The sequence below is a fragment of the Mus caroli genome, unplaced genomic scaffold (assembly GCF_978045245.1).
Source record: "Mus caroli unplaced genomic scaffold, Mus_caroli_1 scaffold_15, whole genome shotgun sequence".
NCBI lineage: Eukaryota > Metazoa > Chordata > Mammalia > Rodentia > Muridae > Mus > Mus caroli.
Genome location: NW_028227270.1, coordinates 70,644,269 through 70,716,357, shown reverse-complemented (window position 1 = coordinate 70,716,357; position 72,089 = coordinate 70,644,269). Strand labels below are relative to the sequence as shown.

Here is a 72,089-nt window from a genome sequence, read left to right as displayed (position 1 = left end):
CCTTTTTCCCAAATCCTGTTGCTGAGTCAGGCATAAATAGACCTCTGGCCATGTGTTGTTCCTTATCCCTGAGTATCAGTGCTCCTCTGTGTAGGCATTTGTTTTGTTCAGCCTACTTTAACAAGGGTTAAATTCCCTCAAGCCCACAAGCCACCAGATGAAGTGGGAAAGAAAGGTTGTTAGGATATGGGGGAAGCAGACCTGTATAGAAATCGTTCTACTGGGCAACTACAAACTTTGTTGGTCTCAGACCAGTTCCCTAGCAAACACCAAACAGGAGTCAGTTCCTGCAGACCAGACCACTGGGCAGACACCACACAAGAGTCAGCGAGGGCAGTTGAATGTAGACGAATCTGTGAGACTGCCAATGAGGTCTGAGTTCAAGGAAGCAGCAAAATCCTCAGGAATCTCAGTAGAAGTTCTTTGGTGAGTTTCTCTGTAAGAGGACTCCATGGGTGAAGCTCAACAATTGTAATGTGAACCAATACAAGCTTTACACCTGCAATGAGTAGCAAAATGTAGCGAGGCAAACTAAACCTCAAGCTCCAACTTTCCGTGGGATCATATTAATGATCCATCTAAACATTATTTGTCATTTCATATGTTTCCTATAGGAAACATTCTTTCACCTGTGTCTGCTTCAGCCAAGCATTCTTTCAGGTGTATTTCAGGTGTCAACCAGAAAGTTACATTGTATGTTTGCCTCCTAGAAGATACCTAATTGAGTCAATCAGGTTTTTAGTTTTTGACAAAGTAAGCTTCTCGATGGAACTTGAGTTGTTTCTTTGGTATTGTCACTGTCAGGTTGTCTTCTGTCTGCCAAACCCAGTCTGTTCATTCTGTGATCACAGATTGTCTCAAGTCATACACAAAACTTCCTTTTGTCACTTATTTATTTAGATTTGTTTTTATTTAATATAATCAAAACTAATATACATTCTTGTCTTCATGTACAGAACTGTAAGAAAAAATGAAATTCATTTTCTAACCATAAGAATTCATGTGGCTAATTAAGAACTAAACCGCCAATGATAGTTTGAATAGTTTGAATGCTTAGTAGTGTTTGGATACTTTCCTTGGAAGGATGTAGACTGCATCCTTTGAGTCCATGCTCAGAAATAGTACACCTGGGCCTATGGTAGTTCTATTTCCAGGAAACTCTGTACCAATTTCCACCATGCTGTTTAAACACCAGTTTACATACCCAATAGCAGCTTCTGACATGTCCCTTCCCTCATCTTTGCTAGAATTTCTCATTTGTTTTGATCTGAGCCATTGTCATTAAGTAAAATGGTATCTCAGTATTGCTATAATCTTAACTACCTGAAGGCAAAGAATATTGAAGTATTTGCTGTTGAGAATTCTCCATTATACTCTGCACCTTATTATTTTGTTGGGTCATTTTGGGTGTTTCTATCTAATTTCTTGTATTCTTTATATATTCTGAACCTTAATTAACCTGAAAAGCTGAGAATGTTGAAGTATCGGTATTATAATTATCATCCTCTGTGGTGACCTTTTAAAAACTATCCTTCAGTCAATTTATTGATTGTTTGAATTTTGATATTTAGTAATCACCATTGTTTATACATTCTAGACGTTAAGACCCCACAGAGAATTTCACTAGAGGGATGTACTCTGATCCTCTAGGCCTGAGAAGCAAGCATCTTTTTCTGCACAGGGCCTTTTAATTTCATGTAAATTCATTTTCAATTCATGGGCTCTTTTCTGTGCTATTCAAGTTCCTTTTTTCCCATTAAAATTTGATTCCCTTCACATCCTGATTGTAGTCCCTTCTTCCAGTCCCACCCTCACAAATCGCTCCACCCATTACTCCCTTTCCTTCTCATCAGAGAGGGGAGACACCCCCCCCCTTGGGTACCAACCAGCCTCAACAATCAACTGGAAGCAGTGCATCCTGTGCCACTGAAGCTCACCCAGGCAGTCCAGCTGAGGGAAGGGAATCCTAAAGCTGGCAACAGAATCAGAGACAACTCCTGCTCAAACTTTCAGGGACCCACATGAATTCTAAGCTGCATACCCTCTACAAATGTGTAGGGGGGCCAATTGCCAACCTTTGCAAGCTCTTTTGTTGGTGATTAAGTGTCTGTTAGCCCCCATGTGCCCCAGTTATCTGACAATGCAGATCGTCTGGTGGTGGCTTTGACCCTTCTGGTTCCCTCAACCCTTACCCCAACCCTTCCACAAGACTCCCCAAGCCCTGTCCAATGTTGGGCTTTGTGTGTCTGCATCAAGTTCCATCAGCTACTCCTCAAACCCTCTCCCACCCAGGTCTTTCCTTCCATACCTCTGACATCTTTTGGATTGCTTCTTCTGAATGTGATTCAATCATCCTCTCTTGGGCCCTCCATGTTCTGTAGTGTCTCTCTGTTGATTGTAGACACAATAAAGAAAACCCAAAGTGAGGCAACACTGGAAATAGAAACTCTAGGAAAGAAATCTGGAACCATAGATGCGAGCAACAGCAACAGAATACAAGCGATGGAAGAGAGAATCTCAGGTGCATAAGATTCCATAGAGAATATTGGCACAACAATCAAAGAAAATACAAAACGCCAAAAGATCCTCACTCAAAACATCCAGGAAATCCAAGACACAATGAGAAGACCAAACCTACGGATAATAGGAGAAGATGAGAATGAAGATTTTCAACTCAAAGGACCGGCAAATATCTTCAACAATATTATAGAAGAAAACTTCCCAAACCTAAAGAAAGAGATGCCCATGAACATACAAGAAGAGTACAGAACTCCAAATAGACTGGACCAGAAAAGAAATTCCTCCTGAAACATAATAATCAGAACAACAAATGCCCTAAATAAAGATAGAATATTAAAAGCAGTAGGGAAAAGGTCAAGTAACATATAAAGGCAAGCCTATCAGAATTACACCAGATTTTTCACCAGAGACTATGAAAGCCAGAAGAGCCTGAACAGATGTTATACAGACACTAAGAGAACACAAATGCCAGCCCAGGGTACTATACCCAGCCAAAACTCTCAATTACCATAGATGGAGAAACCAAAGTATTCCACGACAAAACCAAACTCACACATTATCTTTCCACGAATCCAGCCCTTCAAAGGATAATAACAGAAAAAAACCAATACAAGGACGGAAACCATGTCTTAGAAAAAGAAAGAAGGTAATCCTTCAACAAACCTAAAAGAAGACAACCACAAGAACAGAAAGCCAATTTTAGCAACAAAAATAATAGGAATCAACAATTACTTTTCCTTAATATCTCTTAATATCAATGGACTCAACTCCCCAATAAAAAGACATAGACTAACAGACTGGCTACACAAACAGGGCCCAACATTTTGCTGCTTACAGGAAACTCATCTCAGAGTAAAAGATAGACACTACCTCAGAATGAGAGGCTGAAAAACAAATTTCCAATCAAATGGTATGAAGAAACAAGCTGGAGTAGCCATTCTAATATCTAATAAAATCGATTTCCAACCCAAAGTCATCAAAAAAGACAAGGAGGGGCACTTCATACTCATCAAAGGTAAAATCCTCCAAGAGGAACTCTCAATTTTGAATATCTATGTTCCAAATACAAGGGCAGCCACATTCATTAAAGAAACTTTAGTAAAGCTCAAAGCACACATTGCACCTCACACAATAATAGTAGGAGACTTAAATGCACCACTTTCACCAATGGACAGATCATGGTAACAGAAACTAAACAGGTACACAGTGAAACTAACAGCAGTTATGAAACAAATGGATCTAACAGATATCTACAGAACATTTTATCCAAAAACAAAAGGATATACCTTCTTCTCAGTACCTAATGGTACCGTCTCCAAAACTGAACACATAATTGGTCACAAATCAAGCCTCAACAGATACAAAAATATTGAAATTGTCCCATGCATCCTATCAGATCACCATGGACTAAGGCTGATCTTCAACAACAAAATCAATAATAGAACGTGGAAACTGAACAACACTCTCCTCAATGATACCTTGGTCAAGGAAGGAATAAAGAAAGAAATTAAGGACTTTTTGGAGTTTAATGAAAATGAAGCCACAACATACCCAAACTTATGGTACACAATGAAAGCATTTCTAAGAGGAAAACTCATAGCTCTGAGTGCCTCCATAAAGAAACTAGAGAGAGCACACATTAGCAGCTGGACAACACACCTAAAACCTCTAGAACAAAAGGAAGCAAATTCACCCAAGAGGAATAGACCGCAGGAAATAATCAAACTCAGGGGTGAAATCAACCAAGTGGAAACAAGAAGAACCATTCAAAGAATCAACCAAAGGAGGAGCTGGTTCTTTGAGAAAATCAACAAGATAGATAAACTCTTAGCCAGACTCACTAGAGGGCACAGGAAAAGCATACTAATTAACAATATAAAATGAAAATGGAGACATAACAACAGATCCTGAAGAAATCCAAAACACTATCAGATCCTTCTACAAAGGCTATACTCAACAAAACTGGAGAACCTGGATGAAATGGACAAGTTTCTAGACAGATACCAAGTACCAATGTTAAATCAAGATCAGGTTAATGATCTAAACAGTCCTATATCCCCTAAAGAAATAGAAGCAGTCATTAATAGTCTCCCAACCAAAAAAAGCCCAGGACCAGATGGGTTTAGTGCAGAGTTCTATCAGACCTTCAAAGAAGATCTAATCCCGGTTCTTCACAAAGTATTCCACAAAATAGAAACAGAAGGTACTCTACCCAACTCATTCTATGAAGCCACAATTACTCTGATACCTAAACCACAAAAAGACCCAACAAAGATAGAGAACTTCAGACCAATTTCCCTTATGAATATCGATGCAAAAATACTTAATAAAGTACTCGCTAACCGAATCCAAGAACACATCAAAACAATCATCCATCCTGACCAAGTAGGTTTCATCCCAGGGATGCAGGGATGGTTCAATATACGGAAATCCATCAATGTAATCCAGTATATAAACAAACTCAAAGACAAAAACCACATGATCATCTCATTAGATGCGGAGAAAGCATTTGACAAAATCCAGCACCCATTCATGATAAAAGTCTTGGAAAGATCAGGAATTCAAGGCCCATACCTAAACATGATAAAAGCAATCTACAGCAAACCAGTAGCCAACATCAAATAAATGGTGAGAAGCTGGAAGCAAAATCAGGGAGTAGATAAGGCTGTCCACTCTCTCCCTACCTATTCAACACTGTACTTGGAAGTCCTAGCCAGAGTAATTAGACAACAAAAGGAGATCAAGAGGATACAAATTGGAAAGGAAGAAGTCAAAATATCACTTTTTCAGATGGTATGATAGTATATATAAGTGACCCTAAAAATTCCACCGGAGAACTCCTAAACCTGATAAACAGCTTCGGTGAAGTAGCTGAATATAAAATTAACTCAAACAAGTCAGTGGCCTTTCTCTACACAAAGACTAAACAGGCTGAGAAAGAAATTAGGGAAACAACACCCTTCTCAATAGTCACAAAGAAAATAAAATACCTTGGCTTGACTCTTACTATGGAAGTGAAAGATCTGTATGATAAGAACTTCAAGACTATGAAGAAAGAAATTAAAGAAGATCTCAGAAGATAGAAAGATCTTCCATTCTCATGGATTGACAGGATCAATATGGTAAAAATGGCTATCTTGTCAAAAGCAATCTACAGATTCAATGCAATCCCCATCAAAATTCCAACTCAATTCTTCAACGAATTAGAAAGGGCAATTGGCAGATTCATCTGGAATAACAAAGAACCTAGGATAGTAAAAACTCTTCTCAAGGACAAAAGAACCTCTGATGGAATCACCATGCCTGACCTAAAGCTTTACTACAGAGCAATTGTGATAAAAACTGCATGGTAATGGTATACCAACAGACAAGTAGACCAATGGAACAAAATTGAAGACCCAGAGATGAACCCACACACCTATGGTCACTTAATCTTTGACAAGGGAGCTAAAACCATCCAGTGGAAAACAGACAGCATTTTCAACAAATGATGCTAGCACAACTGGCGGTTATCGTGTAGAAGAATGCAAATTGATCAAATCTAAGTGGATTAAGGAACTCCACATAAAACCAGAGACACTGAAACTTATAGAGGAGAAAGTAGGGAAAAGCCTCGAAGATATGGGTACAGGGGAAAAATTCCTGAATAGAACAGCAATGGCTTGTGCTGTAAGATCGAGAATCGATAAATGGAACCTCATAAAGTTGCAAAGCTTCTGCAAGGCAACAGACACCTTCAATAAGACAAAAAGACCACCAACAGATTGGGAAAGGATCTTTACCTATCCAAAATCAGATAGGGGACTAATATCCTTCATATATAAAGAACTCAAGAAGGTGGACTCCAGAAAATCAAATAACCCCATTAAAAAATGGGGCTCAGAGCTGAACAAAGAATTCTCACCTGAAGAATACCGAATGGCAGAGAAGCACCTGAAAAAATGTTCAACATCCTTAATCATCAGGGAAATGCAACTCAAAACAACCCTGAGATTCCACCTCACACCAGTCAGAATGGCTAAGATCAAAAATTCAGGTGACAGCAGATGCTGACGAGGATGTGGAGAAAGAAAAACACTCCTCCATTGTTGGTGGGATTGCAAGCTTGTACAACAACTCTGGAAATCAGTCTGGCGGTTCCTCAGAAAATTGGACATAGTACTACCGGAGGATCCTGCAATACCTCTTCTGGGCATATATCCAGAAGATGATCAAACTGGTAAGAAGGACACATGCTCCACTATGTTCATAGGAGCCTTATTTGTAATAGCCAGAAGCTGGAAAGAACCCAGATGCCCCTCAACAGAGGAATGGATACACAAAATGTGGTACATTTACACAATGGAGTACTACTCAGCTATTAAAAAGAATGAATTTATGAAATTCCTAGGCAAATGGATGGACCTGGAGGGCATCATCCTGAGTGAGGTAACCCAATCTATGGTAAAGAAAGCCTTAATTAAAAATAATTAAAATATTTCAGATTTACACATTGAAGACTTATAAAAAAATCAGGGGTTAGATGCTAAATAATAATTGACCATATAGGGCTAAAGGGTTAGCTCAGGGGTTAAAAGCACTGACCTTAAAGATTTCTTAACCTGCTCTTGGAAATATGCCACTAGTCTGGGACAACTGCCCCCACTGAATATATCCTTTTGGAATTGTTATAGTTTGATGATTAATATTAATACTGATATTACTTGTTTTGTTTGTGATTGTTTCACTGGATACAGTTTCTAAGAGATGAAATGTTTGGTTTTTAATGTATAAAATCCCCTGCTAAAGAGCTGCAAAATATGCTCAGATTCAAACTGCCTCTGTGTTTGTTTCTGTTTCTCACCACCTAATCCTTACACACTTGGCCTTGAGAACCCACATCCCAGGGACCCCCATACACAGCTGGGGTGGTCTATGGCAGTATGCACTCACTGATAAGTGGATATTAGCCCAGAATTTAGAATACCCAAGATACAATCCACAGATCACATGAAGCTCAAGAACAAGGAGGACCAAAGCTCAAGAACAAGGAGGAGCTTCTTAGAAAGGGATCAAAATACCAGTGGGAGGAGATACTGAGACAAAGCATAGAAAAGAACCTGAAGGAAAGGTCATGCAGAGACTGTCCCACCTGGGGATCCATCCCATATACAGTCACCAAACCCAGACACTATCGTGGATTCCAACAAGTGCTTGCTGACAGAAGCCTGATATAGCTGTCTCCTAAGAGGCTCTGCCAGTCCCTGACGAAGAAGTGAATGCTCACAGCCATCCATTGGACTGAGTACAGGGTCCCCAGTGGAGGAGCTAGAGAAAGGACCAAAAGAGCTGAGGGGTTTGCAGGCCCATAGGAGAAACAACAATATGAACCAACCAGTACCCCAGGACTCCCAGGGACTAAAACACCAACCAAAGGGTACCCATGGCTCCAGCTACATATGTCGTAGAGGATGGCCTTGTGGGACATCAGTGAGAGGAGAGGCCCTTGATCCTGTGACAGCTTGATGCCTCAGTGTACAGGAATGCCAGGACAGAGAAACAAGAGTGGGTGAGTTAGTGAGCCAGGGGTTAGGATAGAGGGGTTTTTGGAGGGGAAATAAAGAAAAGGGGTACAATTTGAAATGTAAATAATGACAATATCTAATAAAAAAATAAAAAAGGAACAAAACAAGTGGACCTAGCAGAATGAACTCACACCTCTCCTGTCACTGTACCCTATTCCTGTGCCTCCCTCAGAGTGGGCACATGAAGGACAGAGGTGTCCTTCTCTTGAAAGGACATTTTACCATGAATTAAGTCTGTTATATAATGTCATATATATTGTTGGGCCCCATTTTGGGCCTGGTTTGGGCCTTGAGGACTAACCTCGAGCCTGGCTGGAGTTTAGAGGCCTGTCTCAGTCACTTCCGTATAGGGATGACTCAGCAAGACCTCTTTGGTGTTGCCTCTGCCCTACCATTGCTGATATAGAGCTATGCCATTGGCCCTGTCAGTCACTCCATACCCTCCATCACCCTTCCCCTGCCTCCTACTCATCTTACCCATAAAAAATCCCCCTATGTTCTGAACTTATATAAGTGAGAGGCTGATGTTCCTGCTTCAACAAGACTCCAGGCTGTGTCTGTTTGTTTTGGGTCATCAACACTCACCATCCTCCTCAGCCAATTAGAGACCCTCCAGGGCCCCTCTCCTCTTGCCTGGACCTGCCAGCAAGGAGTCAGATAGATATATATAGATAGAGACAGAGATAGAGAGATAGAGACAGAGACAGATATAAATAGATAGATAACAAAACTATGCACAAGGGTCTAAATATACCCATAGGTGAAAAGTTCATTGGAGGAAAGGGGAACCAGAAAGCACCTGAGGGGTACTGAGGCTGTTCATCAGCATTTTTTGCATCCTGTTTGGACACAAGCTGATGAACCTGGGGTCTAACACTGCACTGCCATTCAATCTTGGCCATCAGTTGAATGAAACTCCTAATTTATGTCCTGTTCTGAGGACCCTGAGCAGGCCCAACTATTTCTGTTTTGGTTCTAATCAGGGGCATTGTTTGTAGCTCCTTGCTGGAACTAGCCTTCTATCTAACACAAGAACAGTGTGTCTTAGCTAAGGAAAGCCTGAATACACAGGCTGGTTTATGTCCTCTAAACACAATCTGTCCACCACAATTATGGAGGATGCATTTGGGGAAAAGGAGGTGGTAGACCTGGGATTATCCCTGCACCATCACATTTCAGCAGAGTAGATGGCTCATCACAGAGAACAGAGCCTTGTGCCAGGAGATGTGCTCAACCATTGGACATGAGGCCCTCTCAGGTTTCAGGGCCAAGCTGATATCCCTGCCAGAGAAGCTTATAGTGGTAATTCTCAACCTGAGGGTCATAACCACTTTGGAGGTTGTAGATCAGATATCCTGCATATCAGATATTTACATGATGATTCATAACAGTACAATATTTACAGGTTGGAGGTAGCAATGAAGTAATTTTATGGTTGAAGTTTCAGCACATCATGAGGAACTATATTAAAATGGTGAAGAGTCAAGAAATTTGGAAATCACTGGCTTATAGAAAGGAGATGAGGCAGGAAGGCCAAAAGGACAAGCAACTATGTAATGCTGTAGTGTTTTGATCAGTGACTGCTGCTTACACTGAGTGAATTGTACATAGATTCCCAACATTACTTGAACATGAAGTCTATAAGAAATCGCTTCAAACTTCAAACAGGTCCATGTGTGCCCTGTGCCCAGGGGCTGACAACAGTCTCAGTGTCCATTGTGGTGTTCTTAGCCATGGTCAGTGGTATTCTTAGCCACCCTATAAGGAAGTTACCATCTGGAATCTGCTAAAAGGTAATGTCTTCTCTTTTGTCTGTCATTTATGTTTTTAGGGTATGTGCTCCATGAACATAAATTGAATATGCCCAGGAGTGTGGTGCATGCTTAGGAGTTTAGTGAACTCCTATACTGAGCATGCTCAGGGCACTAGTGTCTTCCTGCAGGGAGCATGTGCAGGGATAGACCCACACTTCTACCTACATGCACAGGCTCATGGGGTGAAGTGCCCATGCTTTACTTGCTGGAGCAGGATGTGGCTTCCCATGTAGGATGCCAATGCTCTCCTCATACCCTTCAGGTAATAAACCTTTCTCATCTCTTTTCTCTCATCTCTGCTTAGTTTCTTTTTCACTCACTGCCAGGAGGACCCTTGGTGTTTTTCTTGCATTTGGACAATCAGAGTAGCCCACACAGCGGGCATCTGCCATGCTGCTCTCTACCTTTCTTCTGCATCAATGACATGACCTGCTGGGCCTACACAGTTGTGCCTACTTCAAGACAGTGAAAGCCCTTCAGGGATAGAGAGTTAGTGGTGGACTTACTCCTCATATGCACACTAGCAGTGTCCGGGGTAGGGAACAGGAATATGGATGGCCCTTCCTCAAGTTGTCCCGTCCAGGGGACAGGTGCCAAGGTACGTTCACCTCTCAAGGCTCAGCTGAACCACTTTCGCATCCTGTTCAGGAATTTTGTTCCAGCATCTGCTGGAAAAGAGAAGACATGACCGTTCAGCCTAATAAATGTGCAAACGGAGCCAAAGGGGCCTATTTCCCTTGGGTGGCTCACCTGGTGCTGGAGGTCCAGGTTCTAGGACATGTTGCAAACCCAAGTCAGGGGTTGGGATGAGGGAACCGTTCTTGACCAGTATGACCAGGACATCACGGCTGGAGCTCCTGCAAGCTGATGGAGCATAGATCAAGTAGCTAAATTCCAGCAACTGGAGGAAGGGCACAGGCACTTCTATCCAGAGTTGCATTGTTGGCTGGTGGGTGGTCAGGCATATGTCCCCTTGAAGCTTGAGCCTGGCTCCTTCCTGAACCTCTCAGTACTACTCAGGATACTCCCTGCTCCCATGGTTCAACATCCACAGAGATGGGCCTTTTCTCCTTCATCTCTTGAGAGACACAGGAAACAGACTGTTGAAAAGGTTAAAATACATCACTGATGCAGTCCTGAGTAGCCCTAAGCAGTATCAACAGCATCCTCTATCCCTCTTGTAAACACATTCTGGGCCAGAAAAAAACCATTCCCCATGTGGGCCTGGCCAAAGAGAGGTGGCAAAGGCCTCCTCTACAATCTGAGCATGCTGAGTAATTATGAAGGACTGATCAGTTTGTGACAAGTCCAGCAACTGTGGGTCCCACCACCTGGTCACAGAACTGTTCACCTTTATAGGAAGGTCAGGAGTACACCCAACTCTGCATTCCTTCCTTGCAACTTTAACTCTCTAGGAGATTGTCTAAAACATTTCAGCAGGCTCTACCATCTTCCATGTGTTCAATGTGTCTGACAGCAAGTTTGCTTCACCTTACTGAACAGAAATCACAGCATCAGTATTGAAGGCACAAGAACGTACGTCAACATACTGCACCTTGCCACTGCCCAAAAGTCATGTCTGAAATACACCCTCTTCCAACATGGTTCAGTAGATATGAGGACCAGCAGGGCAAACCTGCCAACAAACACACACACATACACACACACACACACACACACACACACACACACACACACACACACACACACACATGCTGCTAGCTTATGATATCATGCTGCTGCTGCCCCCCTATACTGCTAGAAACAGACCTATGAAAGAAGGAGGGAAGGCTTGTCAGAAGATGCATAACAACTCCTGAAACACAACAGTAATGTATCAGAGGGTGGAAGTGTGCATCAGGATGCCCAGTGTGCTCTGAGAGCTGGCAGAGGATGTGAGTTAGCTACAGGGATCAAGGGAATCCAATAGGCTCTGATATACTAGCGTACATGGGACAAGCTGGGAAGCTGGGGAAAGGCTGGATACCTAGGAGTTTCTATGGGAAAAGAGCAGGGCAGTGTCCAACATGGCTTGAAAATGTGCAATGTGTGCAGATGGAAATGACTGGGAAAGGGGGAGCATGCCTCCCTAGGTCCTGTCCCTTCACACTTTGTGTATTGGGTAGGTCCAGTAGGACCTGACACTATACACAGCACAGTGGTGGCAGGAGGAGGGGGTCCTGATTCTTCAGACTGCCTTGAGTTTGGTAGTTGAATTCCTAACAAGACCAAATCTTAGCAGTGAACACAGTAGGTTAGGAACAGCAGGGTCTGATTGATTCCTAGCAATGTATGTGAGGTAGGGGGGTCTCACAGGGTATAAGAACTAGTATTGTATGTGGGGTGAGGCACATTGGATTTGCCAGCATAGACCAAAACATAGCAGCATCTTTATGAGTGATGGGGACAGGGAGGGAATGTGTCCAGCAGGGTCGGATAAAAACCTATTACACAATAGTGAGGCTTTGGTTCCATCAGCATCTGTTTTATGACAGTATATATAGGTACTTGTCTAAGTACTTGCCAGCAGCACCTGCACTCTACCAGTTTATGTGGGGTAGGGCCCAGTAGGTCCTGAGTTATGGAAGGTTGTATGCACCTAGGCATATGCAACTGGAGTTGATAGCTTCTAGTGTATATGGTATATCTGTGAGGGAGGTGTCAGCAAGGCCTGCTACCTATAAGTTTATAATTTTTATAATATCCACTCTCCCATGCTGCTGTCCCAAATACAATGATAATTTTAAAGTAAGATGGGACACACTCATTTAGAACCCATGTAATGTTTAAGATGTCAGGACTCAAAGGACAACACACCAGAGTGCCTACACCACTTACTATACCAGATGACAGAAGCTACTGGACAAACCAACTCCCTGCTGCTATCTGAAAAACACAAGCAAGCTATCAGGCCCTACAGCTTGTCTCCTGATGAAGCACCACATATACTGCCATATTGAGATCCTTCTGGACACTCTCCACCATTCACATGACATACACTGAGGTTTGAAGCCCTCTAGGAATTCCCCTCCACTATCACGGACAACTGCTAGGCTCTAGGTCCTGCTGCACTCACCTTTCCCCTTTCCCACAGCCCTAAATACACTGCTTTTATCACTCCATGCTGGGTGCCCACACACACAGTGCTATTTTCAGGCAAGGATGTCCATTCAGTCAAGGATGGACACCTAAATCCACTTTCCCACATAGCATTGAGGTGTCTAGGTCTTCCTAAATACCTCTTCCCTGAGGATATCACTCAGCACACAGTGCTAGCTATCTGACATTATTAGAAATCCCATTGACACTGCCACACAGCTTGGTCTAGTGGACAGCATGCTGGCATTGTACACATATAGACTCTTGAGGGCATGTCCATCAAGACTGATGTCCTAACTTTATCCAGCAGGGCCTATGACATAGTAGATTATAGTCTGTGAAAGGGGTACAGGAGTCTCCATCAAGACCTGATTACTAATGTTGTAGTGGGTGCTGATTGGAGCTGATGTCTAAGAGGGTCCTGACACCGACAATGACATGTGAGCTTCATTAATGTGAGGCTGTCAAGCAGAGCCCATGACATAACAGTGAGTTGATGGTACAGTGGCAGGGAGTATCTTTCAAGGCCTGATGACTATCAGTCAATATGAGGTTTTGTCAGGGATCAGGACTGGATACACAGAACTAATGTGATGCATATGTTGGTGACCTGTTCAGCATGCTTCAATACCCAGCAGTCAGTGTGGTGTTTGGTGGGAAGTCGTGCATGGCCCAATACTTAGGAATGTATTCAAGGCACTGGGGAGGTTGTACAGTAATTCCTGGTGCCTACAAGTACAAGTGCTATTTAACAGTGCATTACACCTGGGGTATATGTCAGGACAGGAGGTGTCCTCCAAGATGTGAATCTAGCAGTATATGTTGGTTAATGGCAGGGGGTGGAATGACAAGCAAGCCCTGATACCTGTCCCTGTATCTCTGGTGGCAATGTGGTTAGGGGAATGCCTAACAGATTCTGGCACCTGGCATTGTATATGAGACAGCAAAATAGCTGCTGTCTAGCCAGGACTGATGTCTAGAAATCTATATGGTGATTGTACTTCAGGTACTTGAAGTAACAATGTAGTATATAGGGTGTTAATGTAAGGCTGTAGGAGATCAAGTCCTGTTGCTCACTCCACCCCATACTACCTGACAAAATAGTGCTATGATCAGATCCAGTAGAGAGTCCCTCTCTGCCACACATAATATGTTGGGAATCTGGTGTCACCACACCACACACTATACCACTATCACCCTTGAACTATTGCCCAGAAGGACCTTTGATGGCCAGGCAAATACATACAATTTCATGTCCCTGTGTGAAGGTGTTCTCATGGCATAGTGAAATGAACACATTACCTGCGTGTGGATGTGCTGAACCTGCTCCTCCTGAAAACTGTCAACCTTCTGTGGCTCAAAACATCTCCCTCTGCTGTACATTCTATCACCATAAAGATGCGTTTTCTGATGTGGAGCAGCTTCATGATGTTTGGATGGTCCAGAAGCTTAATTTGTCAATTTCATTCCTGTTGTCTGTGTCATTTTTCCCACCCCTTTCAGAAGATCCTGACAGCACACCACAACTCTTTGTGGAGGTGGCAGAGCCATGTAAAGCTGCCTTTACTGAGGCTCCTGAGGTGACCCAACAGGGTCACACTTTCAGAGGGCCTGACCTCCAGGTCCAGCTGGATCACTGCCTGCTCTCTTCACTTCCCTGCAAGCCGCTTGACAATTTCCACCCTAATATCAGTTGTCAAATAATGAGATGAAAACCATGGTATTACAAACAAGAGAAGCAGGTTTGGAAGAAGCCTTACTGTTCTCAATTCCCACATAGAAAAGTAAGAGAGAGGTAAGATGGTCCCATAGTGTACTTCTGGATCATAGAAAACTAACAACACAACACTGGAATTTACTGGGACCAGAGGGATTCAGGCACCCAGGAACTCCACCTACCAGTGGCACAGGTTCCTTCCAGTCTGGGCCCGTGCCCTGAGCACCTTGAGCATAAACTCCACAGCCAGTCTCACAACACCCAGAGGAAGCTCCACTCCCAGGTTCTCTAACAACCCCAGGATTGCAGGTTCACAGTTTCACTGGACTGCAGGATCGAAGACTCACTGGATAGCAGGATTGCAGGATTGCAGGATCGCAAGATAACAGGATCCCAGGATCCCAGAGGCAGTTTGATTCTTAGGAGCTTTGCCCCACCCAGGATCTAACTATCACAGGCTCGCAGAATCACAGGATAGCAGGATCGCAGGATCAGAGGATCACAGGATCCCAGAGGCAGCTTGACTCCCAGAAGCTCTGACACATCCAGGATCTCACAATCACAGCATCCCAGAATCACAGGATTTCACAATCACAGGATCCCAGAGATAGCTGAACTCTGAGTAGTTCTGACACAACCAGGATCATAGGAAGGACAGGCTCCAGTGAGACATAGCCAGAGTAGGTAGCACTAGAGATAACCAGATGGAGGGAGGCAATCATAAGAACATAAGCAATAGAAACCAAGGTTACTTGGTAGCATCAGAACCCAATTCTCCCCCAAGAGCAAGCCCTGGATACATCATCACATCAGAAAAGCAAGATTTGAATCTAAAATCACTTTTCACGATAATGATGGAAAACTTTAAGAAGGACATAAATAACTCCCTTGAAGTATAGCAGAACACAGGTAAACAGCTAAAAACCCTTAAAGAGGAAACACAAAAAATCCCTTAAAGTACAGGAAAGCACAATCAAACAGGTGAAGGAAATTAACAAAATCATGCAAGATCTAAAAATGGAAACAGAAACAATAAAGAAATCACAAAGAGAGACAACCCTAGAGTTAGAAAACCTAGGAGACATATCAGGAGTCAGAGATGCAAGCATCACCAACAGGATACAAGAAGAGAGAATCTCAGGTGCAGAAGATACCATAGAAATCATTGACACAACAGTCAAAGAAAATGAAAAATCCAAAAGGATCCTAATCCAAAACATCCAGGAAATCCAGGACACAATAAGAAGACCACACCTAAGGATAATAGGTATAGAGCAGAGCGAAGATTCCCAACTTAAAGGGCCAATAATAACTTCAACAGAATTATAGAAAAAAACTTCCCTAACCTAAAGAAAGAGATGCCCATGGACATACAAGAAGCCTATAGAACTCCAAATAGATTGGACCAGAAAGGAATTCCTCCTGTCACATAATAATCAAAATACCAAATGCAATAAACAAAGAAAGAATGTTAAAAGTAATAAGGGGAAAAGGTCAAGTAACATAGGAAGGTAGACCTATCAGAATTACACCAGACTTCTCACCAGAGACTATGAAAGCTAGAAGATCCTGGGCAGATGTCATACAGACCCTAAGAAATCACAAATTCCAGCCCAGGCTATTATATCCAGCAAAACTGTCAATTATCATAGCTGGAGAAAACAAGATGTTCCATGACAAAACCAAATTTTACACAATATCTTTCCATAAATACGGCCCTACAAAGGATAACAGGTGGAAAACACCAACACAAGGAGGGAAACTCCACCCTAGAAAAAAGCAAGAAAGCAATCTTTCAACAAACTTAAAAGAAGCATAATTCTACCTCTAAATACAAAAATAACAAGAAGTAACCATTACGTTTCCTTAATATCTCTTAACACCAATGGACTCATTTCCCCAATAAAAAGACATAGGATAACAGACTGGATATGTAAACAGAACCCAGCATTTTGCTGCATACAGGAAATCCATCTCAGTTACAAAGATAGACAATACCTCAGAGTAAAATGTTGGAAAACAATTTTCCAAGCAAATAGTTATAAAAAACAAGCTGGAGTAGCCATTCTATTATCGAATAAAATCAACTTTCAACCAAAAGTTATCAAAAAAGATAAGAAAGAACACTTCATACTGGTCAAAGGAAAAATCTACCAAGATGAACTCTCAATTCTTAATATCTATGTTCCAAAAGCAAGGGCACTCACATTCATAAAATAAACTTTACTAAAGCTTAAAACACACATTGTACCACTTACAGTAATAGTGGGAGACTTCAACACCCCACTCTTAGCAATGGACAGATCATGGAAACAAACTAAACAGAGACACAGTGAAGCTAACAAGTTATGAACCAAATGGATCTAACAGATATTTATAGAACATTTCATCCTAAAGCAAAAGGATATACTTTCTTCTCAGCCCTCATGGTACCTTCGCCTAAATTGACCATATAATCACAAAACAGACCTCAATATATACAAGAAGATTGAAATAATCCCATGCACCCTATCAGATTACCACAGACAAAGGCTGGTCTTAAATATCAACAAAAACAATGGAAAACACACATACACATGGAAACTGAACAACACTCAACTCAATGACAACTTGGTCAAGGAAGAAATAAAGAAAAAATAAAGGCTTTTTAGAATTTAATGAAAATGAAGACACCTCATACACAAACTTATGGGACATAATGACAGCAGTGCTAAGAGGAAAACCCATCGCTCTGACTGCCTCCCAGAAGAAACTGGAGAGAGCTTACACTAGCAGCTTGACAGCACACCATAAAGCTCTAGAACAAACAGAAGCAAATACACCCAAGAGGAGGAGATGGCAGAAAATAGTCAAACTCAGGGCTGAAATCAACCAAGAAGAAACAAAAAGAACTGTACAAGAATCAACAAAAACAGGAGCTGGTTCTTTGAAAAAATCAACAAAATAGATAAACAATTAGCCAGACTAACCAGAGGGCACAGAAACAGAATCCTAATTAATAATATCAGAAATGAAAAGGGAGACATAATGAAATATATTTTAAAATAATTATTCTGTTTGTTGAACATTAACAGTTGAAAATATTAACATAATGTTTTATAAACTTCATGGAATTATTATTGACAATATTTGATCACTGTACTTGAAATTAGCATTTTCTTAATGTTTAACTTCAAAGAGTTTTTTCCATTTAAAAGTATTGAAACTATATTTACTGATGAAATAATTTCTCTCCTAGAAACAGTGATAATCTTTTTAAAGCAAACTTATAGTTAGATACTGTACACAGACATATAGTGTGTTTTCAATACCTATGTCAGGTGGTACCACATGAAGGCTTTTGAATATATTTCTTAATGATTCATTTTTAATATTTTATGTTCTTATACTATGCTTAATTCTTAAAGAATATTTTGTATGTTTTGAAACAATTTAGTATTCAACATTAGATATAGGATCCTCAGATATGGGCAGTATTAGATGTTCATTAATGATATTTTTAGGGGAAGGAAGGCTATGAATATAAAAGTTGAACAAAATTTTTGTATTTGATTCTCAAAATACTCAATATTATTAATATGCTTGATGTATAAAATGCATTTAAATAATAAAAAATTTTTAAGAAAAAAAAAAGGAAAAGAGCAACAAACACAACCCCAAACCAGTAGCTGATAAAACAGGCTGAAAGTGAGAGCTGAGACTAACCAAACAGAAAATAATGAACATTGGAAAAAAAATCCTGGTTCTTGGAAAGGAGAGAGTAAACTGAGGAAGCATTCCCAAATCTAAGGATATGAGAAGATACAGAGTAAAACTAGAGACAAATGAATGAGATACAGTAGCAGATACAGCAAGGCTCTAACAACCTTTAGAACAGGGCTGGAGAGATGGCTTGGGCTTTAAGAGCACTGTCTGATCTTTCAGAGGTCCAGAGTTTAATTCCCAGCAACCACATGGTGGCTCACAACCACTTGTAATGGGATCTGATGCCCTCTTCTGGTGTGTCTGAAGACAGCAACAGTGTACTAACTCACAACAAATAAATATATAGATCTTAAAAAGAAAAAAAAAAAAAACAGAACCATTAGAACATATCTAAGAATCTTTGAAACAGATATAGGAAACCTATACTGTCACCAATTGTGAAACTGGGAGAAGTGGACAAATTTCAAAATACATATAAAATGCTTGAATAGATCAATAACAAGCAATGAAATTAAAATATTAACAGGAAAAAAATCAACAAAAGTCCAAAGTTTGACATATTCATAAATGAATTCTACCATACTTTTAAAGAACACCAATGTTCCTAAGATAATTCCATGAAATAAAAGGGAGGGAACACTTTCCACTGTGTTCCAGAAAGCCAACGTTACCCTGTAACCAAAACCAGACAGAGACCTCGCTGATTCTATGGATAGAGCTGCTTACAACCAGACCAGATGATCCAAGTTTTGTTCCTGGAGCCCACATGGTGGAATGAGAGAACTGGCCTCACAGTTTGTCCTCTGTCCTTCCATGTATGCAGATACACACAAATAATTAAATCTAGAGTAAACCAAATAAGATTACCAATATTTTCATGTAAAAGATGTGACAAACCTTAACAAGAGTCCGTGATGCTTCATGATAAACAACACATTTATAAGCTCATGTTCATGAACATCAGTTCACTCACGAATATAAGGTGAGTCTGAGATACACAAATCCATAAATAAAATCATGTGAAGAGTGTACGAGATGAAAAAGGACCTAGCCTTAAGAATAAAAAGTGTCAGCCAGGTGTGGTGGCAAATGTCTTTAATCTTAGCACCTGGGAGGCAGAGGCAGGCATATTTCTGAGTTCGAGGCCAGCCTACAGAGTGAGTTCCAGGACAACCAGGACTACACAGAGTAAACCCTGTCTCGAAAACGAACAAACAAACAAAAACAAAGAATGAAAAGTGTCATTTCCAGAAAATAGGTGGAACGAAGGATAATGCTTCAAGTCACAAGCCAAGTCTCTGAAGACAACTGTGCTTGTTCTCATTTCTATTCATAATGTGCTCGCGTTGGAGGATCCTGGACATAAAAGGGGGACATGAAAGAGAGCAAGGCTCTGCTTCCCTGTGATGGTCCACAGGGCTTGTGCTGGGCAGGAGCCTGCATGTCTCAGCCACCCCGAACTGTCCAGGGAGTGCTGCACAGAGTCCTGGGAGGTTCAGAATCTATATTCTGCAGCCCCAAGCCCTCCATTAGCCAGGCAGTGCTAAGAAAGGGTCAGTGCCTACTACACAACCAAAGTGGTTCTGACAAGATGAGGAGGCAAGATTAGGAAAACTAGGCTGTACCTGGGTGCTGGGGAGTAGACAGGAGCAGCTCTCCTGAAACCATGCCTGAGCAAACTGTCTCTGCCTCTGTAGTCCCAGAGTGAAAACTCAGTTATAACAGGTCAGTTACCAACTGTCTCAGCACCCTTGCACCAACTGTAACTCCTCTTCAAGACCTAATTGGTCACATGTCCAGAACTTGGCCAATCAGACTGGCTAGCAAACCAGGACTCTCCTGATTGGTCATACTGAGGTCATGTGACTCCTGTATGCACATGAGAAGGTAAAATGTCCCTACCACAAGCAGACAGTCTATTACAGCAAGGTTAAAGAGAGAGACTTTGCATGCTCTGTGCTTCCTTACCAGGACTGTGCCAGCTAGGGTGCACCTCCCCATCCCATTGCCTCTGGCCACAGGAGAGCTCGCTCTCTATTGCACTTCCTTTCTCAGGTCCCAAAATACAGACCTATTTCTGAAGGGCAGATTTTCGGTTTGCTGTCAGCTGTGGGTCGTCCCTGAGTACAAAAGCCTTCAGTTATATATTCAGTCAGTGATCATTCACCTTTCACTAGGGATCACCTACTGGGTCCCAAGGGCAACAAGACTGAAGGAATTCCTGTCTTCAAAAAACTCACAGTATAAAAGAAAAAGTGCGACACATTTATACAGTGTCTATATCTACATTGTGTAATGTACTTTGCCTCAGAGAGGGGCTCTTAATGCCTGCCCTGCCATGTGTGCTAATACCATTAACTAGTGAACGCCAAAGGTTTATCAAAAAATAGTCATGGCTTGTCATACTTGGTTTTGCTCTCAAAGTGTCTCAAAATTAAATGTTATTTTCCACTGCCTTTTCTGATCATTCATTGCACTGCTTTAGTGATGGATAATTTTAATCCAGAATTTTTTTTCTCAGCTGTAGCAACTTCCCCAATTTTTTCATGACTTCTCCAGTACTTTTGGAAAACAGTTTTAATCTTTTGCTAACCAGCCCTCACGGTCCATGAGGACTTTCTATGTTTCTTCCAAACCTTCCATTCTTTGATTTCTTTCAAATTAATGATTTCATATATTTTTAAGAACTCTGTACAGGGGAACTGTGTCCACTTTAGTCATGCCCCAGCCTCTCAACTTTTCCCATCCCCCACCCAACTCATGGTTTCTTTATTCTTGCACGTGTATGCGTGTATAATAAGTACAGGGTCTGAGATTCAAGTTCTGGAAGAGAGCAAAGAGCAATAGTGACAGCTCATCTTGTTGGTGGAGACTCTTGAGCTCTGGGAAAGGGCGATTTCCCAGGCATCAGGACTGTTTTAACTGTAGCCCTTGGGAGAATCATTATCAACCCAAGTGTTACAAGTTCATTTTAATTAAGTACACACTTGGACACAAAAATGTCTATGTGTGTTGCCAATGATTCCTTTTAATAGCCCTCATCTCTCTGAAAGGTGAGTGTCTTAGAGCTTCCATTGCTGTAAAGAGATACCATGAAGAAGGCAACGTATATAAATGGGGACTGGCTTACAGGTTCAGAGGTTCAGCCCATTATCACTACAGCCAGAAACATGACATCTTTCAGACAGGCATGGTACTAGAAAAAAAAGCTAAGAGTTTTATGCCTTGATCAGAAGCCAGCCAGGAAAGATTAGTTCATGCAGGTAGAAGGAGGATCTCAAAGCCCACCCATAAAGTGATACAATTCCTCTGTCAAGACCACTTATTCCAACAAGACACACTTCCTAATAATGTCACTCCCTGTGGGCCAAGCATTCAACCACAAGAGTCTAAGGGGACAAACCTATTTACAACCTCATACTGAGTATAAATACCAGTGCAATTGCAAGAGATTTTCACATGATAATGTTGCCTTGATTGAAGGCTTTGCCCACACTTTGTAAGACCCTTTCTGAGAAATATGACTCTTAAAGCAGTCTTGTTGTTCTGTGATGCCTGACTCCATTGCCTGTTATGTAAATGATTCATGCTCCACATGTCAGTCGAGACTCAGCAGAAAGACAATCTCTCACCCTTGGAAGGCCTGAACCCAGAAATGAAGCTGCTGTTGTTGATTGCACAGAATACTGAAAAAGTATTGGTGGGGAGTCATTCATGGCCCAGTACTTAGGAATGTATTTGATACAGTGTACAAGTTGTAAAGCAAGGCCTGTCAACCAGCAATGCAAGTGCTATCTATCAGTGCACTACACCTGGTGGTTTATGTAACTCCTCAGTTTCTCCGGGAGCTCGAACAAGACAGTGATGAGGTTGCAACTCATGGATATCTGGGAAGTTCTGTTGGGTAGCAGCCTTCAGCTTCCACATGGACCAGTCATCCTTACCAAGGTGATGCCAAAATATGGCAATGCCACACACAGGAGGACCTCAGGGAAGTGTTTGCACTTAAACTCATTCAGAAGAAAGTTACACTTGGGATTAGAGTAAACCTTAAGTTCAGCAGTCAGTGCAGACTTTCCTTCTCCAACCCCCTAGTAGGTGGGAAGTTAGCCATTATTCCTCTTTCCACTCACTCTGGGGATTCTGCTTATTATCTTTTCTACCTTGCTCTTTACATGGGGTAGCCATTGTAGATTGGCTCCCTACAAGATCCCTACCATCAAACTGCAGATTCATCTAATGTCATCCCTGAAATGAAATTGCTTAATACAGATGAGGAAACATCATTTGGTACTGTACAGAAGGCCTGGAGAAAAGAAGGGCCCTGACCTGTCATGGAGTGCCACAGGCTGGCTCATTCGGCTCCTCAGCCCTCTGGAGGAATTCGGTTGCTGGTACTCAGGTGGGAAAGGAGTTGGTGAGTGACAAACAGACATGAACACCAGAGAGTGTTGGAACTGAATGTAATTTTTCAAAGCGAGCATCAGAATTACATTACAGAAGAAAACAAGGAAGTTAGGTGATACATTGAGGTCATCTGATGCATAATGATTCTTTACACAAAACAGAGTAATGCATACATAAAGACTGAAAGGAAGCAGTCAGTGGCTACAATTGAGATAAAAAGCAGCCCTTTCTAAAGTCAGCTATTCTAGGAGCCTGGTGAAGATTTCCCACCCTAGTCACAATTCAAGTCTATTGTATAAGCCACCAACAGGGGGCTTCTGCTCTTGCTAAAATTTTCATGAATAATGCAATACTCTAGTTCCTCCTAAACCACAACCCTCCTACTTCCTAGACCATTGTAAATTCCTGCATGTGAGAGTGACTCCACTGTTATTCTAACTTTACTTTTTAGACTTGCCCTGAGATTTCTACTCTTACCCAGTAAACTGCAATGCCTGATTTGTTTCACTATCTCTTTCAACACTGAAGGCATTTTGTCTGAATAAGTCAAATCATTCCTTGGAGGCACCTATAATAAAATAATACTGAAAGAAAGCACACTAAGCCTATCACTGACTATGACCAGGACATATCTGGACCACATCCCTGTTATGGAATGACAAAGACTCTCCAGGAGACCAGTTTCTGTGAAACTTTGTATCTCAGGACTAAGGGCAAGCTTTTGGACTTGGCATGCACACTCCACTGGAGTGAGTGTGGCAATGGAGCCAGACCAGGATTCAGAGGATCATGATGCCAACCAGTGTTACTTGCCTGTGCACCTGGAAAGTCCTCAACTTATCTGAGTGACCAGCTGCCCCAGGAATCCCCTCGACACCTCTCCTGCCACTTGAGTGAACTGCATATCATGCATGATGCTCAAGGTGAGGGCCCCCAGGTGCTCGCTGGAAAAATGATGTCACAGAAATAATCATTTCTGATAGGTTGCTTCAAACATACCCTACTCTTTCACCAGTATTCCTAAAGTTTTTCCTGAATTTTCTTTTAATTTTTTATCCTGTTTTGCCTTACTTGCATTCTTCTTGTGTCACCAGGTCTAAATCTCACTGCCATCTTTGGCTAGTGTCACTCTAACACTTTGAGCCCCTTCCTGCCCAGAAGGATGTAGTAAAATCTCAAAGATGGAGGAGAAGAAAAAGGAGTATGAAGAGAAGGATAATGAGAAGGAGATGAAGAACAGGAGGACAAAGAACAAAACTATACTTCAAGGGACAAATCTATCCAGAAATCATTATCACCAGGGTCACTGCACACACACAGCCCCCACCCCCACACAAAACAAACAAACACACCATAAATTTAAAGATCCAAAAGTTGCAATGATAGTAACCAGGAAGGAGCAATATAGAATTTATTCCTGTTCTTGGATGGAACTGGAGCACCCTTCAGGCTGGCATAACTTTCTGCATGACACTTAGGTCTGGACAAAGAGTGGAGTTAATGTATATACACTATCAAAAGCAGCAGGAGTTGTCACTTTGTCCCAAGGATTTTGTGATAACTGTTTATATGCCTGGGGTCACACATGAAGTCCAACTCTGCTTTCAATAGGTATACCCCTCAATTTTAGAAACCCAGCAAGATGCATATATAGAATTCCTTCCCAGGCAAAGTGACTATGGACTCTAAGGAAAGGCTATCTAACAGACCTGGTTCTTAGCCTGATGCTCTGAGTATGGGAACCCCAGACCATCACAGTCTCAGAGTGACTTCTGTCTGAGCAGAGATTATGCCTCCAATGTGTCTTGTGTTGGAAAGAGGGGAAATACTAGGAGACCTGTGTCTTCCTGTCTTTCCCTTTAATTGAGAGTTGGGTGGAGTATGATCTCTTTGTGACTGTGCAGGAACCTGAGTTAGGCCAGGAGAGATGGAGCTGGAAGCAGACCTACCTGGATGTTGCTGTATACCAGAGTATTGCAACATGTAAGAGCAGAGCCTCCTGCTGCCATGGAAAGCAGAACTCTGGTGCCCCTGGAATTGTCAGCTCTAGATGCTGGTTTGGAATCCACAGCCACATTAACGCACATTGAACTCAGGAGTGAGATGAATCTCCTACAGGAGACTTGAAATTTAAGAGACCTGGGGTGAGTCCTGTTCTGGTTTTGGTTACTTTTGATAAATGTGACAAAGTTAGGAAGACCAGGTTCTTGTCCAGGACTGGTCTTTGGGCTCCTGGCCAATCCAGAACAGAGAGCTGGAGTTTCCCCAGAGCTATGATAAATTTCAGGTCCAAAGGACAAACAGGACTCCCTGAGGATAAGTATAACCAGAGGCAAAGTGCTGCCTTCATGAGTACATTTTAAGCCTCTTCTTCATATTTCACTTCATGAAGACAGATATCTACATCATTGACAATGAACTCACAGAGGCCATACCTTTGTTCATAAGAGCACACGTGTATTTACGAAAGAGGCGGGTCAGGGAAATGTTACTAAATATTTAGGTGTAATAATCCACAGTTTATTAATTTATTAATTTATTAATAATACTTCCTGGCTCCATAGGAACTCTGATAAATTTGGGAAGTCCATGAAGAGGGAGGGATGACAACATTGCCCACTGACATCTTCTCCCCATGAATGTATGCTCTTCCTGTTCTCATTGGCAGACCTTGGTCCCTCTGAGACTGGAGAGCAAACTCTCTCCTTAGGCAGTTCTAGGCTCAGTTCACAGTGGAGGAGGATCTAGCAGGGACACCTGTGAAACCCAGGACAGCACAGCTTACACGAGGTCTCCACTGCAGCCCATGAGGGTTTGGTTTAGAGTAGGGCTCCATGCAGCCCAGGAGGACACAGCCTACAGCAGGCATCCACTGCATTGCAGAAGAGCATGGGTTACAGCCTGTGTCAAATGCAGCCTCCCAGCTGGACTCCCCACCCTTCTGCTCATGACAATGAAGAACAGGAAGATTGAGACCTCTTTTTCTCCCAGGAAATGTAAGGAAATATTGGGCTTGCATGGAACTGAAGATGTAGCCTTGACAGCTCCTAGGAGCTGAGAATAATCAGCATTTGGATAAGTGCATAGCCTGCTGCAACAGCTGTTTGTGCCATCAAATCTCCCGGAACAGCTAAGAGCTCTCTGCAGGCTCCCCTCCCTGCCATGCTCCCGAGGAAAGTACCCACCACTTGTTGTCAAAGACTCCCTTTGTTAGATACTAGTCAACAACCTAGTACAAGTATGCTTTTTCCCAAGTCACATGTATGATAGAATGATTCAGCCAGGGCAGCTCTCACTCCCAAACTCCCCTTTCACTATGTCTGGTCTCTCTGCATATTAGGGGAAAGGAGAGGCTAGCTTCATTCCTCCCTCCCTAGTGAAAAGAAAGATATGTAATTCTTAAATGGACCTCCATGAAAGCTGACTCCCTAAACTGATCTCACATGTCCAGGAAGCCTGATATTTGGGGATTACAGAAGAAATGCAACTGACCTATCCCAGATAACTGGTTGCTGCAAAAAGAGACAACAGAACCAATCTGTATAGAACAGCTTATTTAGGGAAAACAGCTAACTACCCCATCCTGCCCCTCCAAAACCCCTTTTCCACTTCTAGATCATTACCTGCAAAACTGCTGTTTTCCTGCACATTAAATAATCTGGCCCTGATAAGCCCTGCCTAACTGTACTTGCATTCACCATATTATACATACATGCCCCATAACATGCTATATATCAGGCCCTGTTACACACATCACTGGGGGCAGCCAGCAGCCTAGTGATTCAACAAACTCTGACAGACACCAGCATGTCAGCACCACATATCCACTTTTAGATTGCAGGCCTCCAAGACAGACTCTTCCAGTGTAATGAATCAGTATCCCTGGGAGGGCATCCTGGAAAGCCTGTTCCACAGCAGCACATGTGGCATTTACTGTGGATGAACAGGAATCATAGCAGGGCCAGCTGGGCACCCCTGCAATCCAGAAAGAAACTGGCTATTGAGTACTGTTACACAGCTCTCCAGCACATAAACTTCTAGGTACCATGCTCTCTGTCCTCCCCATTCTGCAGGCACTGCTAGAGAGATACCAGGTCTTGTTAAATAACCTCCCCCTACTTTGATGACACTCCATAGGCACTGTTATGTATCAGGCCTGTGGCAACACAAACGCAGACTATACTCACTGTTATTTCCTGAATAACTTCACAGAACTATTGCAGGAATGTCTTGACCCACCAGCTCCTGAATAATAACATGATGACTTACCTTTATTTATTGTCCCTAAGGCCTTACCTTGCTACCCCACAACAAGCATGTATAACTTCATTAACCCCTTTGTTCTAATTCACATTTGCCACGTGTCTCATAACCTCATACTCAGTACATCTGATTTCCTGCATGTCTGGCTGCTGAATCTCTCCCATCTCTCCATTCTTCCAACAGTTCTTTTCTTGGAACAGAAGACCCATCTTCCATATTCTGTACAGATATAGGCCTGTGGGTCTTTTTTAAAGCTAATCAGAGATGCTTTAGAAGGTGAGGAAGGAGAGAGATAACCTACCACAGTGCACAAAAATGCTACCCCATTAGAGACCTAGTTGGGTGTCAGACTCCATCACTACCAACACCCCTACTAAAAAACACCCCCAGCCCGACACTCCCTACATACTGTCCAGCATCATGGGTCTCAGTGTAAGGTCAGGCTGCACAAACTTCTGGAGCCATACATACACAACTAAGTACCGGGCCCCACTGAACTACCCCCTTTCTTAAACCACACATATTGTGTTTGTTGATAGCCCTTCATCATTGTCATCTAAACTAAAGTGGTGTAGGTGATACCCTCCTTTTAAAATTTATACATATCAGGCTTTGCAGGACTACACCCCCAGGCTGACATTTCACATACAATGCTAGATGTCAGAGTCTTCTAGACACATATTCACCTCTTCTGCCACCCCACAAAGACCACTAGGCATCATGTGCCGCTGGACACACAAGGGCCATTGCCACAAACAAACATCTAGGTGTCAGGGCATGTAGTCTTCCTACTCCACAATATTGTAAGAAGCAGACCTTGCAAGATATTCCCCTGTGCTTATGCCAATGCCACAGGTGTCTGGCAGGCCTTGCTGGGCACCCCTTCCCTGGAGGCTGTGTACTCAAATATACTACTTGGTATCAGGTCCTGTTGCATGTTTATCCCTAACCAACATTCTCTCTTAGGTATCAGCCTCTGCTAATAATCCTCCAACAAGTCCCAGGTACACATTAGACGATATCAGGCCAACAGTGCATATGTGCATGCATGCACACACAGACACACACACTCCACAAAGACTGCTAGGAATTATGTCCTCCTGGACACCTTTCCCTGATCTCTGCCACCACATACACACTGTTATGCACTGAGCTCTACTGCACAAATTTTGTCCATCCTCCATACTTTGTGACCTTGATTTACTGGATACTACCCCACACAATGTGCTAGGAATACGGTGCTCTTGAATATGGTCCCTGCAACACTGACACAAAAAAATATTTATTCTTTACGCCATGCTAGCTGGACTCAGCACAGTTGCTCTTCATTTTAAACTTACAGGTGTCAGTCCTCCTGAACAAATCCCTCAAGTGACAACCCACATACAATGCTAGCTATCACACCCTACTGGATACTCTTCAATTCCCACTGTCATCCAAATTTACAGCTCTAAGTCTCAGCCTTCTTCTCCCCCATTGCCAACTCATATATACTAACTGCCAGCAGGCAATAATAAATATACCTTCTTCTCAGTGCCTCATGGCACCTTCTCCAAAATTGACCATATAAAAACCCTCACAAAACAAGTCTCAAGAGATACAAGAAGATTGAAATCATCCAATGCATCCTATCAGATCACCTCAGACTAAGTCTAGGCTTCATTAACAATAAAAACACAGAAAACCCACATAGCCATGGAAAGTGAACAACTCTCTACTCAATGATAACTTGGTAGGGAAGAAATAAAGAAAGAAATGAAAGACTTCCTAGAGTACAATGAAAATGACGACACAGTAAGTCAAAAGCAGGTAAACTACCTAGTCAGTCCCATATCCCCTAGAGAAACAGAACAAGTCATTAAAAACCTCCTAACTAAAAAAATTAAAATGCGCAGATGCTTCAGCAGAGAATTTTACTGTACCTTACTAGCAGAGCTACATACCAACACTCCTCCAACTCTTCCATAAAATAGACACAGAAGGAACGCTACTTAATTTATTCTATGAAGCCACATTTACTATGATAGCCAAACCACACAAAGATCCCACAAAGAAGGAGAACAGTTTTGCTTATGAATATTGATTCAAACATACTCAAATAATTCTAGAAAACTGAGTTCAAGAACACATGAAAACCATCATTCACCACAAACAAACAGGCTTCATTCTAGAGATGCAAGGTTGGTTCAATATTCAAAAATCCATGAATGTAATCCATTATATAAACAAACACAAAAGGAAAAAAATCACATGATCATCTAATTCAATGCAGAAAAAGCATTTGACAAAATACAATACCTCTTCATATTAAAAGTACTAGAAAGATCAGGAATGCATGATCCATACCTAAATATAATAAAAGCAATATACAGCAAACCAACAGCCAACATCAAATTAAATGGAGAGATACTTGAAGAAATTCCACTAAAATCAGGAATGAGACATGGCTGACCACTCTCCTTGTATCTATTCAATATAGTTCTTGAAGTTGTAGCTAGAGTAATAAGAAAACAAATAGATATCAAAGGGATAAAAAATGGCAAGGAAAATATCAAGGTGTCATTATTTGCAGATGACAAGATAGAATACATAAGCAACCCAAAAAATTCTACCAATGAACTTCTATAGCTGAGAAACATCTTCAGCAAAATGGCTGCATATAAAATTAACTTGAATCAGTAACTTAACATTTATACCAATGATAAAAGAACTGAGAAAGAAATTAGGGAAACAACATACTTTATAATAGTCACAAATACTATAAAATATCTTGGAGTAACACTAATCAAACAGGGGAAATGTCTATATGACAAGAACTTGAAGTCTCTCAAAAAAGAAATCAAAGAAAACCTCAGAAAACGGATTGATATTCCATGCTAATGGATTGGTAAGATTAACAGTCAAAATGGCCATTCTACCAAAAACAATCCACAGATTCAATGCAATAGCCATCAATATTCCAAGACAGTTCTTCACAGACATGGAAAGAGCAATTCTCAATTTGATATGGAAATACAAAAACAAAAACAAAAAACAAGTATAACCTAAACAATTCTTTATATATATATTTTTTATTACATCTTTTCCTCAAATTACATTTCCAATGCTATCCCAAAAGTCCCCCATACCCTCCCGACCCCACTTCCCTACCCACCCATTCCCATATTTTTTGGCCCTGGCGTTTCCCTGTACTGGGGCATATAAAGTTTGCATGTCCAATGGGCCTCTCTTTCCAGTGATGGCCGACTAGGCCATCTTTTGATACATATGCAGCTAGAGTCAAGAGCTCCGGGGTACTGGTTAGTTCATAATGTTGTTCCACCCATAGGGTTGCGGATCCCTTCAGCTCCTTGGGTACTTTCTCCAGCTCCTCCATTCGTGAGTGAACTGATGTTCATGAACATGAGCTTATAAATGTGTTGTTTATCATGAAGCATCACGGACTCTTGTTAAGGTTTGTCACATCTTTTACATGAAAATATTGGTAATCTTATTTGGTTTACTCTAGATTTAATTATTTGTGTGTATCTGCATACATGGAAGGACAGAGGACAAACTGTGAGGCCAGTTCTCTCATTCCACCATGTGGGCTCCAGGAACAAAACTTGGATCATCTGGTCTGGTCGTAAGCAGCTCTATCCATAGAATCAGCGAGGTCTCTGTCTGGTTTTGGTTACAGGGTAACGTTGGCTTCTGGAACACAGTGGAAAGTGTTCCCTCCCTTTTATTTCATGGAATTATCTTAGGAACATTGGTGTTCTTTAAAAGTATGGTAGAATTCATTTATGAATATGTCAAACTTTGGACTTTTGTTGATTTTTTTCCTGTTAATATTTTAATTTCATTGCTTGTTATTGATCTATTCAAGCATTTTATATGTATTTTGAAATTTGTCCACTTCTCCCAGTTTCACAATTGGTGACAGTATAGGTTTCCTATATCTGTTTCAAAGATTCTTAGATATGTTCTAATGGTTCTGTTTTTTTTTTTTTCTTTTTAAGATCTATATATTTATTTGTTGTGAGTTAGTACACTGTTGCTGTCTTCAGACACACCAGAAGAGGGCATCAGATCCCATTACAAGTGGTTGTGAGCCACCATGTGGTTGCTGGGAATTAAACTCTGGACCTCTGAAAGATCAGACAGTGCTCTTAAAGCCCAAGCCATCTCTCCAGCCCTGTTCTAAAGGTTGTTAGAGCCTTGCTGTATCTGCTACTGTATCTCATTCATTTGTCTCTAGTTTTACTCTGTATCTTCTCATATCCTTAGATTTGGGAATGCTTCCTCAGTTTACTCTCTCCTTTCCAAGAACCAGGATTTTTTTTCCAATGTTCATTATTTTCTGTTTGGTTAGTCTCAGCTCTCACTTTCAGCCTGTTTTATCAGCTACTGGTTTGGGGTTGTGTTTGTTGCTCTTTTCCTTTTTTTTTTCTTAAAAATTTTTTATTATTTAAATGCATTTTATACATCAAGCATATTAATAATATTGAGTATTTTGAGAATCAAATACAAAAATTTTGTTCAACTTTTATATTCATAGCCTTCCTTCCCCTAAAAATATCATTAATGAACATCTAATACTGCCCATATCTGAGGATCCTATATCTAATGTTGAATACTAAATTGTTTCAAAACATACAAAATATTCTTTAAGAATTAAGCATAGTATAAGAACATAAAATATTAAAAATGAATCATTAAGAAATATATTCAAAAGCCTTCATGTGGTACCACCTGACATAGGTATTGAAAACACACTATATGTCTGTGTACAGTATCTAACTATAAGTTTGCTTTAAAAAGATTATCACTGTTTCTAGGAGAGAAATTATTTCATCAGTAAATATAGTTTCAATACTTTTAAATGGAAAAAACTCTTTGAAGTTAAACATTAAGAAAATGCTAATTTCAAGTACAGTGATCAAATATTGTCAATAATAATTCCATGAAGTTTATAAAACATTATGTTAATATTTTCAACTGTTAATGTTCAACAAACAGAATAATTATTTTAAAATATATTTCATTATGTCTCCCTTTTCATTTCTGATATTATTAATTAGGATTCTGTTTCTGTGCCCTCTGGTTAGTCTGGCTAATTGTTTATCTATTTTGTTGATTTTTTCAAAGAACCAGCTCCTGTTTTTGTTGATTCTTGTACAGTTCTTTTTGTTTCTTCTTGGTTGATTTCAGCCCTGAGTTTGACTATTTTCTGCCATCTCCTCCTCTTGGGTGTATTTGCTTCTGTTTGTTCTAGAGCTTTATGGTGTGCTGTCAAGCTGCTAGTGTAAGCTCTCTCCAGTTTCTTCTGGGAGGCAGTCAGAGCGATGGGTTTTCCTCTTAGCACTGCTGTCATTATGTCCCATAAGTTTGTGTATGAGGTGTCTTCATTTTCATTAAATTCTAAAAAGCCTTTATTTTTTCTTTATTTCTTCCTTGACCAAGTTGTCATTGAGTTGAGTGTTGTTCAGTTTCCATGTGTATGTGTGTTTTCCATTGTTTTTGTTGATATTTAAGACCAGCCTTTGTCTGTGGTAATCTGATAGGGTGCATGGGATTATTTCAATCTTCTTGTATATATTGAGGTCTGTTTTGTGATTATATGGTCAATTTAGGCGAAGGTACCATGAGGGCTGAGAAGAAAGTATATCCTTTTGCTTTAGGATGAAATGTTCTATAAATATCTGTTAGATCCATTTGGTTCATAACTTGTTAGCTTCACTGTGTCTCTGTTTAGTTTGTTTCCATGATCTGTCCATTGCTAAGAGTGGGGTGTTGAAGTCTCCCACTATTACTGTAAGTGGTACAATGTGTGTTTTAAGCTTTAGTAAAGTTTATTTTATGAATGTGAGTGCCCTTGCTTTTGGAACATAGATATTAAGAATTGAGAGTTCATCTTGGTAGATTTTTCCTTTGACCAGTATGAAGTGTTCTTTCTTATCTTTTTTGATAACTTTTGGTTGAAAGTTGATTTTATTCGATAATAGAATGGCTACTCCAGCTTGTTTTTTATAACTATTTGCTTGGAAAATTGTTTTCCAACATTTTACTCTGAGGTATTGTCTATCTTTGTAACTGAGATGGATTTCCTGTATGCAGCAAAATGCTGGGTTCTGTTTACATATCCAGTCTGTTATCCTATGTCTTTTTATTGGGGAAATGAGTCCATTGGTGTTAAGAGATATTAAGGAAACGTAATGGTTACTTCTTGTTATTTTTGTATTTAGAGGTAGAATTATGCTTCTTTTAAGTTTGTTGAAAGATTGCTTTCTTGCTTTTTTCTAGGGTGGAGTTTCCCTCCTTGTGTTGGTGTTTTCCACCTGTTATCCTTTGTAAGGCCGTATTTATGGAAAGATATTGTGTAAAATTTGGTTTTGTCATGGAACATCTTGTTTTCTCCAGCTATGATAATTGACAGTTTTGCTGGATATAATAGCCTGGGCTGGAATTTGTGATTTCTTAGGGTCTGTATGACATCTGCCCAGGATCTTCTAGCTTTCATAGTCTCTGGTGAGAAGTCTGGTGTAATTCTGATAGGTCTACCTTCCTATGTTACTTGACCTTTTCCCCTTATTACTTTTAACATTCTTTCTTTGTTTATTGCATTTGGTATTTTGATTATTATGTGACAGGAGGAATTCCTTTCTGGTCCAATCTATTTGGAGTTCTATAGGCTTCTTGTATGTCCATGGGCATCTCTTTCTTTAGGTTAGGGAAGTTTTTTTCTATAATTCTGTTGAAGTTATTATTGGCCCTTTAAGTTGGGAATCTTCGCTCTGCTCTATACCTATTATCCTTAGGTGTGGTCTTCTTATTGTGTCCTGGATTTCCTGGATGTTTTGGATTAGGATCCTTTTGGATTTTTCATTTTCTTTGACTGTTGTGTCAATGATTTCTATGGTATCTTCTGCACCTGAGATTCTCTCTTCTTGTATCCTGTTGGTGATGCTTGCATCTCTGACTCCTGATATGTCTCCTAGGTTTTCTAACTCTAGGGTTGTCTCTCTTTGTGATTTCTTTATTGTTTCTGTTTCCATTTTTAGATCTTGCATGATTTTGTTAATTTCCTTCACCTGTTTGATTGTGCTTTCCTGTACTTTAAGGGATTTTTTGTGTTTCCTCTTTAAGGGTTTTTAGCTGTTTACCTGTGTTCTGCTATACTTCAAGGGAGTTATTTATGTCCTTCTTAAAGTTTTCCATCATTATCGTGAAAAGTGATTTTAGATTCAAATCTTGCTTTTCTGATGTGATGATGTATCCAGGGCTTGCTCTTGGGGGAGAATTGGGTTCTGATGCTACCAAGTAACCTTGGTTTCTATTGCTTATGTTCTTATGATTGCCTCCCTCCATCTGGTTATCTCTAGTGCTACCTACTCTGGCTATGTCTCACTGGAGCCTGTCCTTCCTATGATCCTGGTTGTGTCAGAACTACTCAGAGTTCAGCTATCTCTGGGATCCTGTGATTGTGAAATCCTGTGATTCTGGGATGCTGTGATTGTGAGATCCTGGATGTGTCAGAGCTTCTGGGAGTCAAGCTGCCTCTGGGATCCTGTGATCCTCTGATCATGCGATCCTGCTATCCTGTGATTCTGCGAGCCTGTGATAGTTAGATCCTGGGTGGGGCAAAGCTCCTAGGAATCAAACTGCCTCTGGGATCCTGGGATCCTGTTATCTTGCGATCCTGCAATCCTGCAATCCTGCAATCCTGCTATCCAGTGAGTCTTCGATCCTGCAGTCCAGTGAAACTGTGAACCTGCAATCCTGGGGTTGTTAGAGAGCCTGGGAGTGGAGCTTCCTCTGGGTGTTGTGAGACTGGCGGTGGAGTTTATGCTCAAGGTGCTCAGGGCACGGGCCCAGACTGGAAGGAACCTGTGCCACTGGTAGGTGGAGTTCCTGGGTGCCTGAATCCCTCTGGTCCCAGTAAATTCCAGTGTTGTGTTGTTAGTTTTCTATGATCCAGAAGTACACTATGGGACCATCTTACCTCTCTCTTACTTTTCTATGTGGGAATTGAGAACAGTAAGGCTTCTTCCAAACCTGCTTCTCTTGTTTGTAATACCATGGTTTTCATCTCATTGTTTGACAGCTGATATTAGGGTGGAAATTGTCAAGCGGCTTGCAGGGAAGTGAAGAGAGCAGGCAGTGATCCAGCTGGACCTGGAGGTCAGGCCCTCTGAAAGTGTGACCCTGTTGGGTCACCTCAGGAGCCTCAGTAAAGGCAGCTTTACATGGCTCTGCCACCTCCACAAAGAGTTGTGGTGTGCTGTCAGGATCTTCTGAAAGGGGTGGGAAAAATGACACAGACAACAGGAATGAAATTGACAAATTAAGCTTCTGGACCATCCAAACATCATGAAGCTGCTCCACATCAGAAAACGCATCTTTATGGTGATAGAATGTACAGCAGAGGGAGATGTTTTGAGCCACAGAAGGTTGACAGTTTTCAGGAGGAGCAGGTTCAGCACATCCACACGCAGGTAATGTGTTCATTTCACTATGCCATGAGAACACCTTCACACAGGGACATGAAATTGTATGTATTTGCCTGGCCATCAAAGGTCCTTCTGGGCAATAGTTCAAGGGTGATAGTGGTATAGTGTGTGGTGTGGTGACACCAGATTCCCAACATATTATGTGTGGCAGAGAGGGACTCTCTACTGGATCTGATCATAGCACTATTTTGTCAGGTAGTATGGGGTGGAGTGAGCAACAGGACTTGATCTCCTACAGCCTTACATTAACACCCTATATACTACATTGTTACTTCAAGTACCTGAAGTACAATCACCATATAGATTTCTAGACATCAGTCCTGGCTAGACAGCAGCTATTTTGCTGTCTCATATACAATGCCAGGTGCCAGAATCTGTTAGGCATTCCTCTAACCACATTGCCACCAGAGATACAGGGACAGGTATCAGGGCTTGCTTGTCATTCCACCCCCTGCCATTAACCAACATATACTGCTAGATTCACATCTTGGAGGACACCTCCTGTCCTGACATATACCCCAGGTGTAATGCACTGTTAAATAGCACTTGTACTTGTAGGCACCAGGAATTACTGTACAACCTCCCCAGTGCCTTGAATACATTCCTAAGTATTGGGCCATGCACGACTTCCCACCAAACACCACACTGACTGCTGGGTATTGAAGCATGCTGAACAGGTCACCAACATATGCATCACATTAGTTCTGTGTATCCAGTCCTGATCCCTGACAAAACCTCATATTGACTGATAGTCATCAGGCCTTGAAAGATACTCCCTGCCACTGTACCATCAACTCACTGTTATGTCATGGGCTCTGCTTGACAGCCTCACATTAATGAAGCTCACATGTCATTGTCGGTGTCAGGACCCTCTTAGACATCAGCTCCAATCAGCACCCACTACAACATTAGTAATCAGGTCTTGATGGAGACTCCTGTACCCCTTTCACAGACTATAATCTACTATGTCATAGGCCCTGCTGGATAAAGTTAGGACATCAGTCTTGATGGACATGCCCTCAAGAGTCTATATGTGTACAATGCCAGCATGCTGTCCACTAGGCCAAGCTGTGTGGCAGTGTCAATGGGATTTCTAATAATGTCAGATAGCTAGCACTGTGTGCTGAGTGATATCCTCAGGGAAGAGGTATTTAGGAAGACCTAGACACCTCAATGCTATGTGGGAAAGTGGATTTAGGTGTCCATCCTTGACTGAATGGACATCCTTGCCTGAAAATAGCACTGTGTGTGTGGGCACCCAGCATGGAGTGATAAAAGCAGTGTATTTAGGGCTGTGGGAAAGGGGAAAGGTGAGTGCAGCAGGACCTAGAGCCTAGCAGTTGTCCGTGATAGTGGAGGGGATGTCCTAAAGGGCTTCAAACCTCAGTGTATGTCATGTGAATGGTGGAGAGTGTCCAGAAAGATCTCAATATGGCAGTATATGTGGTGCTTCATCAGGAGACAAGCTGTAGGGCCTGATAGCTTGCTTGTGTTTTTCAGATAGCAGCAGGGAGTTGGTTTGTCCAGTAGCTTCTGTCATCTGGTATAGTAAGTGGTGTAGGCACTCTGGTGTGTTGTCCTTTGAGTCCTGACATCTTAAACATTACATGGGTTCTAAATGAGTGTGTCCCACCTTACTTTAAAATTATCATTGTATTTGGGACAGCAGCATGGGAGAGTGGATATTATAAAAATTATAAACTTATAGGTAGCAGGCCTTGCTGACACCTCCCTCACAGATATACCATATACACTAGAAGCTATCAACTCCAGTTGCATATGCCTAGGTGCATACAACCTTCCATAACTCAGGACCTACTGGGCCCTACCCCACATAAACTGGTAGAGTGCAGGTGCTGCTGGCAAGTACTTAGACAAGTACCTATATATACTGTCATAAAACAGATGCTGATGGAACCAAAGCCTCACTATTGTGTAATAGGTTTTTATCCGACCCTGCTGGACACATTCCCTCCCTGTCCCCATCACTCATAAAGATGCTGCTATGTTTTGGTCTATGCTGGCAAATCCAATGTGCCTCACCCCACATACAATACTAGTTCTTATACCCTGTGAGACCCCCCTACCTCACATACATTGCTAGGAATCAATCAGACCCTGCTGTTCCTAACCTACTGTGTTCACTGCTAAGATTTGGTCTTGTTAGGAATTCAACTACCAAACTCAAGGCAGTCTGAAGAATCAGGACCCCCTCCTCCTGCCACCACTGTGCTGTGTATAGTGTCAGGTCCTACTGGACCTACCCAATACACAAAGTGTGAAGGGACAGGACCTAGGGAGGCATGCTCCCCCTTTCCCAGTCATTTCCATCTGCACACATTGCACATTTTCAAGCCATGTTGGACACTGCCCTGCTCTTTTCCCATAGAAACTCCTAGGTATCCAGCCTTTCCCCAGCTTCCCAGCTTGTCCCATGTACGCTAGTATATCAGAGCCTATTGGATTCCCTTGATCCCTGTAGCTAACTCACATCCTCTGCCAGCTCTCAGAGCACACTGGGCATCCTGATGCACACTTCCACCCTCTGATACATTACTGTTGTGTTTCAGGAGTTGTTATGCATCTTCTGACAAGCCTTCCCTCCTTCTTTCATAGGTCTGTTTCTAGCAGTATAGGGGGGCAGCAGCAGCATGATATCATAAGCTAGCAGCATGTGTGTGTGTGTGTGTGTGTGTGTGTGTGTGTGTGTGTGTGTGTATGTGTGTGTGTTTGTTGGCAGGTTTGCCCTGCTGGTCCTCATATCTACTGAACCATGTTGGAAGAGGGTGTATTTCAGACATGACTTTTGGGCAGTGGCAAGGTGCAGTATGTTGACGTACGTTCTTGTGCCTTCAATACTGATGCTGTGATTTCTGTTCAGTAAGGTGAAGCAAACTTGCTGTCAGACACATTGAACACATGGAAGATGGTAGAGCCTGCTGAAATGTTTTAGACAATCTCCTAGAGAGTTAAAGTTGCAAGGAAGGAATGCAGAGTTGGGTGTACTCCTGACCTTCCTATAAAGGTGAACAGTTCTGTGACCAGGTGGTGGGACCCACAGTTGCTGGACTTGTCACAAACTGATCAGTCCTTCATAATTACTCAGCATGCTCAGATTGTAGAGGAGGCCTTTGCCACCTCTCTTTGGCCAGGCCCACATGGGGAATGGTTTTTTTCTGGCCCAGAATGTGTTTACAAGAGGGATAGAGGATGCTGTTGATACTGCTTAGGGCTACTCAGGACTGCATCAGTGATGTATTTTAACCTTTTCAACAGTCTGTTTCCTGTGTCTCTCAAGAGATGAAGGAGAAAAGGCCCATCTCTGTGGATGTTGAACCATGGGAGCAGGGAGTATCCTGAGTAGTACTGAGAGGTTCAGGAAGGAGCCAGGCTCAAGCTTCAAGGGGACGTATGCCTGATCACCCACCAGCCAACAATGCAACTCTGGATACAAGTGCCTGTGCCCTTCCTCCAGTTGCTGGAATTTAGCTACTTGATCTATGGTCCATCAGCTTGCAGGAGCTCCAGCCGTGATGTCCTGGTCATACTGGTCAAGAACGGTTCCCTCATCCCAACCCCTGACTTGGGTTTGCAACATGTCCTAGAACCTGGACCTCCAGCACCAGGTGAGCCACCCAAGGGAAATAGGCCCCTTTGGCTCCATTTGCACATTTATTAGGCTGAACGGTCATGTCTTCTCTTTTCCAGCAGATGCTGGAACAAAATTCCTGAACAGGATGCGAAAGTGGTTCAGCTGAGCCTTGAGAGGTGAACGTACCTTGGCACCTGTCCCCTGGACGGGACAACTTGAGGAAGGGCCATCCATATTCCTGTTCCCTACCCCGGACACTGCTAGTGTGCATATGAGGAGTAAGTCCACCACTAACTCTCTATCCCTGAAGGGCTTTCACTGTCTTGAAGTAGGCACAACTGTGTAGGCCCAGCAGGTCATGTCATTGATGCAGAAGAAAGGTAGAGAGCAGCATGGCAGATGCCCGCTGTGTGGGCTACTCTGATTGTCCAAATGCAAGAAAAACACCAAGGGTCCTCCTGGCAGTGAGTGAAAAAGAAACTAAGCAGAGATGAGAGAAAAGAGATGAGAAAGGTTTATTACCTGAAGGGTATGAGGAGAGCATTGGCATCCTACATGGGAAGCCACATCCTGCTCCAGCAAGTAAAGCATGGGCACTTCACCCCATGAGCCTGTGCATGTAGGTAGAAGTGTGGGTCTATCCCTGCACATGCTCCCTGCAGGAAGACACTAGTGCCCTGAGCATGCTCAGTATAGGAGTTCACTAAACTCCTAAGCATGCACCACACTCCTGGGCATATTCAATTTATGTTCATGGAGCACATACCCTAAAAACATAAATGACAGACAAAAGAGAAGACATTACCTTTTAGCAGATTCCAGATGGTAACTTCCTTATAGGGTGGCTAAGAATACCACTGACCATGGCTAAGAACACCACAATGGACACTGAGACTGTTGTCAGCCCCTGGGCACAGGGCACACATGGACCTGTTTGAAGTTTGAAGCGATTTCTTATAGACTTCATGTTCAAGTAATGTTGGGAATCTATGTACAATTCACTCAGTGTAAGCAGCAGTCACTGATCAAAACACTACAGCATTACATAGTTGCTTGTCCTTTTGGCCTTCCTGCCTCATCTCCTTTCTATAAGCCAGTGATTTCCAAATTTCTTGACTCTTCACCATTTTAATATAGTTCCTCATGATGTGCTGAAACTTCAACCATAAAATTACTTCATTGCTACCTCCAACCTGTAAATATTGTACTGTTATGAATCATCATGTAAATATCTGATATGCAGGATATCTGATCTACAACCTCCAAAGTGGTTATGACCCTCAGGTTGAGAATTACCACTATAAGCTTCTCTGGCAGGGATATCAGCTTGGCCCTGAAACCTGAGAGGGCCTCATGTCCAATGGTTGAGCACATCTCCTGGCACAAGGCTCTGTTCTCTGTGATGAGCCATCTACTCTGCTGAAATGTGATGGTGCAGGGATAATCCCAGGTCTACCACCTCCTTTTCCCCAGATGCATCCTCCATAATTGTGGTGGACAGATTGTGTTTAGAGGACATAAACCAGCCTGTGTATTCAGGCTTTCCTTAGCTAAGACACACTGTTCTTGTGTTAGATAGAAGGCTAGTTCCAGCAAGGAGCTACAAACAATGCCCCTGATTAGAACCAAAACAGAAATAGTTGGGCCTGCTCAGGGTCCTCAGAACAGGACATAAATTAGGAGTTTCATTCAACTGATGGCCAAGATTGAATGGCAGTGCAGTGTTAGACCCCAGGTTCATCAGCTTGTGTCCAAACAGGATGCAAAAAATGCTGATGAACAGCCTCAGTACCCCTCAGGTGCTTTCTGGTTCCCCTTTCCTCCAATGAACTTTTCACCTATGGGTATATTTAGACCCTTGTGCATAGTTTTGTTATCTATCTATTTATATCTGTCTCTGTCTCTATCTCTCTATCTCTGTCTCTGTCTCTATCTATATATATATATCTATCTGGCTCCTTGCTGGCAGGTCCAGGCAAGAGGAGAGGGGCCCTGCAGGGACTCTAATTGGCTGAGGAGGATGGTGAGTGTTGATGACCCAAAACAAACACACACAGCCTGGAGTCTTGTTGAAGCAGGAACATCAGCCTCTCACTTATATAAGTTCAGAACATAGGGGGATTTTTGGTGGGGTAAGATGAGTAGTAGGCAGGGGAAGCGTGATGGAGGGTATGGAGTGACTGACAGGCCCAATGGCATAGCTCTATATCAGCAATGGTAGGGCAGAGGCAACACCAAAGAGGTCTTGCTGAGTCATCCCTATACGGAAGTGACTGAGACAGGCCTCTAAACTCCAGCCAGGCTCGAGGTTAGTCCTCAAGGCCCAAACCAGGCCCAAAATGGGGCCCAACAATATATATGACATTATATAACAGACTTAATTCATGGTAAAATGTGCTTTCAAGAGAAGGACACCTCTGTCCTTCATGTGCCCACTCTGAGGGAGGCACAGGAATAGGGTACAGTGACTGGAGAGGTGTGAGTTCATTCTGCTAGGTCCACTTGTTTTGTTCCTTTTTTATTTTTTTATTAGATATTGTCATTATTTACATTTCAAATTTTATCCCCTTTTTTAATTTCCCCTCCAAAAACCCCTCTATCCTAACCCCTGGCTCACTAACTCACCCACTCTTGTTTCTCTGTCCTGGCATTCCTGTACACTGGGGCATCAAGCTGTCACAGGATCAAGGGACTCTCCTCTCATTGATGTCCCACAAGGCCATCCTCTACTACATATGTAGCTGGAGCCATGGGTACCCTTTGGTTGGTGTTTTAGTCCCTGGGAGTCCTGGGGTACTGGTTGGTTCATATTGTTGTTTCTCCTATGGGCCTGCAAACCCCTTCAGCTCTTTTGGTCCTTTCTCTAGCTCCTCCACTGGGGACCCTGTACTTAGTCCAGTGGATGGCTGCGAGCATTCACTTCTTCGTCAGGGACTGGCAGAGCCTCTTAGGAGACAGCTATATCAGGCTTCTGTCAGCAAGCACTTGTTGGAATCCACGATAGTGTCTGGGTTTGGTGACTGTATATGGGATGGATCCCCAGGTGGGACAGTCTCTGCATGGCCTTTCCTTCAGGTTCTTTTCTATGCTTTGTCTCAGTATCTCCTCCCACTGGTATTTTGATCCCTTTCAAAGAAGCTCCTCCTTGTTCTTGAGCTTTGGTCCTCCTTGTTCTTGAGCTTCATGTGATCTGTGGATTGTATCTTGGGTATTCTGAATTCTGGGCTAATATCCATTTATCAGTGAGTGCATACTGTCATGGATCACCCCAGCTGTGTATGGGGGTCCCTGGGATGTGGGTTCTCAAGGCCACGTGGGTAAGGATTAGGTGGTGAGAAACAGAAACAAACACAGAGGCAGTTTGAATCTGAGCGTACATTGCAGCTCTTTAGCAGGGGATTTTATACATTAAAAACCAAACATTTCATCTCTTAGAAACTGTATCCAGTGAAACAATCACAAACAGAACAAGTAACATCAGTATTAATATTAATCATCAAACTATAACAATTCCAAAAGGATATATTCAGTGGGGGCAGTTGACCCAGACTAGTGGCATATTTCCAAGAGCAGGTTAAGAAATCTTTAAGGTCAGTGCTCTTAACCCCTGAGCTAACCCTTCAGCCCTATATGGTCAATTATTATTTAGCATCTAACCCCTGATTTTTTTATAAGTCTTCAATGTGTAAATCTGAAATATTTTAATTATTTTTAATTAAGGCTTTCTTTACCATAGATTGGGTTACCTCACTCAGGATGATGCCCTCCAGGTCCATCCATTTGCCTAGGAATTTCATAAATTCATTCTTTTTAATAGCTGAGTAGTACTCCATTGTGTAAATGTACCACATTTTGTGTATCCATTCCTCTGTTGAGGGGCATCTGGGTTCTTTCCAGCTTCTGGCTATTACAAATAAGGCTCCTATGAACATAGTGGAGCATGTGTCCTTCTTACCAGTTTGATCATCTTCTGGATATATGCCCAGAAGAGGTATTGCAGGATCCTCCGGTAGTACTATGTCCAATTTTCTGAGGAACCGCCAGACTGATTTCCAGAGTTGTTGTACAAGCTTGCAATCCCACCAACAATGGAGGAGTGTTTTTCTTTCTCCACATCCTCGTCAGCATCTGCTGTCACCTGAATTTTTGATCTTAGCCATTCTGACTGGTGTGAGGTGGAATCTCAGGGTTGTTTTGAGTTGCATTTCCCTGATGATTAAGGATGTTGAACATTTTTTCAGGTGCTTCTCTGCCATTTGGTATTCCTCAGGTGAGAATTCTTTGTTCAGCTCTGAGCCCCATTTTTTAATGGGGTTATTTGATTTTCTGGAGTCCACCTTCTTGAGTTCTTTATATATGAAGGATATTAGTCCCCTATCTGATTTAGGATAGGTAAAGATCCTTTCACAATCTGTTGGTGGTCTTTTTGTCTTATTGAAGGTGTCTGTTGCCTTGCAGAAGCTTTGCAACTTTATGAGGTTCCATTTATCGATTCTCGATCTTACAGCACAAGCCATTGCTGTTCTATTCAGGAATTTTTCCCCTATACCCATATCTTCGAGGCTTTTCCCTACTTTCTCCTCTATAAGTTTCAGTGTCTCTGGTTTTATGTGGAGTTCCTTAATCCACTTAGATTTGATCAATTTGCATTCTTCTACACGATAACCGCCAGTTGTGCTAGCATCATTTGTTGAAAATGCTGTCTGTTTTCCACTGGATGGTTTTAGCTCCCTTGTCAAAGATCAAGTGACCATAGGTGTGTGGGTTCATCTCTGGGTCTTCAATTCTGTTCCATTGGTCTACTTGTCTGTTGTTATACCAGTACCATGCAGTTTTTATCACAATTGCTCTGTAGTAAAGCTTTAGGTCAGGCATGGTGATTCCATCAGAGGTTCTTTTGTCCTTGAGAAGAGTTTTTACTATCCTAGGTTTTTTGTTATTCCAAATGAATCTGCCAATTGCCCTTTCTAATTCGTTGAAGAATTGAGTTGGGATTTTGATGGGGATTGCATTGACTCTGTAGATTGCTTTTGACAAGATAGCCATTTTTACCATATTGATCCTGTCAATCCATGAGCATGGAAGATCTTTCTATCTTCTGAGATCTTCTTTAATTTCTTTCTTCATAGTCTTGAAGTTCTTATCATACAGATCTTTCACTTCCTTAGTAAGAGTCAAGCCAAGGTATTTTATTTTCTTTGTGACTATTGAGAAGGGTGTTGTTTCCCTAATTTCTTTCTCAGCCTGTTTAGTCTTTGTGTAGAGAAAGGCCACTGACTTGTTTGAGTTAATTTTATATCCAGCTACTTCACCGAAGCTGTTTATCAGGTTTAGGAGTTCTCTGGTGGAATTTTTAGGGTCACTTATATATACTATCATATCATCTGAAAAAGTGATATTTTGACTTCTTCCTTTCCAATTTGTATCCTCTTGATCTCCTTTTGTTGTCTAATTACTCTGGCTAGGACTTCCAAGTACAGTGTTGAATAGGTAGGGAGAGAGTGGACAGCCTTGTCTACTCCCTGATTTTGCTTCCAGCTTCTCACCATTTATTTGATGTTGGCTACTGGTTTGCTGTAGATTGCTTTTATCATGTTTAGGTATGGGCCTTGAATTCCTGATCTTTCCAAGACTTTTATCATGAATGGGTGCTGGATTTTGTCAAATGCTTTCTCCGCATCTAACGAGATGATCATGTGGTTTTTGTCTTTGAGTTTGTTTATATACTGGATTACATTGATGGATTTCCGTATATTGAACCATCCCTGCATCCCTGGGACGAAACCTACTTGGTCAGGATGGATGATTGTTTTGATGTGTTCTTGGATTCGGTTAGCGAGAACTTTATTAAGTATTTTTGCATCGATATTCATAAGGGAAATTGGTCTGAAGTTCTCTATCTTTGTTGGGTCTTTTTGTGGTTTAGGTATCAGAGTAATTGTGGCTTCATAGAATGAGTTGGGTAGAGTACCTTCTGTCTCTATTTTGTGGAATACTTTGTGAAGAACCGGGATTAGATCTTCTTGGAAGGTCTGATAGTACTCTGCACTAAACCCATCTGGTCCTGGGCTTTTTTTGGTTGGGAGACTATTAATGACTGCTTCTATTTCTTTAGGGGATATAGGACTCTTTAGATCATTAACCTGATCTTGATTTAACATTGGTACCTGGTATCTGTCTAGAAACTTGTCCATTTCATCCAGGTTCTCCAGTTTTGTTGAGTATAGCCTTTGTAGAAGGATCTGATAGTGTTTTGGATTTCTTCAGGATCTGTTGTTATGTCTCCATTTTCATTTTATATTGTTAATTAGTATGCTTTCCCTGTGCCCTCTAGTGAGTCTGGCTAAGAGTTTATCTATCTTGTTGATTTTCTCAAAGAACCAGCTCCTCCTTTGGTTGATTCTTTGAATGGTTCTTCTTGTTTCCACTTGGTTGATTTCACCCCTGAGTTTGATTATTTCCTGCCGTCTACTCCTCTTGGGTGAATTTGCTTCCTTTTGTTCTAGAGGTTTTAGGTGTGTTGTCCAGCTGCTAATGTGTGCTCTCTCTAGTTTCTTTATGGAGGCACTCAGAGCTATGAGTTTTCCTCTTAGAAATGCTTTCATTGTGTCCCATAAGTTTGGGTATGTTGTGGCTTCATTTTCATTAAACTCCAAAAAGTCCTTAATTTCTTTCTTTATTCCTTCCTTGAACAAGGTATCATTGAGGAGAGTGTTGTTCAGTTTCCACGTTCTATTATTTATTTTGTTGTTGAAGATCAGCCTTAGTCCATGGTGATCTGATAGGATGCATGGGACAATTTCAATATTTTTGTATCTGTTGAGGCTTGATTTGTGACCAATTATGTGTTCAGTTTTGGAGACGGTACCATTAGGTACTGAGAAGAAGGTATATCCTTTTGTTTTTGGATAAAATGTTCTGTAGATATCTGTTAGATCCATTTGTTTCATAACTGCTGTTAGTTTCACTGTGTACCTGTTTAGTTTCTGTTACCATGATCTGTCCATTGGTGAAAGTGGTGCGTTGAAGTCTCCTACTATTATTGTGTGAGGTGCAATGTGTGCTTTGAGCTTTACTAAAGTTTCTTTAATGAATGTGGCTGCCCTTGTATTTGGAACATAGATATTCAAAATTGAGAGTTCCTCTTGGAGGATTTTACCTTTGATGAGTATGAAGTGCCCCTCCTTGTCTTTTTTGATGACTTTGGGTTGGAAATCGATTTTATTAGATATTAGAATGGCTACTCCAGCTTGTTTCTTCATACCATTTGATTGGAAATTTGTTTTCCAGCCTCTCATTCTGAGGTAGTGTCTATCTTTTACTCTGAGATGAGTTTCCTGTAAGCAGCAAAATGTTGGGCCCTGTTTGTGTAGCCAGTCTGTTAGTCTATGTCTTTTTATTGGGGAGTTGAGTCCATTGATATTAAGAGATATTAAGGAAAAGTAATTGTTGATTCCTATTATTTTTGTTGCTAAAATTGGCTTTCTGTTCTTGTGGTTGTCTTCTTTTAGGTTTGTTGAAGGATTACCTTCTTTCTTTTTCTAAGACGTGGTTTCTTTCCTTGTATTGGTTTTTTTTTTCTGTTATTATCCTTTGAAGGGCTGGATTCGTGGAAAGATAATGTGTGAGTTTGGTTTTGTCGTGGAATACTTTGGTTTCTCCATCTATGGTAATTGAGAGTTTTGGCTGGGTATAGTACCCTGGGCTGGCATTTGTGTTCTCTTAGTGTCTGTATAACATCTGTTCAGGCTCTTCTGGCTTTCATAGTCTCTGGTGAAAAATCTGGTGTAATTCTGATAGGCTTGCCTTTATATGTTACTTGACCTTTTCCCTACTGCTTTTAATATTCTATCTTTATTTAGGGCATTTGTTGTTCTGATTATTATGTTTCAGGAGGAATTTCTTTTCTGGTCCAGTCTATTTGGAGTTCTGTACGCTTCTTGTATGTTCATGGGCATCTCTTTCTTTAGGTTTGGGAAGTTTTCTTCTATAATATTGTTGAAGATATTTGCCGGTCCTTTGAGTTGAAAATCTTCATTCTCATCTTCTCCTATTATCCGTAGGTTTGGTCTTCTCATTGTGTCTTGGATTTCCTGGATGTTTTGAGTTAGAATCTTTTGGCGTTTTGTATTTTCTTTGATTGTTGTGCCGATATTCTCTATGGAATCTTATGCACCTGAGATTCTCTCTTCCATCGCTTGTATTCTGTTGCTGTTGCTCGCATCTATGGTTCCAGATTTCTTTCCTAGGGTTTCTATTTCCAGTGTTGCCTCACTTTGGGTTTTCTTTATTGTGTCTACAATCAACAGAGAGACACTACAGAACATGGAGTGCCCAAGAGAGGATGATTGAATCACATTCAGAAGAAGCAATCCAAAAGATGTCAGAGGTATGGAAGGAAAGACCTGGGTGGGAGAGGGTTTGAGGAGTAGCTGATGGAACTTGATGCAGACACACAAAGCCCAACATTGAACAGGGCTTGGGGAGTCTTGTGGAAGGGTTGGGGTAAGGGTTGAGGGAACCAGAAGGGTCAAAGCCACCACCAGACGATCTGCATTGTCAAATAACTGGGGCACATGGGGGCTAACAGACACTTAATCACCAACCAAAGAGCTTGCAAAGGTTGGCAATTGGCCCCCCTACACATCTGTAGAGGGTGTGCAGCTTAGAATTCATGTGGGTCCCTGAAAGTTTGAGCAGGAGTTGTCTCTGATTCTGTTGCCAGCTTTAGGATTCCCTTCCCTCAGCTGGACTGCCTGGGTGAGCTTCAGTGGCACAGGATGCACTGCTTCCAGTTGATTGTTGAGGCTGGTTGGTACCCAAGGGGGGGGGGGTCTCTCTGATGAGAAGGAAAGGGAGTAATGGGTGGAGCGATTTGTGAGGGTGGGACTGGAAGAAGGGACTACAATCAGTATGTGAAGGGAATAAAATTTTAATGGGAAAAAAGGAACTTGAATAGCACAGAAAAGAGCCCATGAATTGAAAATGAATTTACATGAAATTAAAAGGCCCTGTGCAGAAAAAGATGCTTGCTTCTCAGGCCTAGAGGATCAGAGTACATCCCTCTAGTGAAATTCTCTGTGGGGTCTTAACGTCTAGAATGTATAAACAATGGTGATTACTAAATATCAAAATTCAACCAATCAATAAATTGACTGAAGGATAGTTTTTAAAAGGTCATCACAGAGGATGATAATTATAATACCGATACTTCAACATTCTCAGCTTTTCAGGTTAATTAAGGTTCAGAATATATAAAGAATACAAGAAATTAGATAGAAACACCCAAAATAACCCAACAAAATAATAAGGTGCAGAGTATAATGGAGAATTCTCAACAGCAAATACTTCAATATTCTTTGCCTTCAGGTAGTTAAGATTATAGCAATACTGAGATACCATTTTACTTAATGACAATGGCTCAGATCAAAACAAATGAGAAATTCTAGCAAAGATGAGGGAAGGGACGTGTCAGAAGCTGCTATTGGGTATGTAAACTGGTGTTTAAACAGCATGGTGGAAATTGGTACAGAGTTTCCTGGAAATAGAACTACCATAGGCCCAGGTGTACTATTTCTGAGCATGGACTCAAAGGATGCAGTCTACATCCTTCCAAGGAAAGTATCCAAACACTACTAAGCATTCAAACTATTCAAACTATCATTGGCGGTTTAGTTCTTAATTAGCCACATGAATTCTTATGGTTAGAAAATGAATTTCATTTTTCTTACAGTTCTGTACCTGAAGACAAGAAAGTATATTAGTTTTGTTTATATTAAATAAAAACAAATCTAAATAAATAAGTGACAAAAGGAAGTTTTGTGTATGATTTGAGACAATCTGTGATCACAGAATGAACAGACTGGGTTTGGCAGACAGAAGACAACCTGACAGTGACAATACCACAGAAACAACTCAAGTTCCATCGAGAAGCTTACTTTGTCAAAAACTAAAAACCTGATCGACTCAATTAGGTATCTTCTAGGAGGCAAACATACAATGTAACTTTCTGGTTGACACCTGAAATACACCTGAAAGAATGTTTGGCTGAAGCAGACACAGGTGAAAGAATGTTTCCTATAGGAAACATATGAATGAAATGATGAATAACGTTTAGATGGATCATTAATATGATCACACAGACAGTGGAAGCTTGAGGTTTGGTTTGCCTAGCTCCATTTTGCTACTCATTGCAGGTGTAAAGCTTGTATTGGTTTACATTGCAATTGCTGAGCTTCACCCATGGAGTCCTCTTACAGAGAAACTCACCAAAGAACTTCTAGTGAGATTCCTGAGGATTTTTCTGCTTCCTTGAACTCAGACCTCATTGGCAGTTTCACAGATTCGTCTGTATTCAACTGCCCTCGCTGACTCTTGTGTGTGGTGTCTGCCCAGTGGACTGGTCGGCAGGAACTGATTCCTGTTTGGTATTTGCTAGGGAACTGGACTGAGACCAACAAAGTTTGTAATTGCCCAGTAGAACTATTTCTATACAGGTCTGCTTCCCCCATATCCTTACAACCTTTCTTTCCCACTTCATCTGGTGGCTTGTGGGCTAGAGGGAATTTAACCCTTGTTAAAGTAGGCTGGACAAAACAAATGCCTACACAGAGGAGCACTGATACTCAGGGATAAGGAACAAAACATGGCCAGAGGTCTATTTATGCCTGACTCAGCAGCAAGATTTGGGAAAAAGGAAGCAGGAAAAGGACACAGGAGGTGACCATCTCCTGGAGGCTGGGGAGGGGCTGTTGCAGCCTCTCTACTGCCAGCAGCCCTTTGTGATGAGGAGGCCACACCTGTGTGATGTGCCCTGAGCCCTCCTGACACATCTCACACTGCACTCAAGGACTCAGTAGCCTGAGAGCCGCATTGTGATTCAGAAGATGGGAGAATTTTCTCTCTCTGATGAATAGCATTATTGATTCATGGATGAGCCCCAGCTCCATGGACATAGCAATGGACATGACCATTGGCTTTATGTGTGGAGTTGGGCTCTTTTTCCTACTTATCCCCTTCCTGAAGGAGTACCCAGTGTCACCAGCATCTGAGAATGAATGGGACAAACCACAGGTGAGGAGAACCTTAGTTCACACACACTGGAGCAGCAGTCTGTTGTTCATGGCTGTTGTTTTCACATTTTCTAGGAAAGCTGGTTTAGGGACACTTAAAAAAACAGTAACAGAATATAATCTTTTATTTTAGTCTCAGATATGAGATATGGGGCTGCTTCAAAATATCCACAGCAGCTGAGTATGACTTGCCTGATGGTCAAGACAGGGCACGATTTTGCTAGCAGATGATAGTTTCTCTGTTCTGTTAGCTTTAGTGATTCTGGGGATGTTTCAGAGACTACATAAATGCTAGTTCCTGGGAGACATGGTGGGTTGTCTTTGATGTTGGTTTTTATTGCTTGCTTGTGTTTGTACTTTGATCAGCAGTTATGTGGACAGAAGACAGATGAAATAGAAATAGGATATATTGACAGTGAAGATGAAATATCCCCAAGGAACTCAACCCCGCCCCACAATCAGCAGAAAGTATTCTAATAATGACTATCCATTTCCCCTCTATGGTTTTCTCCCCCTTACTATCAACTGTTAGGGGATAGAATGGGTGGAAGGAAAAGGGTGGAGAAGATTGGAAGAAAGACAAAGAAAGTAGCTTATGTTTAGCTACAGACATTAAGAGGAAATCTCTAGAAAGAGTCTGATGGGATTGACAGGCAGGGCAGAGGGAGAGTGGTCCTGAGGTGTCTTCAGGAAGCTCACAGACCACCTGTACATGGTGACAGAGAGGCCACTAAGGATGAGTGAGGCTCCATGAACAGACTGCATTTCAGAGTTGGGGGGGGCACAGGAGAAGCTCAGAGGAGATCATCAGTCCTCTGTTCAGGCGCTTCTTTGATTGTTCTGAGCTGATGTGAAGCAGGTGATGAGACCAAGGGCCTCAGGTCAGGGCTTCAGTCTCCTCAGCTCTGAGAAAGCAGGTATCACCTGACATCCCAGACACAGCTGCAGAGCTCAGCCTTGGGTAGGTGCTTGTGGGATGAACACTAACTGTGGACTTCTGTGGTAACTGTGGCATAGACAGTGCCTTCTTCTGTTTTTCCAACAAGGTGACAAGGAAATGTGTTTATGCAGAGTATGAGTGAGTCAAGAATGGATGAGAGGACACTTCCTAGAAAATGCAGATTTCATGTATTTGAGGACCAAAGAGAGCAGGAAGCTTGTCTACCAGAAGAAGGAAGAAAGGTCTCCAGCTCATGTGTGTTGTTCCTAACTGGCAGGATGTGAAGAGGTGGCAGAAGAATACGAGTAAGAAAACTGCTACTGGAAAAGGTAGGCTTCTGCTTTCCTGAGGAGAGAAATTCCCTCTGGCCTAGCCTTTAGTGAAGAGGACAAGGTATGCAAGAAAGATGTGGCAGCTTTTGGGAAGGAAAATCATGGAACCCCCAGGTTTTGGGATAGAAAGGAGCTGTGGTTGGCCTGGGATGGGTGCTACACATGGGAGTGTTGTTCAAGGCACTAGGGTGATGCTGTGACCCTGGATGGGGGGACCCAGGTTCATCTGACAGCAGGTAGCTTCAACCTCTCAAAATGCATTCCTCTTTCAGATCCTGTGGCTATTACAATGTTGTAAGTGGAATTATAAAGGTTGAGGTAGGGGCAAGAAAAGTGTACATGGAGAGATAAGGCCCCTCCATTCCCCTTGCTCAGGTTCAGTTCTCTGTCCTTGTGTCATGGTGCTTGAGCACTAGAGTCCTAGATGGGGAGTCACAAGAGGATGCCTCACTGCTTTGTGTTCTCATTCCTCATCCTGATCCTGCTTAATTATCTCCAGGTTGTACGGATGGAGGAAAAGAGGAGGAAGAGACCAAGACTCTATCACAACCTATGGAAATGTAAGAATCTTTGTCCTATGGAATTTTCATACCAGATGTGGGCTCAGGGTCTGGGCATCTTCATTCTGAATATGCTATACAGGGTGGGATTCAAAGGCATCTTTGTTGGATGTGAGACTAAGGGGCATAGGATATATAGGCGATGGAGGTGCCATATTTACACTGAAAGATGGGCCTCTTAATCCTCTTATTGGGGCTGATGCTTTTGCCTCCTGTCTTTGGCAGTCCCAACAAGCAACGTTACCTGGACTTCACACCACAACCCTTTTCGAACCTCAGACAGAAAATGGATCCTCCTCTTCTCTCACAGCTGTCCTCTTATCTCAAGGTCCTGGAGGATCTTTCACAAAACAATGTTTGTCGATTTTTCTGGGGTACATTCTCTATTAACTCTGAATCAGCTGTGGCTACTGCCCATGAGCTCAGAAGCCCTTCCTTGGGAAGATGTAAATCTGTGAGGTTTAGTGATGACAGTGACACTGACGAAGCTCCATCGTAGGCTAAAGGACTTCCACAGCATTCCCAGGATCAGCCAGTACCTCATCAACTTGTGACACAAAAGTTGGTAGGTGAGAAACAAGTCCAAGAAAACAAAATCCTCCCAAGATCTACTCCAAAACAAACACCTCCTTGTTTGAAAAGTAGGGCCTATGTAGTGTCATGTGCTACCAGTGAGAAAGGGATACAGGCACGCCTATCAGCTGAAAGCCTGCCTGGGAAACATGGAATGTATTCAAAGGACACCAAAGCTTATGATGAGCAAAATCACCAAAGCTATTAGCAAGCCCACTGAGAACTTTCCCTGGGCATCATATATTCTAAAGGTATCAGGGCAGCCACCATCCAACCTGAGCATGACTGGAGCATTCAGCACTACAAGGAGCCAGAGAATAACCAATATGCAACAAATATGGAAGAACAACAAGGAACCATATTCAGATTCCTCCACTTCACGAAACCAACCCAGGTTCAGGGACATTTCATAGAAAACAATGTTCATTATTGCAAGAACAGGCCTCAACCCTCCCAGACTGCCCAGCCCTCCATCTTCAAAGCCAAACCCTACAAATCCAGCAAATGGAAGGGGTCTGTTCCTACAGGGCTTCCCTTAAAGAAGGACATAGCAAAGTTTGATGTGCATAACACCATCAAGAAGGACCTTGGTGTTGGGGCACAAAAGGTGCCTGGCACTGCAAGCAGCAGCCCTGGGAAGGAGCTGAGACCCAGGAAACCTGCACTGAGGACAGAATAGTGGCCCTACATGAAACCAGGTGAGCACTATTGCCTGCTTGAGGCAAAGACATAAAGGAATCCAGCATCACACATCACAGAGCTTCCAGTGAAACACGGGAGACCCAATCTGCAGATGCTTGTGGCAAGGGATATGACTCCACCTGGAATTCCAGCCGTAAAACCTCCCCCAGGTTGTGGATCCCTCCTCACCCATCTGTGATTCCAAGGTTGCCAGGGTCCTGGAAAATTTGCATCACAGGATCCAGGAGGACAAGGATGAAAACTGGATCTGCTGTGAGGGTAGAGAGAGGTGAGTTTATACACTCAACTGCAGAGGCTCAGGAGACCCAAAGAACCCCTCCACCTGCTTCCAGCCATGGGGCCACAAAGTCCCATCCAGATCCATTGCCGAGATACCTGAGTGTTCAGAGATCTGCCTCGTACTTCCTGGCAGCAAATCCCCAACATGTCAGGACTATCTGAGGCATCAGAAAAGGCACTCTGAAGCCAAGTACCAATCCCAAAATGGCCAAACATGCAACACAGGAGAGCTTCCAGGAGGTGGACTCAGGAAATCACCCCCAGTGTATGACAATGGAAGGCCCTGTAGAAAGAGTCAGACAATCAGATGCCAAACAAACTACAGTGGAGGTGAAAGAAGAGCCACCTTGTGCATGGAGAGTAAGTCTGGGATCCAGTGTGAGTCACAAGTGCCAGGACATCAATATCTGTCTCAGGGTCTTTGGGTCTTTAGGGGCCAACAGATTCCCAGCCCATCTACAAATACCCACCACACAACACTCGCAGGACTCAAGTCAGAATATTTTGAAAAAAAGTGCAGTCAAGAGCTTTACCTGTGAATCACCATCCAGTTGGCCCCAGTAGAGTCCACCCTGCCAAGGTCAGCCTGCCCTGACAGGACTCTCTGCCCAGCTTCCAGGCTAGTTGCCAAAACACCACGATTTCCCAGGACTTATGTGATGTCTTCATGAAGAGACAGGAAAGGGTGGAAACTAAGGACATCAGTGTTCCAAAGGATCAAATATAAGTGTTGGATCTCAACGGGTTTCACCTTCATGAACAGAGGCAGAGAACCCTAAGATCTACAGGCATAAGTCAGGGAGAAAGGCATGTAAGAGTAAGACATTCCATCCCGAGCTCCACCGAGCTCAAGGATACAGCCAAGATTTTTACACCAGAAAAGGGAGAGGCTACTTATAAGTACTCTTGGAAGAACAACCTAAGTAATTCTTTTCATTGTGGAAACCTTAGCACAAAATGCAAGGGACAGCAGGATATTCTAAAGAATTCTAGCTCCCTACCAGCTACTGAGCAGACACAGAAGGTTGTAACAATAAAAGAATCCATCTACCATATGCTAGGTGAAATTACATGCCTTGTAAATATTCTATTCCAGATCTTAGAGAACACTGAAGGGGACCAATCAAAGATAAAAGAGTTCAGCAAAGTGGAATCACTGAGATCCAAGCTGGGTACCTCAAACCACACCTCTGAGGGTCTGTATGACACATACCATAGCAGAGCAGCAAGCAGGATGAGCTGTGGCCATGCCAGCCCAGAGGAGCAGAACAGTCCATTTACATACAGGGGAAGTGGAGACAAACTGCACTCAGGAGTTGATGCCCAGAGAGCCTGTGAACAACATCCAAAGAAAGTGAAAAAAAGAAATGGGCATTAAGCTGTTACCTAAACCAAGAGGAATGATAATCCATGTAGGTACAGGGTAACTAGAGACAAGCTCAAGCCAGACCTTGCTGTCCAGAGAGCCTGTACACCTGGCAAAATTAGGATCAAGTTTGGATTGGGGCACTGTCCACCTAGAAGTCCTGAGGGGCACCACCGTTCCTTCAGATACACAGAAATTGGAGAGAAAGAGGAGGCTGGTTTTATCCATAAAGCCTTTGACCCACATCAGAGTACAATGAAAGGAATGAGTGTTGGCTGCCCTATAATTTCCAAAGAGAACCATCCAGTCAATATCAAGGAGAACTGGAATCCAGTGGCACTCAGGTGTTGCTGGCCAGAGAACCTCTGAAACCCAGTAGACCAGAATAGGTCAAGGAGCAGGTGGCTCAGGCCACCCATGCCTCCACACACCAGGACGTTCTAAAAGATGCCCAATCTGCCCAGTCATCGTTTCCCCCGTGCCTCCTGGTAATAAACTTGAGCTTTTCCTATAAAGAATCTTTTCCTTTCTCAAGCTTATCATTCTGTGCTCATGGCTCCATCCAGAAAGGAAGTGATCCCTGGTTCACATTCCTGCTTTTGAGCAGAGCTGTTTCTGTCCTACAGTGACGGAGCAGGGGAAGGTTCCTCCATGCATGTTGGTATTAACAGCTTGTGTACTCCTTGGGCTCCAGCTCAGGTGAACAAGGGCTTTCTCTGGCACATGGCTGGACTTAGTCTCTGTTCCTTTGACACCTGTTTTCCCAAGTCCACTCACTTCAGTAACTAGTATTAGCCAGTGGGGTTAGAAACTTTTAGTATGTTTGGTGACTGTTTATATTTGTGATTTATTATATATGCTGAGCCTTGAGCACTCCCCCACTTTACTAGCAGTCTTTCTCTGCAATTTAGAGGAGCATATATTTTGGCTGTGAGCCCTTCATTGGTTGTTTATCTTGGCAGGAAATTATCCTATTCAAACAACTTTCCCCTGGAATTTGAGTTACAGGTGGCTGTGTACCACCATGTTAGTGCAGGTAATTGAACCTTGGTCCTGTCCAAGGCAGCCTGTGCTTTGAACTACTAGCCACCTGTCCTGTCCCATATGTCCTAATATTGTGAGAAATGACTTTAACTAGTTCATTCCTCAAAATAATTTCATTTTCCCCTTTATTTTTGCATAGCTGTCAAATTCTAGGAGAAAAAAAGAAACCTTAAATTTTATCATGATTATTTTAAATCATTTAATAGTATATTGTGTTGTAGACCCTCTGGGTCTCGTGTCTGGGTAAAATGGTTCTCTAGAGTAGGTGGGCAAAGTTTTAGGACGGGGTGACAGACAGAAACACACACAAGAGAGGTGTTGAATCTGAATGTAATTTTCTGGTCGAGCTTAGACTAATTATATTACAGCGAATATCATAAATTGTAAAACATAACACATACGGTACATTGAAGTTTCCCAGGTATAAGAGGAGTGACTACAAAAAGAATTTGCAGGAACCAGATAAATGTTTAGGTTAGAGATAAGTATCCCTCCAGATGCAAGAGGAGTGACTTCAAAAGGACTATGTTTGCTTTAGAGATTAACTGCCTGCTTTGGATTTACACTTTAGCGTTAATTGGGCTAGGGGGGTATAAACTCTTGTCTGGCTTCAGGAATAAAGTAGTGTCATGAACCTTGGAATTTTTAGGCCTTGTTAATTCTTATCTATGGCTGGAGAATTCCCATTATTCAGTATAGTATATTAATTTGCTCTTGGCATGGAATGTAGTCCGTAATAAGAATTTTTATCTCAGTGAGAATATCAGACTTTTTCTGTAGAGAACTGAATTTATGGCTAGTGCTTAATTGTTTTATGGTAGAGCTAAATTAGTTACTGAATAAGTTAAACTCCTTGCTGCTATCTGGAATCTAAGAACACTGGGAAAAGGCTTTAGCTATGTTAGAATACAATCTTGAAAGGCATTTACTATAAGGTAATGCTTAATAGAGTGCACATGAATCTATACATTAGACTAATGCAGTGGAAATTTGATTATTATGGGTTCAGGAGAAAACGCCAAATCTCTGGGAGGGAAATTACCATGGAACTCTGATCCTCAAGAACAACTTCCAGGCTTTATGCCTGTCAAACTGACCCAAACTGGAGAGCTGACTTTCGTCAGACTTCCAGCAGAAGAGTCCTAGGAATTCATTTCTCATGAGCAGCTTTTTAACATTACTGTCTCACAAGCTGGCTCGACCGGAGTCCCTTAGCAATATTGAATTCTCATTTTCATTACATTAGAGTGTGTATCACTTACCAGAACCAGTATCACTACAAAACTGATTTTTTTCAAAGATTTCTTTTTTATATTTAAGTATTATGTAGCTGTCTTCAGACGCTCCAGAGGAGGGTATCAGGTCTTATCATGGAGGGTTGTGAGCCCCCACACAGGGATTTTAACTCAGGACCTTTGGAAGAGAAGTCAGTGCTATTAACCACTGAGCCATCTCTCCAGCACCAAAATTGATTCTTTTTAGCGAAAAATATGATGCTAATATTTTAAGTTTAGGACTATTAAATATATCTTTTCATAATATTGTAAAACTTTCTAGGGATTCCAACTTGCATTATATATTTATGTAAATGCAAGTCATGTTTTAAAATTATGACCACTAGACCACTATAATTTATATGGATTTGTTTTGTGCTCCTTAACGCAAAATATATAAGTAAATGTGTCGTGAGGGAGAATTCTGGGAAAAGGAGTAGGAAGTGAAAGAATATGAATAAAATATTGTATGAAAATCTTACCAACAAAACAAAAATGCTTTGGAAAGTAAAAATAGATGTATTATTACACCTGGTCAAATAACATTAACTTAAGGGTTCTCTCTGATATATAGAAAAACAACTGACTGCTGCATATTGAACAGCTAACCGGCTACTTTGCTCACTTTTCAGAGCTTTCCTCTCTGCAATTTTCCTATAAGATCTGCTATTGGGATGGACATTGCTATCCATTTCCAGCCCACTTCACACTGAAACTCCATTCCCTGGTGTGATATGGGCTTTGGGACGAAACTGGGTCAAAAGCATTGCAGTGAAACCCTTGTACATAGAAATAGAGAAGAACCTCTATGTGCTCTGTCATCTATGTGTAGTGTATATTTGTGTGATAGGTGTATTTGTGTATGTGTATTGTGTGGTGTGTGTGTGTGTACCTTCACTTTATTTCCTTCTAACAGATTGGTGTACAAATAAAAGAGGTGAATGTGCAAACCAGGAAGGAAGTCCTTACTGCCACCCATTCATGTTGTAGGCAACTCCTCCCTAGTTGCACATGGCCTTGCAAGGGTCTGAAGTGTATATCCCAGGGAAGACTAGGGCAGGGGACCTCCAACTTACATAGATGTGTGTAGAAGACATCAAACTCACTGGGTACTACCTTTTCTGGTGCAGCACTGCAGGGAGAAACACCCACACCTCTGTGGGTAACCACTACCCTAAGCTCTTTAAGTGAACCCTATACACTAATTGGTTCCCAGAGTAGATCCTGTCTGCATGTGTCACTGGGAGCTGAGGAAGAAGGATAGATATTTAGTGTCCCCATGGGAAGAAATGCTATTGACACTTAATCTGGTAAACTTTTACTTCTTTTAATATGTCAGGGCAGGAGGTGTCCAGCAGGACCTTACTCTACCATGATATGTGGGTCATTACAGGAGGAGGAATGTCCAGCAGGACAGGATACCTATCTTTGTATCTCAGGTGACACTGACATCAGGGGGTTGTCTAGCAGGTTCTGGTACCTGACATTGTACATGCAACAGTAGAAGAGATGCTGTCAAGGCAGGACTGATATCTAGAGATCTATTGAGTGTCCTGCATGTCTTGAGCTAGCAAATATCTAGAGGGTGTTAACAGGGAGGGAGGTTCATGCTCAATACATACATAAGTCTCTGGGTTATTAGGCCCTGTTGCATACCATGTGCAACTCCACCTGCCAACAGAGAGCTATGGTTAGTTCCAGCTGGCAAGCTCTTCCCTGCCACACAAAATATGCTGGTAACCTGGCCTCACCATACCACACTCTCCCACCACAGTACTTGAACTTCTCTCCGCAGGACACTTAATAGCCAGGACAAATTCATACAATTTGATGTTGCTGTGTGCAATGCTGTTCTCATTGGTTAGTGAACAGAACACATCATCTGTGTGAGGACATGCTATGACTGTTCCACTTGTATACAGCCTACCTTCTCAGTGTGGTTCACCAGATATCCCTAGGCAGCCTATTCCAGCACCATAAAGATATGGTTTCTGTCTTATTGACAGTGTCTTGATGGCCTGGGTGATCCTAACCATTAAAAGATCATTGGCACTGAGGTCCCTGGGTTCCCAAGGTCAGAATATGTGACTATGTAAATGTCTCAGGAAGACACACGCAGCCCTGAGCTCACCCATACTCAAGTTATAAGATATCCTGAGAGACCACCATCTCTCGTGCACTGTCATATATCAGGATTTGTTAGATACCCCACCCTCCTAACATCAAATCCCCAAATATTATTAGTCAGAATGGCTAAGATAAAAAATTCAGGTGACAGCAGATGCTGGCGAGGATGTGGACAAAGAGGAACACTCCTCCATTGTTGGTGGGATTGCAAGCTTGTACAACCACTCTGGAAATCAGTCTGGTGGTTCCTCAGAAAATTGGACATAGTACTACTGGAGGATCCCGCAATACCTCTCCTGGGCATATATCCAGAAGATGTTCCAACCGGTAAGAAGGACACATGCTCCACTATGTTCATAGCAGCCTTATTTATAATAGCCAGAAGCTGGAAAGAACCCAGATGCCCCTCAACAGAGGAATGGATACAGAAAATGTGGTACATTTACACAATGGAGTACTACTCAGCTATTAAAAAGAATGAATTTATGAAATTCCTAGGCAAATGGATGGACCTGGAGGGCATCATCCTGAGTGAGGTAACCCAATCACAAAGGAACTTGAACAATATGTACTCATTGATAAGTGGATATTAGCCCAGAAACTTAGGATACCCAACATATAAGATACAATTTGCTAAACGCATGAAATTCAAGATGAACGAAGACCAAAGTGTGGACACTTTGCCCCTTCTTAGAAATGGGAACAAAACACACATGGAAGGAGTTACAGAGACAAAATTTGGAACTGTGACGAAACGATGGACCATCTAGTGATTGCCATATGCAGGGATCCATCCCATAATCAGCTTCCAAACGCTGACACCATTGCATACACTAGCAAGATTTTGCTGAAAGGATCCAGATATAGCTGTCTGTTGTGAGACTATACCGGGGCCTAGCAAACACAGAAGTGGATGATCACAGTCAGCTATTGGATGGATCACACGGCCCCCAATGGAGGAGCTAGAGAAATTACCCAGGGAGCTAAAGGGAACTGCAACCCTATAGGTGGAACAACAATATGAACTAACCAGTACCCCGGAGATCTTGACTCTACCTGCATATGTATCAAAAGATGGCCTAGTCGGCCATCACTGCAAAGAGAGGCCCATTGGACTTGAAAACTTTATATGCTCTAGTACAGGGGAACCCCAGGGCCAAAAAGGGGGAGTGGGTGGGTAGGGGATTGGAAGGGTGGGTATGGGGAACTTTTGGAATAGCATTGAAAATGGAAACGTGGAAAATACCTAATAAAAAAAAACAAACAAACAAACCAAAAAAAGAATGAAAATGTAACTCAAAAAAAAAAAAAGATATGGTTTCTAGTTTTGATTATGTGGAACAGCTTCATTATATTTGGATGTCTATCTCAGTCAGGTTCACTTAGTCATTTTTCTTATCCCTTTCCTGGATTCTGAAAGTGGCCTACACCTCCTTGTTGAGATGGTACTGCTCAGGAAAGTAGCCTTCGTCAAGGGTCATGAAGATGAGATGATTTGAAAGGGGCACACTTTTGGAGGACCTGGTCTACATGTTAGCTTCATTGTGGCCTGCTCTGTATATTTGCCTGAATGTTGCTTGACAATTTCCATCCTAACACCAGCTGACAAAACACTGAGTTGAAAACCATGATATTTCACGCAAGAGAAACAAGTTAGGAAATAAGATTTACTGCTCTCATTTCACACATAGAAAAGTGAGAGGGAATTGAGATGGTCCCACGGTGCACTTCAGGGTCATAAAAAAATAACATCAAAAAAAAAATACTACAACAACAACAACAACAAAACCCTAAAGCAGTAGAAGAACCTAACCAAACAGACCATAATGAACAATGAAAAAAATGTGTTGTCCTTGGAAAATCAGGTGAAACTTAGAAGAATTACCACAACTAAACAAATGAGAAGATATAGAATAAAACTATAGATACAGAAATACTGTAGCAGATACAATAAGGCTCTAAGAACCATTATAAGAGATCTCAGAATCTATAGAATAGATGTAGGAAACCTATGACACAATCCATTATGAATGAGGGAGAAATGGGTAAATTTCCAATTACATATAAAATGCCTGAATAGATCAGTAAAAGGCAATGAAGAAATATTAACAAACAAATACAAATCAACAAACTGCCCAAGACCACAAATATTCTTGAATGAAAACTCCCAGGTGTTTAAAGAACACCAAAGTTCCTAAAATAATTCCATAAAATGGAAGGGAAGGGACACTTCCCAATATGTCTTAGAAAGCCAATGTTACCCTGTAACCAAGATCAGATAAAGTGAAAATAGGTGGTACTTCAATGGATAGAGTTGGTTACCACCAGACCTGATGACCCAAGTTTTATTTCTCAAGCCCAAATGGTGAATTTATTGATCTGCCTCACAATTTATCCTCTGATTTTCACATGTGTGCAGACAACATATGCAATTAATTCTACATTAACCAAATATTATGTCAAAATTTCCATGTAAAATGTGAAAACCTAACAAGATGGCTTGATACATCATGATAGATCAACACACATTTAAAATATCATATTCATGATCAAGATCACTTCCTTCATGAATATGGAATGAGTCTTCAATACATGGATCTTTAAATTAACAACATCTGAAGTATAAACAAGACAAAAAAGTGTGTAGCCTTAAGAATGACATTTTGTCCTTTTCCATCATGATTAAAAAAAAAAAAAGGAGAGTCTTTCTTAACTGTTGGTATTTGGGAATGAATAACAATTAGAATTTAAAGCCCCTTCTAACACGGCATTTTACAATATTAATTGCTCACTTACTGACATGTTCTCATTTGAAAAATGGTTGACATTTTTCATTCATTCCTTTTATTGGTTTGATACCGCATTAGCCATGGCTGTTAACTCTGGCCTATTAAAGGGAATAAGCAAGAAAAAAAAAAAAGAATGAAATTTTGTCCTTTTCCAGAAAGTAGGTGGAAGTAGGGATAATGCTCCATGTGATAAGCCAAGTCCCTAAAGACAAATGTGCTGTGTTTTCTCTCCTATGCAGAATGTGCATGTTTGGCAGAGCCTGGAAATAAGAGGACATGAAAGAGGGGAGAGTTCTGCTTCTCTAGGGTGTTCCATAGGGCATGTGCTGGCCTGGGGTCTGTGTGTCTCAATCACTACACACTGTCCAGGGAGTGCTGCACAGGGTCCTGGGAGGTTCAGGATCCAGACTCTAGCAGCCCGGAGCCATCCATTATCAAGACAGTGGGGAGAGAGGCTCAGTGCCTAGGACCCAAACTAAGTGATTCAGACAAGATGAGAAGGCATGGTGAGGGACCCACCTCACTAGAAAGCCTGTTGTGGATGCTGATCTTTTTTCCTCTCAGTGGTAGCTCCTTTCAGCCCACCTCTTTGGGAGGTTGTTCCATCACCATATGGGTTCACAGAACATAAAGGACAGTGTCCCATGAACCTCAGGGCAAACAAAGTCTGTTCCTCCATTGAGAACAACCCTAGAGCCCCTTCCCCTCGCCAAAAACAGACAGAAATCAAGAAAAAAAATGAACAGAACAAAGCTCTCAAGAAAGCCTCACCACCAGGGTAATTGAAAATGTCAGACACACTGTCCCCTGAGATAGTGCTGTGAAGGACCTAAAGTGTTACACACGCACACGCACACAGGCACAAGCACACTGCATAATTCAAGATCCCAAGATGCAATGGCACTTCTCAGTCAGGAGCAATAAACATTTCGTTCCTATTGTGAGATACATCTGGAACTCCCTCCAGGCTGGCATAACTTTCTGTCTGACCCTCAGGCCTGCGTACACTGTAGAGTTAATGTGTATGCACTAACCAGTGCAGCAGGAACTGTCACTATGTCCTCAGGAGTTTCTTATATCTACATATAAACCTGGGATCACACAAGGTAATCAAAGTCTGTTTTCAAAAGGCCTGCCCTGGTTTTTAGGTACCCAGAAAGATACTTAGGTAAAATTCCCACCCAGGCATCTCTTTGTCTATGGACTCTGAGGAAAGACTCTCTAACAGGCCTGACTCATAGCCTGGGGCTCTGAGTGTGGGATCTCCAGACCATCACAGTGTCAGCCTGCCTTCTTTCATAGCAGAGAATAGGTGTCCAATGTGTCTATGTTGAGAAGTGGGGATTACTAGGAGATCTGGTTCTTCCTCTAGTACTGTTTAATTAATTGTTGAGAAAAATATGAATTCTTTGCTTGTGTGTAAAAGCCTGCTACATATATAGTAGGGACCATGGACCAGCCCTTGTATGCTCTTTGGTTGGCAGCTTAGACTCTGGGAGCTCTGAGGGTCTGGGTTAGTTGGTATTGTCAGGTTCTTCAGTCTGTTCCCTCTTCCATAGGCATCCCTGTTCTCAGAGCAATGGTTGTAAGTACCTGTATCTCTTAGTAAACTGCAGGTAGAGCCTCTCAAAGGACAGCCATGCTACTGCAAGCACAACATGGCATCAGTAATAATAGTTTTGGGGTTTGGTGCCTTCACATGGGATAGATACAAAGTTGGGAGTTTCTGTGGATGGCATTAAATTCATCCTCTGCTTTATGTTGTCCCTGCATTTTGTTAGACAGGAACAATTCTGGGTCAGTACTATTGAAGAAGAGTTGGTGGCCCCATCTCTCCAATGGGGGTGATGACTATCTACTGGAGGTGGTCTCTTTAGTTTTCATGTCCTCACTGTGGGATGTGTCAGATAAAATCATTCCCACTGGGTCCTGGGAGACTCCCACTTATGTAGTACCTGGGACTTTTTAGAGGTTTCTCATTCCCCTGACCCCATACTGCTGAATGTTTCTTTTCATTCTCCTGGCTGTCTGTGTTTCTCCTGCCCCCGCCCCACACACCCTATATATGATTCTGCCCTTCTTTTGCCTCCCCCTTCCCCTTTCCCACCTAGGTACTGCCTCCCCTCTGTCTCTGCTTATCATTTTGTTCCCTGCTCTAAGTGGGATTGAAGTAGCCACACTTGGGCCTTCCTTCTTGTTAAGCTTCATATGTTCTATGAGTTGTATCTTGGGTATTCTGGGCTTTAAGGCTAGTATCCACTATCAGTGAGCACATAACATCTATGTCCTTTTGGGTCAGTGTTACCTCACTCAGGATGGTATTTTCCCGTTTTTGCCTGCAAAATTCATGATTTTCTCCCGTTTAATAGCTGAGCATTAGTCCATTGTGTAAATATACCACATTTTCCATATCCTTTTTTTGTTGAGGGACATTTGGGTTTTTTTCCAGCTTTTGATTATTACAAATAATCAGAACTGCTGTGAACATACTGGAGCATGTGTCCTTGTGGTATGGTGGAGCATCTTTCATGTATATGCCCAGGAGTGATATAGCCGGGTGTTCTGGTAGAACTATTTCCAATTTTCTGAGCAACCATGAGATTGAGTTCCAGGGTGGTTGTACCACTTTATACAATGGAAGAGTGTTCTTCTTTCTCCACATCTTCTTTGGCATGTGCTGTCTCTTGAGTTTGTGAGCTTAGCCATGGTGAGCTCTTAGCTAATTGGTGTAAGGTAAAATCTCAGGGTCATTTTGATTTGCATTTCCCTGATGACTAGGGGCATTGAACTTTTTTTTTTTTTAAGAACTTTTTTGTAAGTGCTTCTCAGTCATTTGAGATTCCCCAGTTGAGAATTATCTTTTAAGCCCTGTACACCATTTTAAATTGGGTTATTTGTTTTCCAAGAGTCTAATTTCTTGAGTCCTTTGTATATTTTGGATTGTAACTCTATCAGATGAAGGGTTAATGAAGATTTTTCCCAATCTGTAGATTGCCATTTTGTCTTATTGTCAGTATCCTTTGCCTTATAGAAGCTTTTCAGTTTCATGAGGTCCCATTAGTCAATTTTTGATCGCTAGAAGATCAGGAATGTTTCCCGTGTGCCAATGTGTTTGAAACTATTTCCCAATTTCTCTTCTATTAGAGTAAGTTTGTCTGGTTTTATGTAGATGTCCTTGATCCACTTGGACTTGAGCTTTGTGCAAGGTGATAAATATGGGTCTATTTGCATTCTCCTATGTGCAGCCTTCCAGTTAGACCAGCACCATTTGTCAAAGATGCCTTCTTTTTACCACTGTATCAGTTTTGGCTTCATTGTCAAAGATTAAGTTTCCATAGGTATGCGAGTTTATTTCTGTCTCTTAAATTCTATCCCAATGATCCACCTGTTTGTCTCTATACCCACATCATATGGTTATTATCACTATTGCTCTGTAGTACTGCTTGACTTGAGGGACGATGATTCCCCCGGAAGTTCTCTTATTGTTGTGAAATTTGATAGATGAGATAGTAGGATACTTCTCACTATTCCTCTGTGGTATAGCTTGAGGACAGGAATGGGGATTCCCCTAGAGGTTCTTTTATTGTTAAGAATTGTTTAAGTTATCCCTGTTTTTTGTTTTAGTTTTTTTTTTTTTTTGTATTTCCATATCAAATTGAGAATTGCTCATTCCATGTCTGTGAAGAACTGTGTTGGAATATTGATGACTATTGCATTGAATCTGTAGATTGCTTTTGGTAGAATGGCCATTTTGACTGTTAATCTTACCAATCCATGAGTATGGAATATCAATCTGTTTTCTGAGGTTTTCTTTGACTGCTTTTTTGAGAGACTTGAAGTTCTTGTCATATAGATCTTTCACCTGATTGATTAGAGTTACTCCAAGATATTTTATAGTATTTGTAACTATTATAAAGTATGTTGTTTCCCTAATTTCTTTCTCAGTTCTTTTATCATTGGTATAAATGCAAGTTACTGATTCAACTTAATTTTATATGCAGCCATTTTGCTGAAGATGTTTCTCAGCTGTAGAAGATCTTTGTTTGTTGTTTTGGGTTACTTATGTATTCTATCTTATTATCTGCAAATAATGATACCTTGACATTTTCTTTGCCGTTTTTTATCCCCTTGATATCCTTTTGTTGTTTTATTACTCTAGCTACATCTTCAAGAACTATATTGAATAGATACAAGGAGAGTGGTCAGCCATGTCTCATTCCTGATTTTAGTGGAATTTCTTCAAGTATCTCTCCATTTAATTTGATGTTGGCTGTTGGTTTGCTGTATATTGCTTTTATTATATTTAGGTATGAACTATGAATTCCTGATCTTTCTAGTACTTTTAAGATGAAGAGGTATTATATTTTGTCAAATGCTTTTCCTGCATTGAATTATATGATCATGTGATTTTTTTCATTTTTTGTTTGTTTATATAATGGATTATGTTAATGGATTTTTGTATATTGAACCATCCTTGCATCTCTAGAATGAAACTTGTTCAATTGTGGTGAATGATGTTGCTGGTGTGTTCTTGAACTCAGTTTTCTAGAATTTTTTTGAGTATGTTTGCATCAATATTCATAAGCAAAACTGCTCTCATTCTTTTCGGGATCTTTGTGTGGTTTGGGTATCAGAGTAATTGTGGCTTCATAGAATAAATTAAGTAGTGTAGTGTTCCTTCGGTTTCTGTTTTATGGAAGAGTTAGAGGAATGTTGATATTTAGCTCTTCTTGTAAGGTCCAGTAAAATTCTCTGCTGAAATCATCTGGGCTTTTTTTTTTTTTTTTTTTTTTTTTTTTTTTTTTTTTGGTTAGGAGGTTTTTAAAGACTTCTTCTGTTTCTTTAGGGGATATGGGACTGATTAGATAGTTTACCTGCTTTTGATTTTCTGTGTCATCATTTTCATTGTACTCTAGGAAGTCTTTCATTTCTTTCTTTATTTCTTCCCTACCAAGTTATCATTGAGTAGAGAGTTGTTCACTTTCCATTGCTATGTGGGTTTCCTGTGTTTTTATTGTTAATTAAGCCTAGACTTAGTTTGAGGTGATCTGATAGGATGCATTGGATGAATTCAGTCTTCTCGTATCTCTTGAGGCTAGTTTTGTGAGAGTTTATAAGGTCAATTTTGGAGAAGGAACCATGAGGCACTGAGAAGGTATATATTTTATTACCTGGTGGCAGTTAGTATATATGAGGTGGCAATAGGGGTGAAGAAGGATGAGACTTAGGGCTGTAAATTTGGATGGTTGTGGGAATTGAAGGGTATCCAGTAGGGCGTGATAGCTAGCATTGTATGTTAGTTGTCACTTGAGGGATTTGTTCAGGAGGACTGACACCTGTAAGTTTAAAATGGAAAGCAACTGTGCTGAGTCCAGCTAGCAGGGCCTACTGAATAAATATTTTTGGTGTCACTGTTGCAGGGACCATGTTCAAGAGGACATTATTCCTAGCACAGTGTATGGGGTAGTATCCAGTAAATCAAAGTCACAAAGTATGGAGGATGGACAAAATTTGTGCAGCAGAGCTCAGTGCATAACAATGTGTATGTGGTGGCAGAGATCAGGGAGAGGTGTCCAGGAGGACCTGATTCCTAACAGTCTTTGTGGAGTGTGGGTGTCTATGTGTGCATGCATGCACATGTGTCCTGTTGGCCTTCTATCTAATGTGTACCTGGGATTTGTTGGAGGAGTACTAGCAGAGGCTCATACCTAAGAGAGAATGTTGGTTAGGGATAAATATGCCATAGGACCTGATACCAAGTACTATATTTGAGTACACAGCCTCCAGGGAAGGGGTGCCCAGCAAGGCCTGCCAGACACATGTGGCATTGGCATAAGCACAGGGTAATATCTTGCAAGGTCTGCTTCTAACAGTATTGTGGAGTAGGAAGACTACATGCCCTGACACCTAGATGTGTGTATGTGACAGTGTCCCTTGTGTGTCCAGCTGGACATGATGCCCAGTGGTCTTTGTGGGGTGGCAGAAGAGTTGAACACGTGTCTAGAAGACTCTGATATCTAGCATTGTATGAGGAATGTCAGCCTGGGGGTATAGTCCTGCAAAGCCTGATGTGTATAAATTTTAACAGGAGGGCATCACCTACACCACTGTAGTTTAGATAACAATGGTGAAGGACTATCAACAAACACAGTATGTGTGGTTTAAGAAAGGGGGTAGGTCAGTGGGGCCTGGTACTTAGTTGTATATGTATGGCTCCAGAAGTTTGTGCAGCCTGACCTTACACTGAGACCCATGATGCTGGACAGTATGGAGTGAGTGTCGGGCTGGAGATGTTTTTTTTTTTTTTTTGGCAGGGTTGTTGGTGGTAATACAGTCTGACACCCAACTAGGTCTCTAATGGGGTAGGATTTTTGTGCACTGTGGTAGGTTATCTCTGTCGTTCCTTACCTACTAAGGCATATCTGATTAGCTTTAATAAAGACCCACAGGCCTATATCTGTACAGAATATGGAAGATGGGTCTTTTGTTCCAAGAGAGGAACTGTGGGAAGAATTGAAGGGTCAGAGAGATTCACCAGCCAGACATGCAGAAAATGAGATGTACTGAGTATGAGGTTATGGAACACGTGGCAAATGTGAATTAGAATAAAGTGGTCATTGAAGTTATACATGCTTGTTGTGGGGCAGCAAGCTAAGGCCTTAGCTACAATAAATAAAGGTAAGTCATCATGTTATTATTCAGGGGCTGGTGGGTCAAGACATTCCTGCGATAGTTCTGTGAAGTTGTTCAGGAAACAACAGTGAGTATAGTCTGGGGTTGGGTTGCCACAGGCCTGATATATAACAGTGTCTGTGGATTGTCATCAAAGTGGGGGAGGTTATTTAACAAGACCAGTATCTGTCTAGCAGTGCCTGCAGAATGGGGAAGGCAGAGGGCATGGTACCTAGAAGTTTATGTGCTGGAGAGCTGTGTAACAGTACTCAATAGCCAGTTCCTTTGTGGATTGCAGGGGTGCCCAGCTGGCCCTGCTATGATTCCTGTTCATCCACAGTAAATGCCACATGTGCTGCTGTGGAACAGGCTTTCCAGGATGCCCTCCCAGGGATACTGTTTCATTACACTGGAAGGGTCTGTGCTTTGGAGGCCTGAAATCTAAAAGTGGGTATGTGGTGCTAACATGGAGGTGTCTGTCAGAGTTTGTTGAATCACTAGGCTGCTGGCTGCCCCTAGTGATATGTGTAACAGGGCCTGATTTATAGCACATTATCGTGCATAGATGTATAATATGGTGTTTGCAGCTGGTTAGGCAGGGCATATCAGGGCCAGATTATTTAGTGTGCAGGCAAACAGCAGTTTTGCTGCTAATGATCTAGAAGTGGGAAAGGGGTTTTGGAGGGGCAGGATGGGATAGTTAGCTGTTTTCCCTAAATAAGCTGTTCTATACAGATTGGGTCTGTTGTCTCTTTTTCCAACTACCAGTTATTTGCGATACTGTCAGTTGCATTTCTTCTGTAACCCCAAATATCAGACATCCTGGATATGTGAGATCAGTTTAGGGAGTCAGGTTTCATGGAGGTCCGTTTAAGAATTACATATCTTTCTTTTCACTAGGGAGGGAGGAATGAAGCTAGCCTCTCCTCTCCCCTAATATGCAGAGAGACCAGACATAGTGAAAGGGGAGTTTGGGAGTGAGCGCTTGCCTGGCTGAATCATTCTATCATACACGTGACTTGGGAAAAAGCATACTTGTACTAGGTTGTTGACTAGTATCTAACAAAGAACAGGGAGTCCTGGATAAGTGGTGGGTACTTTCCTCGGGAGTATGGCAGGGAGGGGAGCCTACAGAGACATCTTAGCTGTTCTGGGAGGTGTGATGGCACAAACAGCTGTTGCAGCAGGCTATGCACTTATCCAAATGCTGATTATTCTCAGCTCCTAGGAGGTGTCAAGGCTACATCTTCAGTTCCCTGCAAGCCCAATATTTCCTTACATTTCCTGGGAGAAAAAGAGGTCTCAACCTTCCTGTTCTTCATCGTCATGATCAGAAGGGTGGGAAGTCCAGCTGGGAGGCTGCAGTGGACACAGGCTGTAACCCATGCTCTTCTGCACTGCAGTGGATGCCTGCTGTAAGCTGTGTCCTCCTGGGCTGCATGGAGCCCTACTCTAAACCAAACCCTCATGGGCTGAGGTGGAGACCATGTGTAAGCTGTGCTGTCCTGGGTTTCACAGGTGTCCCTGCTGGATCCTCCTTCACTGTGAACTGAGCCTAGGACTGCCTAAGGAGAGAGTTTGATCTCCAGTCTCAGAGGGACCAAGGTCTGCCAATGAGAACAGGAAGAGCATACATTCATGGGGAGAAGATGTCAGTGGGCAATGTTGTCATCCCTCCCTCTTCATGGACTTCTCGAATTTATCAGAGTTCCTCTGGAGCCAGGAAGTAGAGCACACCCTGGATTATCACACCTAGAAATTTAGTAACATTTTCCTGACCCACCTCTTTTGTGAATACACTTGTGCTCTTATGAACAAAGGTATGGCCTCTGTGAGTTCATTGTCAATGATGTAGATATCTGTCTTCATGAAGTGAAATATGAAGAAGAGTCTTGAAGTGTACTCATGAAGGGAGCACTTTGCCTCGGGTCACACTTATCCTCAGGGAGTCCTGTTTGTCCTTTGGACCTGAAATTTATCATAGCTCTGGGGGAACTCCAGCTCTCTGTCCTGGATTGGCCAGGAGCCCAAAAAGCAGTCCTTGTCAAGAACCTGGTCTTCCTAACTATGCCACATTTATCAAAAGTAACCAAATCCAGAACAGGACTCACCCCAGGTCCCTTAAATTTCAAGTCTCCTGTAGGAGATTCATCTCACTCCTGACTTCATGGTGCGTGGTTGTGAATTCCAAACCAGCAACTAGAGCTGACAATCCCAGGGGCACCAGAGTTCTGCTTACCATGGCAGCAGGAGGCTCTGCTCTTACATGTTGCAATACTCTGGTATACAGCAACATCCAGGTAGGTCTGCTTCCAGCTCCATCTCTCCTGGTCTACCTCTGGTTCCTGCACAGTCACAAAGAGATCATACTCCACCCAACCCTCAATTAAAGGGAAAGACAGAAAGACCCAGGTCTCCTAGTAATTCCCCTCTTTCCAACACAAGACACATTTGAGGCATAATCTCTGCTCTGACAGAAGTCACTCAGAGACTGTGATGGTCTGGGGTTCCCATACTCAGAGCACCTGGCTAAAAACCAGGTCAGTTAGAGAGCCTTTCCTTAGAGTCCATAGTCTCCAATTGCCTGAGAATGAATTCTATATATGCATCCTGCTGGGTTCCTAAGATTGAGGGCTATACCTATTGAAAGCAGAGTTGGACTTCATGTGTGACCCCAGACATATAAGCAGTTATCAGAAAATCCTGGGGATAAAGTGACAGCTCCTGCTGCTTTTGATAATGTATACAAATTAACTCCATTCTTTTTCCAGACCTAAGTATCATGCAGAAAGTTATGCCAGCCTGAAGGGTGCTCCAGTTCCATCCAAGAACTGAATGAATTGTATATTGCTCCTTCCTGGTTACTATCATTGCATCTTGGGAATCTTTAAATGTATAGTGTATTTGTTTGTTTGTGTGTGGGGTGAGTGTGTGTGTGTGTATGTGTGTGTGTGTATGTATGTGTGTGTATGTGTGTGCAGTGACCCTGGTGATAATGATTTCTGGACAGCTTTGTCTCTTCAAGTGTGGTTTTGTGCTTCCTCCTCCTGTTCTTCATCTCCTTCTCATTATCCTCCTCTTCATACTCCTTTTTCTTGTTTTTCTTCTCCTCCTTCGTTGAAATTGTACTATATCCTTCTATGCAGGAAGGCGCTCAAACAGTTAGAGTGACATTAGCCAAAGATG

General features: G+C 42.0%; 2 pseudogenes; one reads left to right on the top strand and one right to left on the bottom strand.

Annotated features, from left to right (window-relative positions):
• LOC147000993 (uncharacterized) overlaps positions 1–1,224 on the bottom strand; it is an 8,000-nt pseudogene extending 6,776 nt beyond the window's left edge.
• Positions 1,225–19,333: 18,109 nt separating this feature from the next.
• Positions 19,334–55,443, top strand: LOC147000992 (uncharacterized; annotated as a pseudogene).
• Positions 55,444–72,089: the final 16,646 nt, after the last annotated feature.